This window comes from Quercus robur, chromosome 2 (assembly GCF_932294415.1).
Source record: "Quercus robur chromosome 2, dhQueRobu3.1, whole genome shotgun sequence".
Taxonomy (NCBI): Eukaryota; Viridiplantae; Streptophyta; class Magnoliopsida; order Fagales; family Fagaceae; genus Quercus; species Quercus robur.
This window is the reverse complement of record NC_065535.1, coordinates 681,930-742,877: the sequence shown is the minus strand read 5'-3', so window position 1 is coordinate 742,877 and position 60,948 is coordinate 681,930. Positions and strand designations below refer to the sequence as shown.

At 36.4% G+C, this 60,948-nt stretch overlaps 6 protein-coding genes across 10 annotated transcripts; 2 read left to right on the top strand and 4 right to left on the bottom strand.

The window, feature by feature from the left end:
* Positions 1-296: 296 nt before the first annotated feature.
* On the top strand, positions 297-4,785 carry LOC126708026 (uncharacterized). The gene is made up of 15 exons (XM_050407833.1): positions 297-372; positions 981-1,021; positions 1,189-1,258; positions 1,405-1,433; positions 1,500-1,553; positions 1,639-1,734; positions 1,827-1,897; positions 2,360-2,421; positions 2,552-2,615; positions 2,707-2,788; positions 2,886-3,012; positions 3,247-3,329; positions 3,435-3,498; positions 3,774-3,853; positions 4,312-4,785. Exons 1-15 carry the CDS (start codon positions 297-299, stop codon positions 4,597-4,599), a joined length of 1,287 nt encoding a protein of 428 aa, XP_050263790.1. The 3' UTR covers positions 4,600-4,785.
* Positions 4,786-18,654: 13,869 nt separating this feature from the next.
* On the bottom strand, positions 18,655-20,132 carry LOC126716154 (uncharacterized). The gene is made up of 3 exons (XM_050417185.1): positions 19,734-20,132; positions 19,242-19,616; positions 18,655-19,125 (listed from the first exon to the last, which is right to left on the bottom strand). Exons 1-3 carry the CDS (start codon positions 20,130-20,132, stop codon positions 18,655-18,657), a joined length of 1,245 nt encoding a protein of 414 aa, XP_050273142.1.
* A 7,086-nt stretch (positions 20,133-27,218) lies between these two features.
* On the top strand, positions 27,219-31,198 carry LOC126707996 (cytokinin riboside 5'-monophosphate phosphoribohydrolase LOG8). Of its 5 annotated transcripts, none has more exons than XM_050407797.1 (9): positions 27,219-27,425; positions 27,519-27,674; positions 28,349-28,446; positions 28,582-28,612; positions 28,901-29,000; positions 29,163-29,233; positions 29,314-29,457; positions 30,150-30,251; positions 30,807-31,198. In XM_050407797.1, the coding sequence occupies exons 2-8, from the start codon at positions 27,561-27,563 to the stop codon at positions 30,240-30,242; spliced, it is 651 nt and encodes a 216-aa protein (XP_050263754.1). In that variant the 5' UTR covers positions 27,219-27,425; positions 27,519-27,560; the 3' UTR covers positions 30,243-30,251; positions 30,807-31,198. The 5 variants fall into 5 exon arrangements, with proteins under 5 accessions (XP_050263754.1, XP_050263768.1, XP_050263776.1 ...); XM_050407811.1 differs by lacking the exon at positions 30,807-31,198 and adding an exon at positions 30,410-30,805; XM_050407819.1 differs by lacking the exon at positions 30,807-31,198 and having other exon boundaries at positions 27,499-27,674; positions 30,150-30,400.
* A 3,828-nt stretch (positions 31,199-35,026) lies between these two features.
* LOC126707981 (probable magnesium transporter NIPA9) lies at positions 35,027-39,911 on the bottom strand. The gene is made up of 9 exons (XM_050407764.1): positions 39,698-39,911; positions 39,502-39,600; positions 38,209-38,338; positions 37,637-37,725; positions 37,471-37,527; positions 37,286-37,344; positions 36,425-36,545; positions 35,925-36,073; positions 35,027-35,691 (listed from the first exon to the last, which is right to left on the bottom strand). Exons 1-9 carry the CDS (start codon positions 39,806-39,808, stop codon positions 35,472-35,474), a joined length of 1,035 nt encoding a protein of 344 aa, XP_050263721.1. The 5' UTR covers positions 39,809-39,911; the 3' UTR covers positions 35,027-35,471.
* A 5,619-nt stretch (positions 39,912-45,530) lies between these two features.
* LOC126707989 (uncharacterized) lies at positions 45,531-46,360 on the bottom strand. Its single transcript, XM_050407775.1, has one exon. The coding sequence runs from the start codon at positions 46,108-46,110 to the stop codon at positions 45,757-45,759; it is 354 nt and encodes a 117-aa protein (XP_050263732.1). The 5' UTR covers positions 46,111-46,360; the 3' UTR covers positions 45,531-45,756.
* Positions 46,361-54,247: 7,887 nt separating this feature from the next.
* LOC126707973 (eukaryotic initiation factor 4A-11) lies at positions 54,248-58,351 on the bottom strand. Its single transcript, XM_050407752.1, has 5 exons — positions 58,142-58,351; positions 56,770-56,839; positions 56,518-56,624; positions 55,619-56,049; positions 54,248-55,285 (listed from the first exon to the last, which is right to left on the bottom strand). The coding sequence occupies exons 2-5, from the start codon at positions 56,835-56,837 to the stop codon at positions 54,650-54,652; spliced, it is 1,242 nt and encodes a 413-aa protein (XP_050263709.1). The 5' UTR covers positions 56,838-56,839; positions 58,142-58,351; the 3' UTR covers positions 54,248-54,649.
* Positions 58,352-60,948: the final 2,597 nt, after the last annotated feature.

Here is a 60,948-nt window from a genome sequence, read left to right as displayed (position 1 = left end):
ACAATATTGTTGTTGTCCTAACACAGACACCGTAACACAAAACATGAGTAACATTCATTCCATGGAGATACGAGAGGATCTTCTACCCCTTGTCTTCTCTCCTCTCCTCTTCTATCTGGACACAGACCTCCACTACAATTGCCTCAAAATCGTTACATGAACTGCACTAAACCCTTGAGTTCAACCCTAAGTCTAACGTTGCACTTATTATACAAATAAAGAATATATATATATATATAGTACTGCACCACTACTTGATACATTCTTTAAGATTGGTTCTGTCAGCTAGCTACTGAATGGAGCCTTCTATTTCGAACAAGTACAAACTCGGTCCAAAGATTGGAAGCGGCTCTTTTGGGGTGATATTCCATGGTCTGTACTAATTACTTTTTGTACCATAAAATTTTATTGTCTTGTTCGTTAATGTTTACGAACTTTGTGGGAACAATTAACTTAATTTAAGTTGGTTACTTGTTTGATTTCCCTTGGTGTGGAAAAGAAAAGGGTGTTTTGCTTGATAAAGAAGTAATTTGGTATTCACAAGTGACTTTGGATAGTAGTTTGATGGTTCTGCACTAATGATTAAGAGTTTGTCTTTTTTTTGTAATATCCATAACAGTAACAACGGATTTTGGTGTTGTCTGTACCTAGATGTAGGAACGGGTTTTGGCTGAACCACATTAAATTTTCTGTTTTATGTGAATGTTCTTATGTGGGTGTTTTTAATTTCTTATTTGTGTGAATCTAATTTAGCTGACACCAAACTACAAAAGATTTTTAAATGAGAGAGTTGTACACTTGCATCATTGTAAGTTTTTCATGCCTAACAATATGTGGCAAAGGAAACTTATCAATACATGGAATAGGAAGCAATAGGGAAGCTAAACGTGGACTATTGATTAGTACCAAGCTATATATAATCTCATATGATAGATCAACAGGGGCTTGATGTTAATAATGGGATGGTTTACATGTTGCAGGTACTGATGTCCTTACAGGTGAAGAGGTTGCCATAAAGCATGTGAGTGGTTTGCTGCACTACAACTGACAAAGAAACGTTTTCACTCATATTTTAATTTTAAGTATTGATATTAATATGCATATGAGTGAGCTTATACTTGCTTCAATCGATTAAGGGCTGACGCTGTTTGTTAATAATACTAAAAGGCTGCACTTTCTTATCCTCAGGAACATGTCGAGACTAAACACCCCCAACTTATGCATGAGTCAAGAGTGTACAAAATACTACAGGGTGGAAGTATGCTACTAATTAAACAATCTATTGCCTTTTTTCCAGTTGGCCTTATTTCAATTTTTGGTTTTTATTTTTAATCTTAATTAGAAAATTATGTTCATTTGTTCTAACTCCTTTGTTTAACGTCTAATAACTGTCATCTTTGGCAGCTGGAATTCCAAATGTTAAATGGTCCGGTGTTGATGGAAATTATAATGTTCTTGCCATGGATTTATTGGGAGAGAACCTTGAAGAACTATTAAAGATTTGTGGTAATAAACTGTCTTTAAAATCTGTTCTCATGCTTGCAGATCAGATGGTAAGTTTGCATCCAGTTTGTACTTAATTCTGTTTTGAAGTCTACTTTTCCAAACCATCACTAGTGACTTTGATCTTCCTGTCAGATTGACAGAATTGAATTTGTTCACTCGAAATCTTATCTACATCGAGATATCAAGCCGGACAATTTCATTATGGGAAGGAGAAGTAAAGATAATGAGGTCTAACATTTTAAGGATTTTAGTACTTTCCCTGATGTATTTACTTTCAGGATATTGTTGATGTGCTTAATGGGTTTTTGTTTTGCATCTAGGTCTTCATCGTGGATTTTGGTCTGGCTACCAAGTATAGACATCCTTCATCATATAATCACATTCCTTATAGGTTTGTGGAGCATTGATTTCATTTTCAGATAAGCTTATCTGATGTTCACACCAAGAGACAATCAGACTAGCATTATCCCCAGTCCACAATTGATCTCTTAATATGAAATGTTATAACATATATCATTGAAATAATATCTGCATTAATGTTGATTTTAGTATTACAACTTAGCAAATTTGCATTTATTCTCACCATCTGCTTGATATTATGGAAGGAAAATGTTAAAACTACTACAAATTTTACTACAAAAAGCTTACAAAGTACAAACTCATTTGGCATTGAATGTGAGTGCTGCTTCAACAACATAATAAATAAATGTTGAATTACTTATTTTATGATTGGTAACATATCAGTTTGTAAGGCTTCTTTAGTAAAATTTGTAGTATCTAGTATCATTACAGAATGCATGGTAAGCATTCCTCTGCCATTATTTTTGTCTAACAGAGTCATCATCCTATGCAGAGAAAATAGGAATTTTGTTGGAACCGAAAGATTTGCCAGTAAAAATACTCACCATGGCATTCGTATGTTTCTGTTCTTTCTTCTTCTTTTGGCTGTGTATGAACCTAGTGTATTTGGTAGCATTGGTAACTGGTTTGATCCCTAGTTGATGCTTTGAATATTATGGCTAACTGTCTTTATTAACATGCATAGAACAAAGCAGAAGGGATGATTTAGAATCTCTTGGATATGTTCTCATTTATTTCTTAAAGGGAAGGTAAATATTGATTCATAACCTTTTTAATTGTCTATACTCTATATTGCATTGCATAACTTGAACCGTCTTGCTCTTTTCTTATTTTTGGTAGTCTTCCTTGGCAAATTAAAGCTGCAACTCAAAAAAAGAAGTCAGAAAAGGTTAGAGAAATAAAGGATTCCACTTCTTTTGAGGTATTATTTTAAAAAATAACTTACCAATTACATCTCTTTAGTGTTTACACGTCTAGTTAAGATATCTTTTCTAGAAATTTTACTGATTTTTCTGCAGGACTTATGCCATGGTTGCCCAATAGAATTTGCTTGTTACTTTCACTACTGTTGCTCACTGCACTTTGATACTAAGCCAGATTATGGTTATCTTAAAAGAATGTTCAGAAGCCTTTTTTCTCGTGAAGGTTTGTATATTATATCCCTGCTTTTCTTGTATAGTGTCATAAGATTGAATGAGAATTTTAAGTATGGCAGTTGCTCTAGTAGTCATAGTTCACTCTTTCCTTTCAGCTATAGTATCGATGCAATTGTACACATTCTGTAGTTCACAATAACCTTGACTAGTCTGTTAAAGATCCATATTTGACCCCAAAATTTTGGGACTAAGGCTTGGTTGTTGGATATTTTCCTTTGTTCAGGATTAAAAATGGATTATGTGTTTGACTGGACCATTTTGAAGTACCAACAGTCAGTGCTTGCTGCTCCCCCTGCTCGAGCTCTTGTAAGTGGCATTTTCGAATGGAAAAAAAAATTCTTTCATTAGATTCCTTAATGAAAATAACATCGGGTCATTTTTAATCTGTTAATTGACTCCTTTTCGCATTAGGGCCATGTTGCAGGAACAAGCACTCAGGAAACCCATGTTGCTGCCAATTATAACAGACAGTCAGGTGTCTTCTCAATATAGTTATCTTTCCTAATATCTTATACATATTTTATTTTGCATATAGTCCCATGAGTATTTTCAATTTTTCTTGGGATGGAATCATCAAGAGCTTTATTGCACCATACATTTTCATAAATAAAAAATCCATCTTGAAAGTTGAATCGCCTCTATTTCTTTTTAAAATCCCAATATTTGGTGTTGTCACCATTATACATCAATGAATTTGTGTTCCTATCACACGTAAGAGACTAAAACGTTTCTTTGTTAAATCTGTTGCAGGTGGAGAAGAAAGAAGTGCTGGAAGATTTCCGGAACAGAAGAGTGTTGCAAAGGTTTCAGCAGTTTCTAAAGATGCTAAGGTAGACTACAGTGACTATTGTCAAATCTAACAGTTGAATTATCTGTTTCACTAGAGCCATACTTCATAAAATTTGTTGAACTATGTACAGATTTTGACAAATAATTTTCATCATAAATCTCATGTATTGAGACAAATATTACACAATATGCTATGAATTTTAGTTTATAATTCAATTTCTTCAAATACCAGAAAAACTTATGAAGTATTGCCATATTATTTATTCTGCCTCAATTGAGCAAGTCTGAATTTCAGGCCTATAAGTCAAGCTGTTAATTTGATATGACAAGCCAAATGCAAGTAGTTGAATAAAAATAGAATGCTTTTTTGATTTTCCTTGCCATAGTTTTATATGCTGCATGTTATTTTTCCTCTCTCTATATTTCTGTTGTACCTCAGCTTTTGTATTGACAATGCCATGAACCTTTATCTAACCCTGAGATGATTGGACCTATACAGCTATCTAGCTCTAAACCTATGCGGCAACCAAGGGATTTGCCAATCCAAGCTTCTGCCAGTAACAGGTGCAAAGATACACTGGTGCTAGATAAATCGAGTCCCTCCCCTGAAACCATTGATGCAAACCCCAAAGCAGTCCAGGAGATACAGACAGAGCTGAAAAACTCTTCCATTGTGTCCTCGAAGGCAAGGGCACATCTTCTAGTAGGAATTGTTAAAATGTACGAGTCTTTTATCAAGTCCTTCAAGTCCATGAGCCTAAGCAATGGTGAAAATTTTCAGCACTAGCTAATCAAGAAGCTGTTTGACAAACCCCATTTTCCTCTCATGTAAATCATAATTTATGATGCCATTACATCTAAAGCTACAAAAAATGATCTGAAAATCAAGTCATTGGTTACACAGTTTGATGGAGAAGGCCTTATTGGAGCTGGGTGCATTTAAATTTTAAGAATGTAAGGCCTTTTTTCTCCAAGAAAAAGACCTCTATAATACTGAATTAAAACTGGTGTTGTAAAATTTTTATTTATATAAGTAATGATATTTAATTGAGGAAAGAGTACTTCATGTACACATATAGTGGACACAAAGTAGCCTAAATAACTGGTGTTGCAATTTTTTATGACAAAAATTGATTTTACAGCAATAGTCAACTATGAGAGCCTATTTTGCTGTCACTCTATTGTTCCTGAGTAACTGAAACTAGAAACATATTTTATATACATTGGTTTAAAATTTTTTTCTAATAACTCAGGATATTTTCTGAAGAGTTTCTGAATCTTAAATTAAAATCATTACCATGTACTTCAAACATAATGTTTCTGAAGCCTTTTCATGTCCTATTACCTTAGTGGATGTGCAATGCCTGAGATATTATCATTAATCTATGGTCTCATTCTTCCTTAAGTATGGAATAAGGTTGATGCAGCTTAACGAAATTTTCAGTTGATCGTATACCAAGAGCTTGAATATTTCAACTATGCAAAAATTTGTCTAAATGTGGATATCAATGCCACAGCTTTGTTTTGCATACAGTTTATGGTTCCCTAAAGAATGCTAGGTGAAGCTTTTGATTATAACTTTCTCATAATTAGTGCCAATAATCATATACTCAAAAATAGTTGGTACTTGCTGTAGTTTAGTAGAAATTCAGAAAGAAAGAGGGGCAAAAGGGGGTGAGACGTAAGTTTGTACAAGTACATCAGTAAAATGCATCAAACTTGTCCCAACCTTTGCTCCAAAAGACACAGCCATGCAATGAAGGTTGGCTTGAACTCATGACTTCTGAAACTAGAATATACACTTATGGCATAATCAAATAATCTAGTTGATATTTCACTCAGCTTATTGCTGTAATGAGGCTGTAGCATAAGTTGGTAGCCTCAATGTCCTACATTCTCAATTCGCAGATAATATTGTTCTGCTAATGAATGAAGTCACTCTATTATCATATCAAAACATCCGTATTCATAAAAAATAATGAAAGTTTAAAAAAAGAAAAAAGATCTATTTACCGGCATATGACACGGTAATGATATAATGAATCAGGAAATTCTTCTCCCATTCCTAGATGTTCCTTTTTGTTCTTTCATTTTCCACTCTTTACTATGGTCAAGAACTATCTGGATCTTTGAACGAGCATTGCCTAGACAAAGAGAACATACTTGGGGTCTTAGGGTGGTATGCTGAGATTCTATTTCCCTTGCCATCATAAATTACAGCAGTATCATCCTCTGCCGGTACTTTACATTTTTCTCCTAAGATAATTGTCTTCATCCAAACTGTGTCTTCAGAGTTCAAATCCCCTTTCTTTTGTTGATGATTTTCTTCCTTTCTTCGATTTTCTTCCCTTTTTGCCGTTGACAAGCTTCTTGGCAGTTTCATGCTTAAACTCATCGGCAGTCTTCTCTCGGACGAGGACTTTGTGATGAGATTGCAAGAATGAGACTCTTTTATTGGCTTCATTGATGGTGGAAGGGGAAGTTCTTTGATCTGTGGTTTTTTGTTATGTGAACTATCCTCTAATTCTACTGGTTCTGCAGCTTTTGAAGATGTTATTGTCACTGTAGAGGATGCTGAGTTAGACACTACTGAATTTTCTTCTTTTTTATTAAGAGGTGGTGAGGAAAGAGGTGATGACTTTTTCCTTGACCGGACACCACATAGAGCTGTGATCATTGCAATTGTTGCGACCATCCCTATGGCAAGTAGGGAGAATGAGAATTCTGGATGTATTAACAAGTTCTCATCACTAGGAATTCTTCTTCCCATGACTTAAACATCCAGGACAAGATGTGGAATTTTGATCTCTCTCTCTCTCTCTCTCTGTCTCACTCCATGTTTTTACTCTCTTTTTCTGCTGTCTGTTTTCTGTTCCTTCCGGGTTTGATGTTAAAAAAAGTTGAGCAATGTTTGGATCTTGGTCAAGGAAAATGGAGTCTGAAAATGAAAAGTGTGTTTTGTTTTTTTCTTCCCTACTCTTTTTGTTTCTTGGGAATCCGAAACTACTTGCTTGAGTTTAGGAATTGAGAGGAACTAGAGGTGAGGAGGCAGAGTTACTATTTTGAGTGCTCCAAGACTTCCTATTTTGGCTGAAAGCCACATCCTTTTACGGTCAAGTTAGTTATACCTTATTCTAAATATACTAGTATCATTTGAGAATAAAAGAGGTTGAATTAACAATAGGGGTTATGGTTTTTCTGTCTCTAAAATCCACTATAACCATAACCAGGACAATTTGCTTTAGTACCTTACTCCCATGTCACACATGAACTTGAATCCTTTGGCCACAACAACTCAATAAAACCTATCAGTCTGTCACTAACAAATTTGACTGCAAAAAACATTTAAGTAGTAGGATCTGTAACATCTGCTGGCAACAACTCAAAATTTCTTTTCTGCAAAACGTATTTCGTGTCAGTTACATAATTTTGCTTAGGATTCAAACGCAGCTGTTTTGCTAACATTGTGCTACTCCAACCTAAGAAACAAAATATTTATAAATAAAAAAAAGACATGCAATTCAAGTTTATTTCATTTGGGCTTCCTTAAACACTTGTGGGCATGGGCTAGATGCCTTTCTCAGCCCAATATATGAGACGGATCAGCAAAATAGGCCTTGCTAACATTGTGCTACTCCAACCTAAGAAACAAAATATTTATAAATAAAAAAAAGACATGCAATTCAAGTTTATTTCATTTGGGCTTCCTTAAACACTTGTGGGCATGGGCTAGATGCCTTTCTCAGCCCAATATATGAGACGGATCAGCAAAATAGGCCCCAATGAAAACTTTTCAGACCCAACAAAAATGGGTTGTACTACAGCAAATTTTCAACATCAATTCATATATATATATTTATATATATATGTATATATATATATATATATATATATAAATAACTAAATGAGTTATTATTACATAATTTTAAAACTTGTTTCTAACTAAATAAATGATTATTATTATATAAAATTCATAATTTTTTATATTTATCCTTATATATAATATCTCTAATTAAAATTATCAATAAAAACTTTTCTAATTATTTTTTTAATTCCTTATTTATTAATGAATAGAGTGATTTGAACTCAAGCAGTGTTTTAGAAACAAATAATAACCCATTTAGTTATTTTTTATTTAGAACAAATAACAATAAATAAAATCAATTTATTTAGTCAAAACTATCATATATATATATATATATATATAATTTTTGAAATTCTAATAATAAATTTTTAGTTGGAGCAGGATTTAAATTTCTAAAACTTAGATGATAAAATGTTAGATAAATTAAATTCTAATTAAATCTTATCCCTTAATTCGAGGAAATATATTGTAACAATTAATAAAATAATTCTTTAAATAATAAGTAAAATGTAAGATGCAACTTGAGGGGAAAAAAAGCATGGAGTGTTGTGTAGGATTCCACATTTCAGTTCAGAATTTTTTTTTTTTTTCTTGGGAAGGAATTTTGAAAAAATTATAATGGACTTTTATTTTGTAAATTAAAATATTGTTAATTTTATCCCTTAATTTAAGGAAATATATCATAACAATTAATAAAACATTAATTTAAGAGAGATACTACGTTCACAACATTTTTACAATAAATCACAGGTGATTAGTTGTTATTGGTTCAAATTTGAAACTAACACTAAGATTATTTTTTTGCCCAACCAATAACAACCTACCACTTAGGATTTGTTGTAAAAATGTTGTGAAAATATTGTGGACATATCATTTCTCTTAATTTAGTAATTAATGAGAGTAGTTGTTTATTAGGAAAAAAATTATCAGAGAGAGAGAATCATATAAATTTATCAACTCCTATGAATCAATACTGTAAGGGTATTGAGCCTAGGAGTTCATTATTTATGTATATATTGGGCCCTCATGTTCAAGCCGAGGATAAGGGGTCGTCCGAAGAAGGGTCAACATTGTTAAGGGAGCCCATATTAGTGAATGAAGAAGTTAGTTTTGATCACAATAGCCCTAGAGGATAGGTCGAGGATGAGTACCTCCTCGGCTAACCCAAGCCAAGGTTCGTAGAGGTGGTCTGCCGTCCAAGGGGATGTTCCAAGAAGTTCTGCTGGCATGGATAAGCATTGCAAAAACAAAGGACAAAGGGGAGTCCTAAAATATCTAAGGAGAAAGCTACTACCACTGCATTAATTGCTTTGTAGCTAACTCTCTGGCCTCATTAATGTGGAGGTGATACCTGAATAGTGGCTTTTAGCCTTACAGCTACTACCTAAAGACTTTAGGAAGATGCTGATGGGACAAGTATCAAGACCAACCATCTGGCCTGCATGTGGAGGGTGGAGATGAAAACAGAAAAGAATATAAAAGAAGAAAGAAGCAATGAGAGAAGGGGATCAGAAATTTGTAAGAGAAAGCATTGTAGCAACTTGAACCACATCTATAATCATTTTCAATCAATATATACTAGAATAGACCTTCTCGGATTGTGCCAAGGACAAATTTACTTAGATAACTCCAATCCATTTCTCTTTGATTATCTGCTAAAATCCATTCTAACTATTATCTCATTCATTAGAGCCTAGTTTTTCAACCCACTCTCTACAAATTCATTGTATTGGGCTTGGATCCAATCATACCTTAGGCCAAGGATCCAAAACGTGTCCTTACAAACACAATATGTATATCCTTCCAATACAAATAAATATACGTAAGAGAGATTCTATGGAAAGACCATTGGTAAATATATATAAGTTTTGAAATAGGATTTTAATTTTTGAAACTTAAATGCATGTTGTATGTTTTATTAAAATACTTAATAAACAAGAAAGTGGGGTGCAAGAGAGATTCTATGGAAAGATTATTGGTGTATATATATAAGTTTTGAAATTTTGATAATAGATTTTTAGTTAGAGTAGGATTTAGATTTCTAAAACTTAGACGCACATTGTATATTTTATTAAAAAACTTATTTTTATTTTATCTGAAATGCATGTTACATGTTTTGAATATATACATCATGTACATCATTCCAATACAAATACATATGTTGCTAGAGTAGAATTTAAATTTCTGAAACTTAGACGCATGTTGCATGTTTTGTTAAAATATTTATTATTATTTTATCTAAAGAAATTGATAAGTAAGAACAAATAAGTTGTTGTCTTTGTCTAAAAAATTGTTTTTATTCAAAATATTGTTGTAATTTGGTGAAGCTACTTGGCCAACCACAACTTCTAAGCTCAAATTTTATTTTATATAATATATATACTTGTCTTTACTTTTTTTTAAAATACACACTTGTTTTCACTTTTCACTTGCTTTTATGGTCAAGTAACACGTTCTATTTTACATTTACCTAAACCAAATATCTTTAAAAGACATCAAAATATCAGATAAGGATTTTGTAAGGACCGAATTTGGATTGGACCCAATATAGGATTGGGTTTTAGTCCAACAAGCCCAAATAATGAATTTGTAGAGTGTGGGTGAAAGAACAAGTTCTATTCCAAAAGAAAGACAATAATAGCTGCTGATTTAAGAGCATTAAACACAAATAAGATAAGGAAATCTGCCCTCGGCAGAGCTTGGGGAGCTATGTTATAATGTCTTGTTGATGAACAAAGTTACAAGAGTTCAAAGTATTATTACAAGGATTTCTTGGTTTTTTTTATCCCTTTTCTTTAGGCCACCTTCCGATGCTATATACTGCAATCTTGGTATCATCTCTACCATACACGTGTAAGTTAGATTCTAGGAACTCCTTCTTGTCCCATCCAACACCTCCCAGAACCATTAACTAGTAGCTGTAAGGCTGCTTGACCACTGTTCAAGTATCACGTCCACATTAATGCGGCCAGAGAGTTAGTTGAGAGGCATTTAATGTGGAGGTAGCAGCTTTTGAAGATATTTGTTGCCTCCCTTTACTCATCCCTTATCCAATGTCCGACTCCTAGTTGTGATGCAACCTTGAAGAATGTATAGGATGATAAGACGTTCTTACTGACCTTGGATCTCCGTTTCCGAGATGACTTTTCTCTTCGAACATATTTTGGACTATCACATACAATCTTTATTTCTTCTTCTTATACCATTCTCATAATAACTTTACTTGACCATCCTCGGATTAGTTAATATCCTTGGATGCCCAATTCATATAGTTTTAATTGTACCTTCTAGATAATTGGCCCCTACAATAACCCCTCAAAATCTTGCTTTTCGACTCCTCGGGAGGAAATGAGGATTTTGATATCCTCAATCCATCCCATTCGTGGTTATGCCCTGTTTACCTAAACTCCCAAATGTCTTTTTACCTGCTCAAGGCACGCTCCTGACGCTTCAGCGTCCAGAGCGTGCCATCATTAAATTTTGGCAACTCCCTTGTCCCGCACGTTCAACGGCAGGATGTAAATCCAACGATGGAGGATTTTCCTAGGTTTACAAGCGGGAATTTTCCCGCTTGTAACTTCTGCACCACTATAAATAGTTTTTCAAATCAATTCATTTTCCTACTTTCAACAATCACACAGTCCTAGAGCTTATACACTAAACCTGTCACTCTCTCTCACCTCCCTGTGCGTCTACAAATACTAAAAATTTGTCCGAGGACTTTCTTTTCAAACCTGTAAGTTTCCTTGAACCCTTTTAGTTTTCGTTTTAAACTTATTAATTTTTCTTCAAAACTTCTTAGAAAATGGGTAAGTTCAAGCGTTTAGTTGAGTTCGAGGAGAGTATGGAAAGGTTTAGGGCTAAGTACAGGATCCCACCAACAGTGAGCATGAGATACGTTGCCCAGGGAGAATGGGTAGATGCTAGGAAAACAGGAGAGGTGGTCATCCCCATGATCGCTTTTATAAAGGGAGGGATGACCATTCCCATGGTACCATCACTAGGAACTATCTTAGGTTCTTTAGGCTATCTCCCACACAGTGCGCCCCAAATATGTTTAGGGTATTGGGGAGTATAGAAGTTCTAAATGAGAGAATGAACTTAAATTTGACCCATCATGATGTGAATTGGGTATACAACCTACATCATTTGACGGGACAGGGATATTACCTTAAGTCAAGGTATCCCGAAGTAAGGTTAATCCAGTACCTCCCTACATCAAACAAAGGCTTAAAGGAAGACTTTTTAATCTTTTCTGGGGAATGGCATGATGGCCTACCCTGTCCGACTAAGGAAGGAGAACCAGGTGGGGGTATAGCCGTAAATTTATGTGTCTTGGCTTGTGTTTCTCTTTTATTTCCCACTATCTCTGCTTCTGACAAAAATTTTCTTCAATTTTAATGATTTTGCAGATAAACGTTCTACCAAACCCCAGCTCAACTTAGTCAACAGAGAGAGCCTACATAGAATTTTATAGTCTGAGGTGTACGTAAACGAAGCCGACGGTCAATTACGAGCAGCACACCTAATTTTTAGGTACATACCCATTTCTCTCGCATTTCAAGCCCCCAAGTACGTGATAAAGGCCAACGATCCTCGGCTTTACCGTATTAGTGTTGCCTATGAAGGATTCGTCGTTCCAGAGGGTATTCCCATTCCTAAAGGTACACCCCTTACTCGACTCTTTGTAGCCACCCCTTTAGTAGGAGCATCCTTATCCCAACTCATTCTTGAGGAAGAGGAAGAAGAAGAAAAAGAAAAAGAAGAAGAAGAAAAAAGTCCAGAGGGGATCGTAGATTTGTCAAACTCTTCAGAGGAATTTGAAGTGTTCAACCAAGCTCCATCTCCCGAGGGTATATCTGCCGACGTAGACTTCCAGCATCAAGTAGAAGTTACCACTTCAGACGAAATGGGTATCCAGAGGAAATCCCAAAGGAGTTTGATGGAATTGATAGAATCTCAGCCCGGAAAGGGTGCACTGTGGAAATCCGCACAGCCAAAGCTTCCTCCTCCTCCTCTCAAATCTCCACTTCCTCCTCCTCAGCTGTCTCTGCTATCCAAACCTGATCCTACTAATTTGAAAAGGAAGAGAGAGCAAAAGGGAAAAGATGTAGTGGATGCTGGGAGGTCTCGTCCTACTCATGAAGACGAGACCTAGAAAGCTGCAAAGCAGCAAAGGACTAGCCATACATCGCAGAGAGGTGTGGAGAGGGGAGATAATTAGCCTCTAGAGCCTCAGGCTTAGCCTCCAGCACCCATGGTCAATGGTGAACCCTTGAGGGATGATGCATCACTCAGGGATTTCATTGGGGGTATTGGATGCCATGTTGCCTCAGCTTTGGAGGGGGCTCTGTTACTCCTAAATGATATGGCCGAGCTGCAGAATATCAGGAGGAATGAGGTTTTCCTCAACCTCAAAAGATATTTGGGCATGGTATGCTGCTATCCTCCTTTTTTTTTTTTTTGGTTATTTGTTATGTTACTAACCCTTTTCTTTCAAGCTGTCCAAGCCACTTTCAGGGTTGAGGAGATAACCAACTCTTGCTATCAGCAGTTGGACGACGAGAGGAAAAGGCGTGTAGCAGCTGTGCAATCGTTCAACATTGCTGATCAAAGCAATGTATATTTAAGGAAGAATCTGACTAAGGAGGAAAGGGCCAAGAAGAGTGCTGACTCGGCTCTGGAGAGTGCCCAGAGACAAGCCGAGGATCAAAGGCAGCACCTGCGTGAGGCCAATGATCAGCTGGTTTCTTCCAAGGAGCAAATAGCAGCCCTTAGGAAGAAACTAGAAGAAGCCCAAAAGCTTAAAGATCAGGCTAAGAAGTTGAAAGCTGAGGCCGAGAAGGCAAAAGTAAAGGCCGAGAGGGCTAGGGATGAGGCTGAACAGCATGATTATGACATCGGCGTAGCCGAGACCAAGAATACCCTACGGGCAGAGGTCCCAGCCGTATGTCGAACCTACTGTGCTCAGACTTGGGAGGAAGCTCTCAACCAAGCTGGGATTGAGGCTTCTTCTGAGCTGAGAAGGCCAGAAAATATCTACTTCCCACCAACCATACAAGCCTCGGACCTTCCTTCCACTCAAGGTGACGTGGCCTCTACAGTTGCTGACCTAGTCGAGGAAGCACGGCCTCAGGATCCTCTTCCTCCCAATTAGCAGGAGCAGTTAAAAGAACCTGAAGTTTCAAAGGAAACATCCTCGGACAAGGCTGCAGAGGTTCCATAAGATAGGGCAGCTTCCCAAGGTTTTGAATAGGCCTTAGCTTCAATTACTATGCCTACCGAGAAGGCCCCCAAAGAGAATGAGAAAACGATTCCTACTAAAGTGAATAAACTAGCTAACAAGACCTCCAAGGACAGGCTTCAGATAAAATTAAAACATTGAATCTTCATTTTGTAATGTAATTATGAGTTCTGTAATGGAATTTGTTGTTTTTTTTTCCAAGACATGTTTTCATGAAATATGCATTTTTACTTTCTCAAATTTGTATGAGTTGTTATTTATTTTATTTTTATTTTATTTGTTTTATTATTTATATTTATATATATATATATATATATATATATTAAGTAATTTTCATTTTGACTATCCTTTGTTTGAACATAATCATACGCCTAGAAAGTACAAAGTTGCTTATACAAGAGAAAAACAAAGTTTACATATATTTTTAATTGATAATCAGAGTGGATTGTAACCATTGAATCCGTAGTACGATTAAGACATATTTTGGAATCTATCAATTCTAACAAGTTTAACTTCAAGAAAATGTTCTAATGTTTGATCAAATAAAGCTAAGTCCAGGACACCCCAGAATACTTTAAGTGATGCTCATGGGCTTATTGCAATCTACATCTTTATTAGGTGATAACAAACCTTGTGATCCGAGAAAGGGAATCAGGGGTTTATTTCCTTTAAATGCTTAAGTTCATGTTGGACTAGCATTTTAATAGGTACCATAGTGCATTAATTTCCATTAAGTCTGTGGTCCGAGGAGCCTAACATGACTTAATTTCTATTTAATACTTCAATAGATGTCAAAAGGTATTAATTTCCGCCAAGTCTGTGGTCCGAGGGACCTGACATGACTTAGTTTCTATTTAATACTTCAATAGATGTCAAAATGTATTAATTTCCACCAAGTCTGTGGTTCGAGGGACCTGACATGACTTAGTTTCTGTTTAATACTTCAATAGATGTCAAAGGGTATTGATTTCCACTAAGTCTGTAGTCCGAGAAACTTGACATGACTTAGTTTCTGTTTAATATTTCAATAGATGTCAAAGGGTATTAATTTCCATTAAGTCTATGGTCCGACAAACCTAACATGACTTAGTTTCTGTTTAATATTTCAATAGATGTCAAAGGGTATTAATTTCCACTAAGTCTGTGGTCCGAGGAACCTGACATGACTTAATTTCTGTTTAATACTTCAATAGATGTCAAAGGATATTAATTTCCACTAAGTCTGTGGTCCGAGGAACCTGATATGACTTAGTTTTTGTTTAATACTTCAATAGATGTCAAAGGATATTAATTTCCACTAAGTCTGTGGTCCAAGGAACCTGACATGACTTAGTTTCTGTTTAATACTTCAATAGATAGGGGAACACATGATACATGATTGGGACGAATTAAAGAAGAACTAAACAGGGCTATTTTTATTAATAATAATACCTCTTTAGGTTGTTTACATTCCAAGGATGGAGTACAGTTTTTTCATCTAGATCCTCCAAATAGTGCGCACCTATTCCTGTCACTGAAGTGATTCGATACGGCCCTTCCTAGTTAGACCCTAATTTTCCCCAGGCTGGATTCTTGGTAGTCCCCAAAACTTTTCTCAACACCAAATCTCTTGAGGCCAACGGTTTTAGCTTTACATTGGTATCATAACCTTGCTTGAGTTTATGCTGGTAGTAGGCCAGTTGGACCATTGCATTCTCTCTTCGCTCTTCTATCAAGTCTAGACTTTTTTCCAACAACCCATCCTTACCGTCCGAGGTAAATGCATTTGTTCTTAGCGTCGGGAAACCTGTTTCCAAAGGGATTACAGCCTCAGCCCCATATGTCATTGAGAAAGGGGTCTCTCCTATTGACCGTCAAGGCGCTGTTCGATACGTCCAAAGGACATGTGGTAATTCCTCCACCCATTTTCCCTTTGCATCATCCATCCTCTTTTTAAGTCCATTCACTATAACCTTGGTGACAGCTTCAGCTTGCCCATTTCCTTGTGGATAGGCTGGAATGGAATATTTATTCTTTATCCCCAGATCGGAACAGTACCGCCTGAAGGCTTTGCTATCAAATTGAAGGCCATTATCCGAGATAAGGGTATGGGGGACCCCGAATCTAGTAACGATATTCTTCTAGATAAACCTTTTGATATCCACATCTCTGATATTAGCCAAAGGTTCAGCTTCAATCTACTTGGTGAAATAATCTGTGCCGACTAGCAGATACTTTTTATTTCCTAGTGCTTTAGGGAAAGGATCTACAATATCTAAACCCCATTGAGCAAAAGGCCAAGGGCTGAAAAGAGGATTGAGAACTCCTCTAGGCTGGTGAATGTTTGGCGCGAATCTCTGACACTGATCACATTTTCTAACATATTCTTGTGCTTCCTTTTGCATGCCCGACCACCAGTATCCTTGAGTAATGGCCCGGTGAGATAAAGATCTTCCTCCTGTGTGACTTCCGTAAATTCCTTCATGTAGTTCTTCTAGGAGTGATTCTGATGCATCGAGATGTACACAAAGCAGATATGGTCTAGAAAAAGAACGATTGTACAACTTTTTGTCATCGGACATCCAAAACCGAAGAGCTTTCCTTCGTACTTTCTCAGTTTCTAACTTCTCCTCAGGTAATGTATCCCTTTCAAGAAATAGCAGTATAGGATCCATCCAACTCGGCCCTAACTTGATTTGATGGACCTGGAGCAAGTCTCTCTTTGTTGGGATAGGGGTGCATAAGTCTTCGACAAGTATCACTCGGGGCAAATCCTGTGCTGAGGAAATGGCAAGGGTAGCCAAGGAGTCTGCATGGGTATTTCCACTTCTGGGGATATGCGATAAGTCGAAGGATTCAAACTTTGTTTGTATACGCCTAACTTGGCCCAAATATTCTTGCATTCTTGTATCTCGAGCTTCCAATTCCCCTTTTACCTGGCCTACGACCAGTCTTCAATATGAGAACATTTTCATTGTCTTTCCACCCATTTTCTGAACCATCGTCATTCCCATCAACAAAGCTTCATATTCTGCTTCGTTGTTTGTAGCCGAGAACCCCAACCTCAAAGATTTTTCAATGGTGATCTTCTAAGGAGATACCAGAACCAGCCCCACTCCTGATCCCCGTTGGTTTGCTGCTCCATCCACATATACTTTCCAGGGTGAGGGATATTGTGCGGAGATTAGGCCAACTGATTTTTCATCCATGCCATGTTGCTTCACATCTATTTCTTCAGGAAATTCAGCAAACTCGGCTACTAGATCGGCAAGGACATGGCCTTTTACAGAGGTACGAGGCATATACTTGATATCAAAAGCTCCTAGAATTGTGCCCCATTTGGCAATCCTTTCGGTATAATCCGCGCTCCGAAGTATTGAGTTGAGCGGTAATTGAGTTAGAACAACCACGATGTGCGCCTGGAAGTAGTGGGGGAGTTTTCATGTAGCATGCACTACTGCCAAGATGGCCTTCTCCAATGGTAAATACCGCACCTCGGCTTCATGAAGTGACTTACTTACGTAATAGACTGGTCATTGGATGCCACTGTCTACTCATATCAAAACAAAACTCATCGCATGGGAGGCTACCTCCAAGTAGGCAAATAGGACCTCATCCACCTAAGGACTGGACATGATGGGTGGCCAAGATAGGTACTCTTTGAGCTATTGAAATACTGCAACACACTTCTCGGTCCATTCAAATCCCTTCCATTTATGTAGCAGAAGGAAGAAAGGTCTGCACCTATCTGTTGATTTGGAAATAAATCGGTTTAAAGCAGCAGTCATCTCGGTCAATTTCTGGACCTCCTTGGGGTTCCAAGGTGGTAGCAAGCTATTAATGGCCCTAATCTGATCAGGGTTCACCTCAATTCCCCTATGAGTCACCATGTAGCCCAAAAACTTTCCCGAGCCTACACCAAACAAACACTTAGAAGCATTTAGGCGTAACTTGTGCTTTCTCAGAATTCCAAAAATGTTAGTAAGGTCTCCCACATGCTCAGACACCACCTCGCTCTTTACAACCATATCATCAATATAGACTTCAATACTCCTGTCCAACTGTGGTTCGAACATTTTAGTCATCATCCATTGATAAGTAGACCCTGCATTTTTCAAACCAAAGGGCATCACTTTGTAGTGATAGTTTCCAGTGGGAGTGACGAAAGCTGTTTTTTCCTGATCGTTCAGTGCTAATGGTATTTGGTGATATCCTTGAAAGGCATCCAAAAAACTCATCCGAGGATGGCCTACCGTCGCATCCACCAACTAATCTATCCGAGGCATATGGAAAGGATCTTTGGGACAAGCCTTATTGAGGTCCGTGAAGTCCACACACACACGCCATTTCCCAGTTTTCTTTTTCACCACCACCGTATTAGCTAACCACTGAGGATAGAAAACTTCCTTGATAGCCCCTGCTTGTTTGAGCTTTGTTATTTCATTTCTGACAGCATCAGCGTGCTCTTTTGACGAACGCCGAGGTGGCTGTCTCTTCAGAGTGATGGAAGGGTTAACATTCAAATGATGACAAATGAAACTTGGATCTACACCCAGGGCTTCATACGCGCTCCATGCGAACACATCAACGTTTTTTCTAAGGAACTCAACTAATTGTTCCCTCTCCTGTAGAGGCAATTGAGCTCCAACCTAAAAGAACTTATCTGGATCATCGCCAACAATTACCCTCTCTAGATCCTCACATTTTGCTTCGTCGGCTAGTTCATTGAAGGGCAACGCCGGAGTTTCTGTTTGCTATAAGCCATTATCAGCGGTGGCCGAGATTTCAGCCTTAGGCCGATGTTGGATGGCCGCTACCAGGTATTGTCTAGCTGTAGATTGATTTCCTAATATCTCCAAGACCTGGCCTCCAGATGGGTACTTCATCTTCTGGTGAAGAGTAGAGGAGACGGCCCCCAGGGTATGAAGCCAGGGTCTGCCCATAATGGCCGTGTATGGAGAGAAAGCATCTACAACAATGAAATCCACCTCCACCACATCCGGGCCGGTCTGCACAGGTAATCTGATCTGACCTTTCGGAACGACCATTTTACCTTCAAAACTCATCAGAGGAGAACTGTAGGCTGTTAAGTTTTCAGGTTTCAAATTTAGCCTCTTATATAGGTCAGGATACATTATCTCAACTCCGCTGCCCTGGTCAATCATCACCGTTTTCTTATTGTACCCACCAATTCTAAGTGTGACCACTAAAGCATCATCATGGGACTGTATGGTTCCAAGTTTGTCCTCATCTGAAAACCTAACACCAGTGGGATGCCCATCTTGACTCTCTTAGGCATTGAGCTAGATTCCTCAGCTGGGTAACAAGATACTAACATTACTCTGGAAGGACAAGATCCAATCCTCCCTGGGGCAGCAAAAATGACATTTATTGTGCCAAGAGGGAGTCTTGAAGAAGCATCTCCCCGAAACTCCGAACCCGTTTGACTTCCCCGACCACTGGAATGATGCAAGAGTTGCTTTAACTTCCCTTCCTGGACTAGTTGGTCTAGATGGTCCCACAAGTTTCTGCAATCCTCGGTAGTGTGCCCATGATCCTGATGATATTGGCAGTAAAGGTTTTGATTGCGCCTCATAGGATCTCCTGCCATCTTGTTCGGCCATTTAAAGAACGACTCATTTTTAATCTTCTCCAAAACCTGTTGTACTGGTTTTCGGAATACGACATTAACCACTTGAGTGTTGGCAGATCCTGGCTGCCCAACAAAATTTTTCCGAGGTCAGTTATTATTGTACCGGTCTGACCTGAAATCCCTCCTCTCCTGAGGGATCACCTTAGCCTTTCCTTTCCCCTATATTTGGTCTTCCTCTACCCTTCTGTACTTGTCAATTCGATCTATAAGTTGGCGCACACTGGTAACAGGCTTACCAGTCAGAGATTTCCTCAGGTCATGCTCGGTTGGGAGGCTAGCCTTGAAAGTACTAATTGCCACATCGTCATAGTCTCCGTCTATTTCGTTAAACATCTCCCAGTATCTATCTAAGTAGGCCTTCAGAGTTTCCCCCTCCCGCATAGACATAGATAACAAGGATCCCAAAGGCCGAGGAACCCTGTTACAAGTGATAAAGCGAGCACCAAAGGCCCGAGTGAGTTTCTTAAAAGAGTCAATAGAATTCGCTCTTAAATCATTGAACCATCTCATCGCCACTGGGCCCAAGCTAGACGGAAAGACCTTACACATCAAAGCCTCATCTTTAGAATGAACGGCCATCCTTTGATTGAAATGACTGACATGTTCCACTGGGTCTGTTCGATCATTATAAATGGTGAACGTAGGCTGATGGAATCGCCGAGGAAGGCTTGCACCTTCTATGTTTCGTGTGAAGGGTGACTTAGAAACCTAACTCAACGCCTTGTTCATGGCATCGTTCCCTAGGCCTCTGCGAGGTGGGCTCTTATATCTACGTCTATGGTGATACTCCTCGCCGTAGGAGAAAGTCTCGCTAGGCAGAGTTTTGGATCTCCGTCTATAACTAGTACCATCTGTCTCCTCAGAGGACAGCTCGGAGTTGGGTGATGAATGTCTTCACCGTGCGTGGTGCAATTCCCTCTTCGATTCATCAATTTCACGTTGCATGTCTCTATCATTCTTTGTATGGGAAACACGGCTCTTCCCTCGAGACTGGCTTTTACTAGTATGAGTTGTGTGCACACTTCCCTCCCGATCTCCTCTCCGTTCGAGGCTCCTACGTGGATTGCTATGTTGAGACCCCCTTGACTCTACTTGGTGTAGATTAGCATCCACCTAGTGCGGTCCTGTCATTACTTGGTGTGGACCTGCTTCTTCCATCTTAAACGTTGTGCCTAAATCCCTTTCAGAATAGATCAAGTCTTTCTCACAGATGGCGCCAACTGTAAGGACCAAATTTGGATTGGACCCAATATAGGATTGAGTTTTAATCCAACAAGCCCAAACAATGAATTTGTAAAGCGTGAGTGAAAGAACTAGTTCTATTCCAGAAGAAAGACAATAATAGTTGTTGATTTAAGAGCATTAAACACAAATAAGATAAGGAAATCTGTCCTCGGCATGGCCTGTGGAGCTATGTTATAATGTCTTGTTGATAAACAAAGTTACAAGAGTTCAAAGTATTATTACAAGGATTTCTTGATTTTTTTTTCGATCCCTTTTCTTTAGGCCACCTTCCCATGCTATATACTGCAATCTTGGTATCATCTCTACCATACACGTGTAGGTTAGATTCTAGGAACTCCTTCTTGTCCCATCCAACACCTCCCAGAACCATCAACTAGTAGCTGTAAGGCTGCTTGACCACTGGTCAAGTATCACCTCCACATTAATGCGGCCAGAGAGTTAGTTGGGAGGCATTTAATGTGAAGGTAGCAGCTTTTGAAGATATTTGTTGCCTCCCTTTGCTCATCCCTTATCCAATGTCCGACTCCTAGTTGTGATGCAACCTTGAAGAATGTCTAGGATGATAAGACGTTCTTACTAACCTCGGATATCCGTTTCCGAGATGACTTTTCTTCTCGGACGTATTTTGGACTATCACATACAATCTTTATTTCTTTTTCTTATACCATTTCCATTATAAATTTACTTGACCATCCTCAGATTGGTTAATATCCTCGGATTGGGCCATAGGCCCAATTCATATAGTTTTAATTGTACCTTCTAGATAATTGGCCCCTACAGATTTCATCTCACAAGGTAAATTTTTATAGGAGAACATTACTGAATTGTATAATAGTATATTATCACATTGATTATCATGTTTAATTAAGAGTACATATCTTATTATGAAATTCTTTATACTCAATGTGATATTTTTTTTTAATTTTAAAAATTCAAAAAATATATATCTTTTTAATAATTTGCACAAAAGAGTTTTAGTCATCAATGCCTCGTTCCCCCTTTTTTATCTTATGAAGTTGATAACTAAATTAATTATCATAGAGGCAAATGCATTCATGGAGATAGAGATAAAAAAATATTTAATTTTAATCACTTTCCCTAAAGAATGAAGAAAACCGGATAACAATAATAATGATAATAATCATTGTTAAAAATGCATAACTATATATCATATAATCATATAATATATAATTAAAGTTGGGCTTAAAAGTCATGGTTGCGTTAAGTGACGGCACCAAATTGCAGAAATTTTTTTAGATTTTTAGATTTAAAAAATATATATATATATAATTTTTCTTCTCCTATAATTTCTAAGTTGATAAAAATCTTAATTTAATTACAATCCAAATTCTAAACATCAAAAAATTTCCCTCTTTTCATGTGTATATATATAGTTCGTAATTTATGAGATAGCTTTGTAACTATCCTAAAGGATCTAAACTACATCAAAAGAAACCCCTAAAAAAACACATTTAAAAAAATTAAAATTAAACGTACAATATAAGAGGGAGGGCATAAGTTTGAGTTTAAGTTCAATTCTATCAACTAAAAAATTGTAATTTTTTTAGATAGAAACATCACAACCTAATTGTGGGCCAGAAAATTCATGGCCCAGGCCCGCTCTATATATCAAGGCCCAGGACCTGATATGAGGAAACCTATTGTCAAGGATAAGCTTAAGGCACGGATAGGATAAGTGAAAAGACTGCCCCTACTGTAGTGGAGAACTCTGTGCCTGACAAGCCCCTATTCTTGACCAAGCAATTCAACCTTTACGTCTACTCCCAACCACTTGAGGTATGGGCTGATAGGACAAGTCCTCTGTCCCGAAGGTAAAGCTTACACGTGGACCCTAAAGAGAGGAAAAAATACGAGTATAAAAGGAAACGAAAGCCAAGAGACAAAGGGGAGGGGAAGAACTCGCTGCTCCTCGGACTAAGTCCGAGGAGTCCAACCCTTCAGGCTACATCGTTGTATGGCCCGGATGTTCAGGCCAAACCACCTTCTACATGAGCCCCCTCCCTAAAGTCAGGACCGGACCGTTTCCCAGCGATCCAGAGCAAGCCTTTCAAGCCCACTCTCTACAAATCATATTGTAAGGGATCTTTCATGTGCGAGCCCACCGTCATTCTTGGGCCGTTAAATAATCGTGTCCCTACACTAATTTTTCCCTCTTTTCACCTGTATATATATATAGTTCATTTTTTTATGGGATAGCTTTGAAACTACCCTAAAGGACCTAAACTACATTAAAAGTGTGGGGGAGGATTTGTTCCAAGCCCAAAAGCATTTTGTCCGCTTTGGGGCCAAAGGACCCGCACGGCTTTATTCTTTGCAAGCGACGTGAGCAGTTTTTAAGACTTGCTCCCACATCGAAGAAAGATGCGCCCCACTCATGCCTTATAAGCCTTAGCTGAAGGCAAGAGTGTACCACTACAACACATGTGAGAGCAAGTCTCAAAAACTGCTCACGTTGCTTGCAAAGAACAAAGTTGTGTGGGTCCTTCGGCCCTAAAGTAGACAAAATGCTTGCAGGCTTGGAACAAATCCTCCCCCACAAAAAGAAACCCCTAAAAAAAACTAGATTAAAAAAAATTTTAAAAATTAAACGCACAATATAAAAGGGAAGGCATAAGTTTGAGTTTAAGTTAAATTCTATTAACTAAAAAATTGCAGTTTTTTTAGATATATAGAAATAACACAATCTAATTATTCTTATCAACTTTCTCAACAAACAAAAAAAAAAAAGTTATTCTTATCAACTTTTTCTCTATTTTTTTAATAATTTTTTAGATAAATAAAAAAGCTTAATTGTGGATATGAAATTTTTTTTAGAGATAATGAAGTAACACTTCTGCCACAAATATATAACACTACTCCCACAAATATAATTTTATCAGGAAAAAAAATATGTAATTACATATGTAAAGACTAGATTTGAGTCTCTAGTCTAAAAGGTGGATGGACTTAGGTCCAAAAAGCCCAAAACATTAAATTTGTAAAGAGTGGGTTGAAAAACTGAGCTTTCATAAATCAGATAACCACTAAAGTGGATTCAAATGACAAGAAAATGAAGACAGACAAATTTAAACTAAAGAAAATCGTACTCGGCACGGTCCGAGGAGATCAGTTCTTATATATTTCTCTTAAGTTTGATTACAAATACAATTCTTGGTTGTTATAGTACTTTCCCTTAGTTTCTCGATCCCCTACTCTCAAAGTCTTTCTTCCACTTTATACTATCTTCCCCTTTCATCTCCACCTTCCACGTGCAGATCAAATTGTAGGTGTTGATCCTTCTCCCATCAGCACCTTCCTAAAATCTTTAGGTAGTAGCTGTAAACCTGAAAGTTATTGTTTAGGTATCACTTCCTCATCAATGTGGCCAAAGAGTTAGCTGCAGAGCATTTAATACAATGGTAGCAATTTTCCCTTGAGATATTTCATGACCTTTCTCTATCCTATTCCTTCCTGATACTTATCTCCATTCATGGAATGATCCAGAATGTTACTCTTGATGGCAGACCACACCTTCTAACCTCAGCTTATCTCAGCCGAGGAGGGATTCTTCCTCGGACCACCCTTCTGGATGATCTTAACCGGATTTCACCTCTTCACTTACTAACACGGATCCTTATGAAAGTGCTTACCCATCCTCGAATTGGGCCCCTGGCCCAATATATACATAAGTATGGGCTCCTGGGCCTAACACCCCTACGACATAAATAGTGTTTTATATGTAATAGGTTTTTCTTTATTCTTATCTTCTTCTTCTATAATATATCCTCTTCTTCTTCGTGTAAACTCACACCAAATTGTGAATCCCTGAATTTCGAAGGAAACATTTCTTCCTCTAGCTACACAGGTATGTATTTCTTTTCTTTTCTTTTCCTTTTTTTTTTTTCACAATGCTGCATTCTAATTCATGAGTAATGAGCAATAAATTCAATGATAATAATAAATAGAGCCTTTAGTTAAATCTATAAATGTTATTTTCTACGAGTGTATGTCTTTGGTACGTGTATACATATATATTGCGTCTTCTATTGTTTATAGGAACTTTTCTTTTCTATACTTTGTTTTATCTTACTCTTATTATGAGCTAGAAGCCTAGAACTTGCATTTTATGAATTTGGAAGGACAAATTTTTAAACTCTTTTAAGAAAGGTAGATTCATATGTTGGTTTGCTTTCTAAATCATGAGTTATTCTCTTTTGATAAATAATGTTGTGGTGGTTACCTAATGATGTACAATATATTTTATTCAAACACACTACATATATTATGTATTTGGATAATTAATTTAGAGTTTCAAGTTTCTCACTACTTAATTAGTAGAGTATTTCATAAATAAATCCCTTTTTTTTTTTTTTACATTCAATTCTAATTAAAATAATTTTTCATTTTTTATAATCTATATTTAACATCAAAATATATTTTTTTTAATTTATATATGATTTTTTTTATCAATGCATTTAATTTACATATGATTTTTTTATTAAGCCGTGCATCGCACGGACTAGTATATATATAAAATCGAAATCTTTGACTTTTGGTTGAGCTCTCCACAATTTTCCACATCAACATTTTATTTTTTATATTTTATAATTTGATTTAATTCTTGCAATTTTATAGCATCAAATTGCAGAAAATTTGAGGAGGGAAGAGAGAGTTCTAACAGGAGTCTCTCTCTTTTTTCCTTAATCCTAATTTTTTTTATTAATTTTTACGCGAGTCTTTTTTTTTTTTTTTTTGAAACCTAAAGTGGGTCTTTTTTTATTTTTATTTTTATTTTTTAATTCTAATGTGAGGTCTAATTAAAAAAAATTATAATTATTTTTTTAATCCTAATTCTAATGTAAGTCTCTCAAAAAGTCAAGGGTCTCGGTTTTATATGATATATAGATAATAATAATGGTGTAGCAAGCTCTAAGGATATGAGAATACAATTTGTAGATCTACTATCAAGATAACATAAATTAAATTGGTGATAAATAGTAGATTTAATTGCAATTGAGTATTATGTGAAGTCATCACCATAGAATAACCCATGCGAAGATGTGTTATGTGGAACCAATAATAGTTTAGAAAAATAATTTTTCTAAACTATTATATTGAATAAAAAATTACTTATTTTCATTCATTTTCAAGTTATACATTTTTTTAAGTCAAGTCATAGACTTTTAAGCAAAATAAATATTTTTAATTTTTATTTAACTATCCTGTGCATCGCACATGTTAACAACTAGTTTATTATTGTTTTTAAAGAAATACACACAAAAAAACATGTCACATACATCATTGTCATGGTAAAGATTAGATTGTAGGGTGGCTCAAGGACACTCAATGATTTTAAAATGTTATAATGTGCAATCAATATTAATATGATTAAAAATAGCAACATCATGGTAATTACAAGATTGTTGTGTTATATAAGAAGTCAAGTCCAACCGTGACAGTAACCTTAACCTTTGTCTTCTTTTTGCCTAGTCCACTCTCTTTTTTGGACTTCTACAATTCACACACATAAAAACTCTTACGTAGGCATTAGCATTGTGATTGCAAAAAATGCTCTATTTTAATTATTTAAAAATCTACTTTATCTATTATACTATCTTATTTTATAATATACATAATATTTTAGTTTTTATTTTATTATAAAATACATTAAAATAATATATTTACACAATAAAATAATATAACCTAAAAGAGGTGAGAGAAAATTAAAAAAACTATTTAAAAAGAGGTGAGAAACAATAAAGAGAGAAAGGAGAGAAAAAAATAATTAGAAAAAATATAAAAGAGATGAGAGACAATAAAAAACTATTTAAAAAAAAAACACAATCTTGCTAAAGTTAATGTAGCTGAGTTGTAAAATATTTTTAAAATATCTTTTTGAGTAATACCCCGTTCTACTTTCGTGGCTTGATGGTATAAAATAGCAATACAGGGTTTACAATCACTAAACGTGCATTTGGATTTGGCTGAAAACTTAAAATTATTTTACCATTTAACTTATTTTTACTATTATTTATAGGGTCTCACTGCACTTTTTGGTATTATTCATAGACCTCATTGTACTTTTTTAACTAATTTTTACCTTTATTTATCTATAATACTTTCAGCGATAAATTTTCAATTTCAGCAAAATAAGCGATATCCAAACACACCCAAAGAAAATAACGATGGATATTAATATATATATATATATATATATATTTATTTATTTATAGAATCGGGAATTTATATACTTGTTTAGAGCTTTATAGGATTTCTTCACTGTTTATAACGTAGCTTCAACGGTTGAAAAATGATCTCTAACTCTAATTATCAAATTATATAGTATCTACTTAATCCATACAAAAAATATATAGAAAAAAGATTGATTTATATATATATATATATATAGCCGACACAAAGACGTTGGATTAGAAAGGAAATGGAGCATGTGGGCTTCTTTTGCTCCCATTCACCAAATATATAAAGACCCATCTATTTTACTTGAATTCAATTGCCGTGTTCATCACTTTAAGATCAACCCAGATTGTCTTTTTGAAGTATTTTATAGATACTCATCCAAAAAGGAAGTCTTTCATAGGTTTCTTTTATTGGGTGACGTTTATTTTTGTAAGTATTGGGGTGTTTGTAATAGAAGTAATATAATTATATGTATGTATATATTTGTTATCTGCTTAACAAGGTTTGGCTTTGTGTTTTGAGATTGAATTGAAAAAAAAAAGGAAAAGAGAAAAGCAATCGTAAATGGAAGAAGGCAATACAAAAAGCAAGTTCAGGAGGGTTTGTGTTTTCTGTGGGAGCAACTCCGGCCACAGAAAAGTCTTCAGTGATGCCGCTCTTGAATTAGGCAATGAACTGGTTTGTTTGTTTTTCTTTTGTTACTCTCTTCCTTTGCTTAAGGTCAGTGTAGAGTCTCAAGCTTTGGGTCTATTGTATTTGTATTTGTATTTGTATGTTTTCAAAACGTGCTCTTTTTAATGATATTGTATTCGTCTTTAGGTTCTGAGTACTGGGTGTTGGATATTTTGAACTGGGACTGGTGTATGTTTTCAAAATGTGTTCTTTCTTATTGATGATATTGTATTCATCTTTAGGTTCTGTGTACTGGGCGATTGATATTTTGAACTGGGACTGTTGTATGTTTTCAAAACGTGTTCTTTTTAATGGTATTGTAATCATCTTTAAGTTCTGTGTACTAGGTGCTTGATATTTTGAAAACTGGGATTGCTTTTTTAAAGATAATGGAGCTGTACTTTGGTTTTGGGCTTTGGCCTAAAAATGAGCTTGGAGTTGTGAAATGATAGGTTGATGTGTTGGGCACAGTTCTGTTTGGTAATGACACTATTAGTGGATTGTGATTTATGGTCACAGGACATTAATTTGACTAAAAGTTTTACACATTGATGAGTTTTGTGAATTGTGCATTTCATGTATAGTTAACATGATGTTCTTGGGTTGGCCGCTATCCTTGATAGGGTTACTCTAAAAGGATTATGTGTGGTTGGTGTTAACTTTATGGCTGTCTGTAACAGGTGAAGAGGAGGATAGACTTGGTGTATGGTGGAGGAAGTGTTGGGTTGATGGGTTTGATATCTCAGACAGTGTATGATGGAGGTTGCCATGTTCTCGGGTATAACTAAGAAACATGTGTTCAACAGTACATTGTCCATATCTTTCATTGATAATCCTGTCATCAAATGCAAGATAGGTGTTCATTGAACACATTGTATCACTGATGAAATTTGTAATTGTGTTTCATGTACAGGGTCATTCCAACAGCTCTCATGCCTCTTGAGGTATCTGTTCTCTTTTATCTGTTTATGTATGGATTGAACTAGAATGCTTTTTTTATTGTTTTTTCTTTTTCCCCAAAGTCCTTGCAATGCAAATGAAGTTTCTTTGGAGTATATAATAAACAGTATGCATTCCACCAGATTTTAATTCATAGCAGCCCTAATTAGGGGGAGAAATTTTTATCAGGTCCTATATGATATTAGCTACCTATACTATGGAAAGTACTTGGATATGTTGGTAGTTGAAAAACTTATTCACTTGGTCTAGTGTATTGTGGATAATGCTGACAGATATCTGGTCAAACTGTTGGAGAAGTAAGAACTGTTACAGACATGCATGAGCGTAAAGCTGCAATGGCTCGAGAAGCTGATGCCTTTATTGCTCTTCCAGGTAATCACCTGGAAAGTTCTCATCTGTAATCAAAAGAAAATAAGCACTCACCTTAAATATGTTGCTACTTGAAACTCTGTTGATTTTCATTTATAAACTCAAAATTGTTATTCTCAAGAGTTTTTTTTGCCAACATATCTTTTTCTTTTTTGGTGGTTTTAGGAGGATATGGAACTATGGAAGAGCTGTTGGAGATGATAACGTGGGCCCAACTTGGAATTCATAAGAAACCAGTAACTTATCAATTTTTATATTTGAAGATCTAAAAGAATTGGAAAATTACCAAGGTTGTAACTGGATTTTATTTCTATAGGTTGGTCTGCTAAATGTTGATGGGTACTATAATTGCTTGCTGGCATTATTTGACAATGGCGTTGAAGAAGGATTCATCAAACCAGGTGCTCGGCATATAGTTGTCTCTGCTCCAACTGCCAAAGAACTAATGATGAAGATGGAGGTATCCTTATAACTAATTTTCCCACATAGTCAATTAGGCTTTGTTATAGGAAGGAAACATTTCCTTCTTTTTTTTCCTTCTTAAAGGGGGGGGGGGGGGGGGGGGGGGAAGAGAGAGAGAGAGAGATACAAGATTAGCTTATAAATTCTAGTTACAATTCTAACACACATTCATTGCTTCCCCCAAGCACAAGAGACGGATAAAGTGTGACCAGATTTCCTATGAAAAAAAAACCAAACCTTACTGAAATTGTGGAACTTCTTAAATTACTATCTATCAAATGGCTAAGCTGTCTATCACATGGATGAGCTTTACCAAATTTTCTAAGAAAATATCACTGAGTTTGTGGAGTTCTTAGCATTATAAATGACCTGCCTATCACATAAATTTGAGTCATGTTAGTTAGTGGGGCCAATTGGACATATATATTGTCAATGCCAGGTGTTATGGCCACCTCTTATTCGTTATCATATAAGTACCAAGAATAAATGAGGACACATTTCCTTGCTCCCCCTTCCTTTATGGCACCCTCTGTTTTGTCATATGAAAAAGAGGGTATATTTGCATGGTATACATTCCATTAGCAGGCTAGCATGAAATTTTGTTTCAAATTTTTTACAGGGAGATGCTATAAATTGTAATAAAGTCTTTGTGCTATATCTGTCATCTAATTCTTTGATATACTTTTGCAGCAATACACTCCTTTCCATGAACATGTTGCTCCTCATGAAAGCTGGCAGATGGAGCAACTTGGTAATTATCCAGGAAAAGAAAATGCACAGTGATTATTATTGGTAGGTCTTTCTCCTAATTGATTCCTGATGTGATTCATCATCATTTAAATATGTGGAAGAATCTATATAGATGGGACCATATATTGTTCATTACTATGTACTTTTGTCGGCCTTTGTGATTTGAAGTGTAGTAATTTTTTTTCCTTGCTGTTTTATAGTCTTTGCTTTATGGTCAATTGAAACACTGTTCTGTAGTCATATCTGGTTGGTTCCACTTGCTAAAGGGCAAAGATACTTTGAAATGGGAAGCGCTGATATGAAATAGTACAGAATCTTCTAGTAAGTGGTGAGAGGTCCCACAATTTAGTGGCTTAATTGGACTAGATAGCTGATTTGAGGACAACTTGGACTTTTGGTGAAGCTATTGAATACCAGTAACCTAAAGATGACTTCATCATGAGATCCACGCATGAAACCATCAAAGGAACATTCAATTCTAAATCACATTCATTTAGTAAACATACTAGAGAACATCTTAAGGAAGCTTCCTTCTAGTTATTCTTTTGATTTGATAATGTCAAATAATTTCATTCTTAAGTTATTTTTTTGAAGCAGCTTGTGCCTCCTAGTACCTACTAACAGGGAGAAGCTAACTGGGAGCAATTGGTGCATTTATTGTTTTAAAAGTTGGGAGGAAGAGAGGATTAGTGATGCCAAAGTGAAGGTAACCTCTTTGCAACTAGATTCTACAGCATCCCTCAAGGAGGTGCTGCAAATTTACCATCGAGCCACCAAAAAGAGTGAGTATTCTTAGAGCTACATGCCCAAGAATGCTTTGTACAAGCCTGGATCATGGTCCAGTTACATGAGATACCAGGGTGCTGTTTATAAAATTAATTAACCCCTTTTTTAGAACTTAAAAAGGATTGAATTTTGGGTGGAAAAAGTAGTATAATTAAAATATAGAAATTTATTTCTGTTTATTTATTTAGTTGATTTCTTGTTCATGTCATGATTAATAACTTCAAGAAATGTCTCCCTCCTAATTTATATTCAGAAGAAGATGGTGTTGCCTACCACCTTTTCTGAATAAGTTAGAAGCATAGAGTTTGACCCAAAAAAAAAAAAAAATTTGTTGAGCGATTCATCCTTAATTATTTTTCTCCCTTACTCTCTTTAGCTTCCTTGGGAATTCAATCCATGTTCACAACAACTTTAGCTTCCTTGGCAAACTATGACAAATGTTCATACAAGTTTCAGGATCATCTTCCAATATGAGAAATTTAAGCAACTTGTTCAAAAAATTCCTATTATTGGTATTTACAGACTTTTAAAGAAAAGTACAAAAACACATCTGAAATTTGTTGTTGATAAAGAAGAGTTAATTTACCGCTAATGACTAGATGGGTGAGTTAGGAATGGGCTGACTTTGCTGTGAAGTTACTAAGTTAGTCAACTGTGCGAGGCACATGGATGAAAATTTGAAAACACACTTCATTTTAACAGCCTCAGATGGCTACCCTACCACCCCATGACCTAATTTTTCTCTTTTCAGCTTCCCTTGTTTCTTATTACAAAATTAAATTATGTGGGTTCGTTCACACTTTACTCACCTATGATTTGAGTCAAATTTGATTTGCTAACTCATGGTTTAGAAAGTTGCACACAGTTGAGATTTAATTGTATTTTCTTGTGTTCATGAATAATGTAATGTAGATTTGTAATAAGGTTATTAGTTTGTTCTCTGGATTTACTCTTAAAAAAACATAATTTAAACTTGCAATTTTTTTTATAAAGATTTTAGGCTAATTTCAAGTGGGAAAAGTGTAATTTTTAAATCACAAGTTGGCGAATTGAATTCAGTACAAACCATGTGGTAAAATGTAACTTTCCCAACATTTTTTTTATTCCTAGTGTTTGGTGAAAGTAGTTTTCCATTAAAGTTGCTTCCTTGATGCTCAGTTATTTTGCTAACAGTAGGAAGCAGTGACAATCAAAAAAGGTTGGTGTTCCATTATAGAACCTGCCTATATACTTGATAGGGTATCAGAATAGTAGCCAATGAACTTGTACTAGCTGATATGAAACCTGATGATCTGTCACTTTTGGAAATCCCAATTCATATACCTTTCTAATAGGTAAGCTTGGCCTTATATGGAGGTGCCATACTGTAACTCACATGGATTACCAACGGAGGGGTCCTAATGTTATGGCCCTCTTCTCTCTGACAAGTCTAGTTATATGGGGCTTTGCTGTCATTTTTTCCCCATAAGTAAACTCTTTTGATGAAATGACAGTTGGCCCCTGCATAATGCATGCCATAATATGTGTCCTATACTCCTATTGCAAATGGTTGCATTATGAATTTGAGGATATCTCTAGGATTTTGAATATTAGGTTTTGTTTTTGCATTATGGATTTTTCACTAGTGGTAGCTTTTGTCCTGGTGATGGTGGACCTCTGGTAATGTCATGAATATGAAAGTGGAAATGGTTGTTATTTCTTTAAGGGGGTCCCTCTCTCCTTTCCACATCCTAATTGGGGATCCGTAACACTGAAAAGCCATCTATTTCTTAAGTCGACATACCATGAAGTGATTGCAGAGGTATCTTACTATTCATCTGAGAGAGGTCCCTTCATAACTTTTTTAACTTAAAATCAGGTCTTGTTTTGCCAGTCCTCTTGTCTGTGCCACTCTTGTCCTTACCATCATTCTGCTGTTTATTATGGAAATGTGTATATGCTTAATACAACAAAGTAAAAGGGAAATGAAGAACGAGACAAAGTGAAAGCTAAAAAAGTGAAACATTTAGGAAAACTTGTGAGTAATATATAATATCTATGATGATTAAATAGAGCCACCCTTCTTAAACCACTGTTGAGACAGAGAGTCAGAGATAAGTAACTTGACGAGTTTCTCCATTTATTTTGACTAAGAAGGGCTTATTCATTTTCAAAGTACTTTTGTCTAATGATTCTAATGAATTTGATAAGAAAGATTCATTGTTGAGTGTATGCCTCTGTTTGAGACAGAGATAGAGAAATTATGACAGGGTCTGGCCCTGCATAAATATTAGTTTTGGTTACCCTTTCCAGCTTTGTCCCAAAAGAAATATGACGATTTCCAACCTATCACATTCTCTAATTGTCAAGCCAATATTTGTGAGGAAGACTTGTAATCTATAAATACTCTGATGGTGTCAAAAATGGATGACATACGAACTCCATTTTTTATCGTTAAACTCTATGAATTATGATGAAACGAGGGTTCTTCTATTTTACTCCCAATTTTTTTGGGGGTGTGGTATCTGTTATAGATTTGTTATTTAATGTGACGTGAGTTACTAGCGTTTATGACAAAGTTACTATCATGTGACCCTCTCATTGTCACTAAAAAAAGGGTTATCATGTGATTGAACCTGTTATGCGATTTGATATGGACACTATCTTAGTTGCTATATTACAATTAACATGAAAACAAATAGAGGTTAGGGGTGTCCACAGGGTTTGAGTGGGTTTATGTTCCACCTGCCAACTAACTTGAAGAGTTTGAGTTCGAGTTCAAAAAAAGCTCACCCATTGTTGATCGCCAAAGCTTGGGTGTTCGACCGGCCAGTTGTCTCTAATGAGCAATTCATTTCATGGGTATGTCATGATGACAACTGAGCTACCAGTGTTGATTGGGAGAGAACGTAAATCTTTAGGTCTTCGTTAGATGTAGTCAAAGATTAATTAACCTTTGCCAAGTGTTTGGATAGTCCTATAACCTAATAGAAGTATCATATCCACAAAAAAATATGGGTATTGTAGAATTTCCCCCGAAAGGATGTATCCCACCAAACTAGATGATCATTGGCATTTAAACCAAAATTTAAGTGACGTTGAATATTGCAAATTTCTTTTAAGTTGTAAGAACTAAGAGATAAGAGCACTTTATATGCTACTTATATATAGTTTCGGATACTGGGAAGAAAAAAAAAAGTCTGGATACCTTGAGAAGCTAAGAGCATCCACATTAGTGGATGTAGACATTTGCAAAATACAAAAAGTAGCCAATTTTACATATCATCATCTTCTCTCTTCCTTGTAGCTTTCGAACTGTCAAAAAAATAAAGAGGTGCAGAGACTTTGTGGGTGGGTTAGGGGAAAGTGAGAGGCGGAAAGTTTGAGGGTTAGGGGAAAGTGAGAGACAGAGACTTTGTGGGTTAGGTGGAGGTAGGTGGGAAATAATAGAAAAAGTGAGAAAAAAAAATTATTTCAATAAAAAAGTATGTATAATAAATATACTGATATAAGTATTTTATAAAAGTAATAATATAAAATAAGAAAAGTAAGTTTTTTTTGTATAAAATAGATGAAATTTTTTAGACATAGTGATCTAGTTGCAAAGTAATTTACGAGGCCTATAATTTACTATTTATACTTTATCCCCAAAATTTTCTGTTGTATTTTATGAAATCTAATTCTAAAATAAAATTCTATCTCTACTTCCTACTGTAATGTCTATATTATAGTTGTAGACACTAGACTCTAGAGTCTAGCTGATTCCTCGTATCTCAACAGTTGACACCCTTTGCCACACGAGTATTTACCCGGTTGTACTTCTGAAAGTGAAAGCAACTCAACAGCACAAGGACATATTGTAACTTGTACCACCTCTTGACAATTATCTGCTAGAAAAATAAAAACAACCAGGTCTAACAGACAAATTTTCACAAATATTTTTCGTAGATGCTGACTTGGCATGCAGTGATTAGAGCTAATAATGACATCATTAATGTATGGTGTGAAAGTAATGTTTCAATCACAATTTGTCACATTAATAATTGTGAAGATAATTGTAAAACAATTGTTTCAGCATTACTTGATGGAAAATAGCTAGTATATTGCCCCCACTGTTCAAAAAAAAGAGCTTGAAATCATTCTGCCTCAAGTCACTTGCACGTGAACCAAAGCCTGTTTACCATTCCATATCTAGTCACTAAGATCATCATCCTTGAAGTAACCAAAAAAAACAAAAAACAAAAACTTGAGACTATATGGAATGTAGGAGGCAAGAGTTTCAAACAGGTACAACAATATATCTAGTAAGAGATGTCTGACAGAAGGAATGATCTAAAAAAAATTTCAACCTCTAAAAACGAATGAGCAGATGAACGGTACTATACACCCCAACCTCAATTAGAGACCAAATGGAGCTACTTTTCATGCCATGTACAAGCCTGTCAACAAGAATCTTAACATAGTTGTGTATGCAACAATCTCCCCATCGTTGTCAATTCAAGCCTTCTCTTTAGAAGGGGATGATATCAAAGAATGTAATGTTGCTGCCTGGATAACAGCACTTGGGTTTGTATCCCTAACACGGGCAGATCCGGATCGTCTAAGGTTGAAATTCCTGTCAACACCAGTTTGAATAAAATCACGTAATGGCCGTGGAAGGTGTCTAAGCAGCCGCGTTGAAGTCACAAGTAAAATCACGCCCAAAATAATGAGTAACCTGCATTAAAGAAATGAACAATAAACATATGGCACACAAATCCTGAACAAGAGCGCTCAAATCTCCATTTGTAAATTGAGGAAGTGCTAGGTAAGATTTCTAAAATGAGATCAAATGGTTTGCACCATATTTCAAGGTTAAAAAATCAGGCCCAAAGATTATATTCAAGAGGCTTTCTTCTCTAAGCATATTAAGTTTTTTTTTAATAATAAAAAAAGCCCAGTATTTTATACCATCCAAGCAGAAGTGAAAAACGAGCTGTTGGTGCTGAAGGCAATCGTTCACCTAATGCCAGCATACCAGCAAGAACACCAGTCACAATTGATGCAACAGCTGCACATGTGGATACTACAATCGCTCTCCCATGCTTTAGACCACGAGTCTGTTAAAATAGAATGAATAAGCACGTTATGATGATGTTGTTTAGGTATAATTTTCTGACAAACACCCAGCAGCTTCAATAGAAATGGTTCCATGATGGATTATGTAAAACACAGAAGACAACACCCAACACCCTCCCCCCCAAAACAAAACAAAACAAAAAAAACAAACACACACAGACACACAGTTACAGACACATTGTGTAAAAAATCTTTAAAATGGCAGACATTTTGGTATGTAGCTTAAAGTCTCTATTTTTTACTCAAGAAAGGTTAATTGGTTAAATATCACAGGTGCACATCCATCAACATTTAGATATGAAAAAGTGGATTAAGTCAACTGCTCAAAATACCTGATAATAAAATCCTGTACCGCTACAACATACACTGATTGATATGCAGATCGGTACCAGCATGCTATGGAAGCCCTGCTCAAAAAATACAAATCCCATCTTTGATATTACAGATGCCATCCTGCAATTAGATGTACTAACATTACTAGAAAGTTTTTCTTTATATATATTGAACTTCATTTTAGAGACAGATTGTAACATAAACTATTCAACAAATTATTTTAATTTTTTTTAAGCATCAAAATGATTTTATTTAAAACTAAATTTTTTTTTTTAAGTAATTAAGAAAAATGAGAGAAGTGATGTTATGGAGATTATTCAACAAGATCCTATTTGTAAAAATATATTTTTAGATGCTGTATAGCATTTTGCCACGATATAAGATGTTTGTAGATGAAAAGTTGTCTATTCAAGTGATGCTACAACTCAATCACGCTCTAGCGCATTAGTAAGATATGCTAGCATGTTGCCAAGAGCATTGTGGCTTAGTGCCATTGCCCAGTTCTCTCCTTGTGAAGAACTTGGTTTCAAATCCCCCCTCCCCCCATGCTATAAGAAAAAAAAGAAAGATATTTGGGCATGTAAGGAACCCAATTTCCCCTTCTTCTTTTTATTATCCTTTTATTTATTTTTTTGGGGGAAGGGGGGGGGGGGGGGGGGGGGACCTTTCATATTTTCCAGCAATTGAGCAAAGTCAGAATTCCAAGGACAACAGTTACAATTCAACATTGATTTATGGTATTTTATTGCAAGACCTTTCATCCTAAAACCAAAAGATAGGGAAGAAGTGAGGTCAAAGCTGAACACAGAGAAGATATATGCAAAAAAAAAAAAGGCTTAGTGAGGATATAGTAATAGTACCCAAACAAAATGCCAGATTCCAAGCCATATATAATTTCTTCAACAACTTCAAATTCCATCTGCATCAAAAGAGAATGTCAACAAAGGAAGAGGATATGTAGCAAACACTATCAATAGTATAACTAGTACTAAAAAGCCATTGAATAAATCTTACTAAGTGTCAACATAATTAAAGGGGAATTTACCATCTCCTGTTCTCTTCGTTGGCGTCTGTAAATCCGAAGCCATCCATTAAGAAGTACCTAAGTGCAAGGGTTCTATAAGGCTTAGATCATCACATAATTGTTATACAAAACAGTATGTGGAGCATCAATACTAAAGATCAGATGGTGCATAGTATAAGGTACCTACAAACAAGATGGCAACAATGAATGCCAGCCATGGTAAATGTAAAATAGATATGGAAGTAGCATCTTGCTCCTCACCTCCAGCACCGACTCCTGCAAATACAAAAGCATCACAGATTATAATACCATATAGGGTCAAATCAATTCAATATTAAAAAAAGAAGAAAATATAAGCATAGCCAATATTGAAAGCATTGAACTTTTTTTTATTAGTAAGTCACACAAGCACCAGTGGATCTTGAATCCACAACCTTACTCTCCACCTTAATCTTACAAGGGAAGAAGGTGCCATTTCAGCTAGAGCTCATCAAAGAAAGCATTGAAGTTTTATAAACTTTTGTTTGCAAAGCATAAACATCTTGATAGGCTTGGGATAATAAAAAAGTGAAATCATGAAGAGCATAAATTCATTGCTAATTTACACACCTCACGGGCCTCATGCTGAAAGTTTAGAAAAAAGAAAGTGTAAAGAATATTCCTAACTTCTACTTGACATAATAATTATGAGAGCTCAGGATTCTAAAATATATTCACTTGTTATAATCAACATAGATAATCACGAAGAGCTTAGATTACCTATGGTACCAATACCCGCCAAAGTAATCCCCATCCAGTCAATAGCATTCATGACTTCCTTTAGGTAAAAATGCGAAAAGATAGAAAGAATAGCAAGTCCACAGCCAGAAACTGGTTGGATGACAGATACCTGAGAGCATATTGTTAAGAAGCCAACCAAGGTTAAAACAAATGCACAAAACCACTCTCTCTCTCTCTCTCTCTCTCTCTCTCTCTCTATATATATATATATATATATAAGTAGTAGAGTTAACCTTTCAGTATGTGATGACAAAAATTTTCAGATAAGCTAAATAACTAGATATAATATTTAGGTTGGCACATTTTGCAAATATAAATGTATGCCAATGAGCTCTAGCTAGGCCCAAATGGCAACTCCTTCCCTTGCAAGTGTGAGGTGGAGGGTGCAACTGTGGGTTCAAGATCCATTGGGTGAATGTGTAATTTACCAATAAAAAAACAAAGGCAAATATACATGTATGCACGTAATATGTCATAAAAATTCAATTCTACAAATTCTCACATATAATATTGGTTTTCATGTTTAAGCTAACAAAAAGAACCTTCAGAAAAATAACACAAGGACTAATAACTTTCTATCACTTTTTCTATAGATATGATAAAATTTGAAACAATGATGTTCGCTCTATTATGATTATTATTTACTATCAGGCCAAGACACAAATGGGTTTCCTTTTTGGTATTGGTAGGATTCAATCCTAGATCCTAGCTAGGTCAGTTATTAGATGACAAAAAACTTTACCGGTTAAGCTAACTAGAACATGTCTATCATCGTCACTATTATTATTACTTGAGAAAACTACATAAAAAGGCTCACAGTTATATCCTATTTCAAAGTCCCAAACTTATGAAACCATTTCAATTTGAAGTCCGTATCCATCTACATTAGTCCTTTACAATATTCTGGGCAGTAATGAAGCATAGAGAAAAGAAAATTGTTGATAAAATTTGTGTTCGATAAAATTTAGAGTTTTTGGCAATCACATTCTCACTCAAAGCAACGTTTTTTCTCTCTAGCCTCTATGCTCTTGCTCAATGACTACCAAATTGATTTATGAACAAGCCTGTCCTTATATTGAAAGGATTTGGTAAATTTGGGACTTAAATTGACAAATTTTTTAAAAATGGGGTATTTTTTTTTTAATATGATTTATAGCAAGAAATAAGATAGATATATATATATATATATATATATATATATATATATATGGTAAAAAATGATAAGCAAGATAGGAAAGGTAGAAGAAAGTGAAGGGGGTACATAGTACATACAGGAGCTTGAGAGAGTGCCCTCAACATCAACATTGCTCCAAAGATATCCATTAGAAAACCAACCAACCAAGATTTGTTGAAAGCATATGCCCTTATCACCTGGATGCCAATAATAAAAATAATAAATTACAAAAATTGATTAACTGGGCATGCATGAAAATCAAAAGGGTTGTGATCTGTATTAAAAAGAAAGAACCTTGAACTTGAAAGAGAGTGGAGGAAGAATGACGGTGCCCTTTTTCTGAAGAACTTTGCCGATGTTGTTTCCGGCGGTTGCTGCTAACGTTAAAAGAATCGATTCCCACATCTCCGATCTCTCTCTCTCTCTCTCGCTCGCTCGCTCAGATGTATCCTCCTATTTTTGTTTCTAAACAAACAATATATAAGTCTTATTATTAATTGTTTGGTAAGGTTTCGTTTGGTTTTGGCTGAGGTCTGAAGTTACCAAATTTTTATTTGTTTTGTGGGGTGGGGGGGGTGGGGGCCATTGCTGATGTGGCTTAGTTTTACTCGAGCAAAGCATAGAGTGAACATGGTGGCCGCCATTGATAATTTCAATTTGATCTGATTTGTGATTTGTGATTTCCTCTCAATGATTTTCCTCCCTTTGATTTCCTTTTTATTTTATTTTATCTGGTCTTAACGTCACCATACTAGTGAAAGTTGCTTCCTGATGTCGGTTAATATCACTCTTACACTAAAATAAATAGAGTGTTTTTCATAAATAAATAAATAAAGAGATAAGAGAAAAAAAAACAGAGGTATCATTAGAACACTACGAAAAATGTTCTTTACATTTCAATTTCAAGAAAGTTTATGAGTTAGCACCCCAGGATTGCTTCTCCTTTCAAGGTGTAGAGAGGTCTTCTCCTAAACTATTGTGTAATTTAAGGGAGAAAAAAACCATAAGAGGCATAAGCCTCAAAAAAGATAATGTCTACATAATTGGGGCGAGGTCATTAGAAATGATATCAAAGTCATACCGAGCCGAAAGTGTGGGCCCTACACGTGAAGATGTGTGTGTTTGTAAGGGGGCAGATTGTGAAGAATCAAAGGGAGAAGCAATCTTAAGAGTCTTACATCATCTGGGGAAGCATATGCGAATATGCTTATAAGGAATGATCTCTATTCAATATGTAGAGGTTTTTTCCTCAACTACTATATACTTGAGAGGTATGGGCCACAAAGTGGATAATATCTACCTAAGGTTGTGGTGATTACTTTTTCAATTCCTAGTTCTCATTTTTATTGTGTTTTACTCCTAATGCTTCAATTCCAAGTTCTAGTTTTTATCGTGTTTTACTATTTTTCCCTAATGCCAAAAGCCACAGTTATTTTATAGACTGAATTCTACCCATCAAAATGTTAATATTGGAAAATGTACTTTTACTTGCTTTTAAAATAAAGAGGGTCCATTTCAAGGAAAATTTTATAATTTCAAACTTTTTTTTTTATTAATAATTTCACAAATTTAATCATCTTTTTTTTTTTCTTTTTTTTTTTTAATTCACTTTGGTTTTAAGTTCTTGCACAACGGCTCACATATTGTAATCTCAATACAATAGTACTGCCATAATTGGATTTACAATCAGGCTCTCCATCTCACGTAGGGAGAACTCTTGACAAATGACAATCAAAATTCAATACTATGGTGTTAGGTAAGGTATCATGCTTTGTGATTCATGCATCAACTACATAGGAGAAAGTATCTCGTGAGACCATCTCGTGACGCACTCCGGCTATGACATTTGGTTGGCCTCACAAATTTATGAGACTCATATATTGTGAGAATCACACTCCATGAGATTGTCTCTATACAATAATTTTTCCGACCATAGAGGCACATTGATAAAATTCATCTGGGTGAAGATGGAAGGGGAAGATGCATGCCAGTTGAAAATTACAATCCCAAGGTTGTCTGAAATGGATGGTGACAGTAACCTATCTAATAACATAGAGCATTGAACAATAAAATGAGCATCACTGTCCAATGCAGATGGTCCTAATGCACCTCCTTATGCAAACTGAAACTTCATTTAATAACTTTCTCATCGTGTGGTCCAGCATTACCTGGCGCCCTTAGGACATGTTTCTGTTATAAATTCCTCTTCCCTAAGAATCTTTTATCACTACATTATATAAACCCATCTGACATGCTGTGACATGAACTTTAAGCATAGTTTATAAATTATAAAAAGACCTGAACTTTAAGCATAATGTGCTGTACTGATATTAAAATCAGATATAGTTGCCCTTTAATTTATTAAACTGGCAAGACAAGATGACAACTCTTTGATTGCTACGTGTTGTGGTGACATGAGTGCGAGATGACGAAGGGATCCCTGACATGGCTATTTCGCTTCCACATTTTACTAAGTTTGAAAAATGATTAAATGACACAAATGATTTATAGAAGATTAATAAATATGAATGAAATTAATTCATTTCAGATGGAGAGAATTATTTTCTGTAAATATAAGGCTATACAGTAGTACCTTAGTCCAAGGCTGTTATAACCCAGAGCATAGAGGGTAATTATTTTTCACATACATAAACATACATTCAGATTGAAATGCACTAAAACAAAAATAGTATTTGAGATTCAATCCCCAATTTCATCTGCTTCATCTTTGCAAAATCCAGAGAGAAGGAAAATCGAAATCCAGCCTAAGCCTACTGGTACTTCTCTTATTTTCAAACATTAGAGGTTTTGGATCATAATCTTTATATCAGAATCGGATGTGAAGTTATGGGTTTTATCATCTTGCTTCAAAAAATGAAGAGTGGAGGAGAAGCAAAGTGAGTGTTGTGATCAACACAGTTCCAACAATCATGGTCTAAGTCAAATGACAGGTAAGAAACCATTACCATAAAGTGAATAAAAAACTAAAAACGAAGGAGGACGATAGAAACAGTTACAACTACCATGGAAATTATACAGAATTAAAAAAATAATAATAAAAAAAATAGTAAATTCCACAACTTACATACCCAAAGTCCCAAAAGCAAAACTTGAATAAAAGCAAAATAAAAAAGAATTTAGAGTTGTTAGACACTAATACAAACAAATACTACTGCACAAGAACCTCACCCTCCATTGCTTATAGTTACTCTCAATATGGAGGAAAAAAGTTCAAAGGAGAAAGAAGGTTGCTAGCTCGTTAGAGCCAACTCTGATGTAACAAATTAACTGTCTAAGTAACTTCACCCAAGAAAGCAACCGCATCTCTACCAAAAAAAAGTAGAAAAAACTCACACCCTAGGACCCAGCTCACCCATTAAATTGCAACAGAACTTTATCATTTGTCACCTCAATGAACCAAAGTTTTTATTGGACCATACAACTTCCTTCAATTCACAGGAAAACCCACAGTTAAAACTCAAGGGAATTTATTGGACATTCAAATATAAATATAAAAGTCCCAAATAGACAAATCTCTATTTCCTTTAAAAATAACTGAAAGAAGACAAAATCAAAATTGATGCAACTCCGAAATGAAAGAACAGAAAAAGAAAAGGCAAAAATATTGGCTGTCCTTAAAGTTTATATGAAATTTGGTTTTCATCCCTAAACATCTAAACTATCATAATTTTTTTTTTTTTGGTCAATAAACAATTGAAAACATCACACTTTTGGTCCTTCCATCTACTTCTGTTAACTTTCAATCCTATGTATTAGATACCTGTGACATTACTTAATCTGAAATACAGCACTAAATAAAAAACTAAAAAAAAAATTTAAAAATCATTACCTAAGTATTAGTATGACATAGATATATAAATTTCCTTTCCCTTTTATTAGAAACCACCAAATACACAGTGCTGATCAATTTGACCCAAAAGAAGCAAAGCAGATGTCCAGCTTCTTCAACTGCCTTTTATAACAGTATCTGTTGGTGGTACTGTCAGCTTATCACTAATTGTGTGGATCCAAATTAATTGGGGGTAAGACTGGCTTTGAGGTCTCTACTATCTCCATGCTCCTTGGTGTGACCATCTTTGTTGTGGGATTGCAACGTACAGGATACAAGTTATTCAAGGAACTAGCGCCAGCATTGAAATTATACAGGTTTGTGTAGTGTAATTGGATAAATCTAAAACCGTTCTGCTACTTATGTCTTCAAGAAATAACAACCTTTTCTTGTGCTTAAACTTATTGTCTATCCTTGCCTTTCGGCTAAGACTAAGCTTAATACATACCCTCGACATTGTTTAATAACTGAATATACGAGGGAACTAAAGTTAAAGATCCTTGATGGGTACTTCATATTATGTCCTTTCCCACATGAAGTTCTGAATTTTTGGAAGATTGTGCTCGGTTGTTGAGAAAATGTGAGAAAAGAAAGGAAATAATGTTTATGTCCATGTCATATTAAGTTATGTGTTTTTCTTTTAGTGTTTCATGTCAAATTCAGTAATGCCACCTAGGTATTCTGTTAGACATGTAGGGTAAACAGTTAATGAAAGTGGACAAAAGGACATAAAGTGTAACATTTTCAATAGGATATGAAAAGAAAAACAATTTTTGATAATTTAGGGATAAAAACCAAACTTTTGTAATTGGGGATGAAAACCGAACTTCATGTAAAATTTAAAGACGAAAAAAAATTTTTGGCAAAATAAAAGAACATAGGAATCAGCACATAGACTTGCTTGAAATCGGCACAACAAAGCAAAACTTAGGAATTAACACTTAGAGTTGGCTGGAATCAGCACAAGACCATTGAGAAAGTCTCAATGGAAATTTTTATTAATCAAGTAAACTATCAAATTTCTCCATAGGAGTATAGTAACATTCTTATATAACATACTAGGACTAAACCCTAATTCTAATTCACTTAGGAAGACCTGAATTACAAAAATAACCTTGACTCTATGAAAGTAAATATAATACTAATAACCTAATTAACTAATAAGACTGAAAATTTCAGCAGCTGGAAAAAGCCATTGTCAATGGAAAATGATGATATAAAGGGACTTTAGAAGTTACTAAAGCTAATGATTAATGAAGACACATACTCCTAGCATGTCGCTGCTTCCATTAAAATCCTCAACCAGGATGTGCAATCATACTCTATTTGGATAAAAAATGACAGGTTTATATATGGTATGATTGTCCGCATTTGATCACATGATAATTTTATCAAGCTTTAGGATGCTGGAGCATGACTCAGCAAACAAGAAGTACTCCAGTAGATGACAGAGCAGAACACAAGACAAAGAATAAAGGTACATGCTCCATACTCGAATAAGGAACATCCCATAAGTCATTCATAAACAACATATACCCCATATACCTCATGTGAGATGAGAGAGCATTGCTCCCAAGAGTATTGAATGAAATTATAGGTTAGTAGAATCATTAATCCTATTTGATCCTATGGACTAGGAAATAGTTTTAACGAAATCTTTTTAAGTGCTAAAATGATACGCTAGCATCAGTCTATCACTAAACAATATATGGTCGCAAAGGTAAAACTTATATTGAGTGACCTTGACTATTGATCACTGTGAGTCAACCATGGACTGTAACCAGAGCATTTACAACAGAGATATTGCAGGTGTAATTACCATGCGGGTTGACACCCAAAAGACAATAACATACAAAGAAGGATCATGCTAAACATTAACTTGGGCTAGGGAAAGAGGTGTTTTTGTTATGATCAAAATAAATAGCAAGAAAAAAAATAATTCTAAGGTCATAATCAAAGAAAGTACTTTACTATAAATATAAACAACCAGATGAAAGCAACCCCTTTACTTAAGATTTAAGAAAGAAATCAAATTCCTATAATAACAAAAAAATAAATAAATAAAAGAAATCAAATCCCATGTTTATATTTTGTACTAAGTGCCAAAAATTAGAAAACCAAGAGTACTCCAAGGTGGCTTATCAACATTAGGCAATCTCAAAAGACAAATAGAGCTTTCGATGACACCAGCATCAAGAATCATACAACAACAACAACAAACAAAGCCTAGTCCCACAATTTTGGGGGTCGGCTAGCAAGAATTATAAGGGACATAAATAAAATAACTTCCAAGCCTGAAATAATATCCTGCAGGAGCCAACAAAGTAACACAGTTTACCCACCAATTTACCACTCAGTTTATTGATCAACCCAAATCATGAATTTTATGATCACAAAACCCACAAACTTCATAAACACAGTTATAGAATGACACAAAATTTGAAATTGTAAAATTCAAACAGAACTTTTAGCAATTAACATACAAGAAGATAAGAGCAGAGAATCACCACCAGCCATAAACCACTTGGGTGTACTTATGTTTAAGCCACCTGAAGCTTCTCCTCAAGGAGCCCTTAACTTTGCCTTCCACAGAGTACATCTTATAGCTAGCAACCCTCTTCTTCCTCTGAAACTCAGGGTCACCAAAAGCCCAAGAGTTTGCAGAAGCACTCTTTCCTTTCTTGAGCTTCAAGTCCCTATTTTTGTTGTTGTAGTTGGCCATCTGGGTCTGTGCATAGGAGGCACTGTAGGACCTGAGTTCATAAGAAGTGGCCGGTCTGGGTGGCGGTGGCCCATAATAGCTCTCCATCTGCATATTCCCATTCCCATATTCGTCTGATCTGTTGTAGTCTCCCATGGAATTTTGTGGCAGAGATACACAGAAAGATTCAATTTTTAAGGTGGCCTCTGGTTTAGGTGTGTGAGGCTTTGATCTTGACAGGAGTATATAATAGGAATTATTGAAACGTAGGGGTCTAGCAATGGGTTAACCAGCTCTAGCTATCTCTGCCTGGGTTGGTTAATGTTGGTTTAATTGGTGTGTCCAAAAAAGTTAACTTTTTTTTTTTCCTTATTTTCGGATTCGGATAGGAGTAGTCCTGACTTTTGGGGTTGATTCTAGTTGGCGTGTTCAGTGGGGGAATCATGTTGTCTGGTCTTGCGCGAAAATTCTAAAGTTCTTTTATTTTGATTTTGTTTTATTTTTTGAATTCTGCATTGACTTGGACAAAACCCCAAAAGACTAGCGTTGAGCCCACGTCTATACTCTATAGTCTTTACTATTTTTATTTTGTTGGTTGAAACTCGTATGTCTTTACTTTTTACCATTATTTTATGGCAAGCTGCTCTCACATGCATTGGAGTACCGGAAGGGACATGAGACGGACTAATAAGACTGATATGGATTAATTTTAAATATATTGTCATGTTTTTATCGTATCTTATTTTGATTTAAGATATATAAGGGTTTGTTTATCCAATGGTTAGAGTCGTACTTGAATTTTTTTTTGTGGTAGATGTATAATAAGTACTAGGTAAAAATAATATTGTTTCTTTTATTATTATTATTATTATTTGATGGGAAATACAAGACTTTATTAAAAATCAGAACGTTCAAATACAAGTCTGTCATGAGCACACACGTACTCTAAGATGCTAGGACATTCCTCTAACCAGGCCACATAGTCCTCAACAAAACTTAGCGTGCTAGGCTAAAACATGAGCAATGACATTTCTCTGTCGTTTGGTATGAGAAAACTTGCACTGTCGAAAAAACGAGGCCTGAACCATGATTCCACCAAGCATGTTCGCCATAAAAGACGGCGAGGAAGCCAGCCCTTGTACTGCGTTAAAGATCTCCAGCGAATTAGTCTTAATTTCTACGTCTCCCACGTCCCTGGCAAAATTAACATCGGCTTCCAAGGCTTTTGCTTCGGCTTTGACAGCACCTAGGGGGTATTTCCACTTCTTGCTCAAAGCTGCAACCACATCCCCAGCATCATCCCTAATAATAACACCCGCACCTGCTTGTTTTCTGTTTGAGAAGACTGCACCATCCGTGTTGACCTTATAATGCCCACGACTTGGTGGCTGCCATGCAACCGTGGGAGTAACTTCAGTCCGATTTCTAGCTTTTACTTCATTTGCTGCATGATATTCATCCACCAAGTGCAAGGCACTCCTTAAGAGAGTACGACCAACCTTTCCTTTTCCACCCAACCAAAGCACATTCCTATTCTTCTAAATACCCCAACAGACCGTGATGACCTTCTCAAGAAGCCCAGGGTTGGTATCATCCCACCTCTGTAAATTCTCCACCACATCCAAAAAGTTCCATCTCGGAGAGATGTCAAAAGGGAGCACAAGTTTACTTGTCTTCCAAACTCCTTTAGCGTGGTCACAAAACCAAAGCAAATGACTAACAATCTCCTCCTCTTTTCCACACAACTCACAAATTCCACTCGGTGCGATTTTTTGTTTTGCCAAGTTCGATTTTGTGGCGAGAATGTCCTGGCCTGCTCTCCAAGCGAAGTGTTTAATTTTCTGTGGAACATTTAGGTGCCATATTGCTTTCCATGTCTTCTTACAGACCAATCCATTTGAGCAATCCCCCATGGCCGTGTGTTGCTGCTCCTCCAAAACCAACACATAGGCGCTTTTGACAGTGAATTTTCCACTTCTATTTTCTGCCCATATTAATCTATCATTTGTGTCATTTGTGCTCAGAGGTATCTCATTATTGCCTCCCTGTCATCGAGATGAAACCAGCAATTGATCTTGTCCATGTTCCACTCACTGGTTGCTCTATTTATGAGTTCACAAACCAGAGCATTTTTCGAATTCGGCCTCTCCAGCGTTAACTCCTTATACGTGCTTGAACTGGGGATCCACTTGTCACGCCACACTCTGATTCTAGTACCATTCCCCACTTGCCACCTCATGCCTCTTCAGACAAAACCCTGAGCCGCCACTAAGCTTCGCCAAGCATACAAAGGCCTCGAACTAAGCCAGCCTCAAAAAAACTACACCGTGGGAAATATTTAGTTTTGTATACTCAGCTAAACAGCGAGGTGGAATTGGTTTGCAGCCACCACCCCTGCTTAGCCAAGAGAGCCAGATTGAAACTTTTTAGGTCTTCGGAAACCCAAGCCCCCTTTTTCCTTCGACAAGCACATCTTATCCCAACTCATCCAAGCAAGTTTCTTCTCATTCTTCATCTGACCCCACCAGAATTGTCTGATCATTCCGGTAAGCTCCTCACATAATTTTCTGAGAAGCAAAAAGCAACTCATCGAGTAGGCAGGAACGGCTTGGGCCACAGATTTAATCAGGATCTCCTTTCCAACCTGTGTAAGTAACTTTTCCTTCCAACCTGAGACTTTGTTTGCCACTTTCTGCTTAAGTTGAGCGAAGGTATTATTCTTAGATCTCCCCACAAGTGACGGCAGACCGAGGTAAGATTCATGAGGCTTGATTACCTGGGCACCAAACATGGACTTCACCCTTTCCTTTGTTTCAACATCAATATTTGGACTGAAGTACAGGGAAGTTTTAGTGCAGTTTAATTGTTGGCCTGAGGATAGTTCATAGACCTTGAGAATCCTTTGGATTTCCATGGCATCACTTATTGTTGCTCTTCCAAACACCAAGCTATCATCAGCAAAAAATAGGTGGGATATTCTAGGCCCTTTAGCTGAAGCTGCCACACCTTTAAGGGCTTTTCTTTGGGCGGCACGATGTTGGAGGGCAGACAACCCCTCAGCACAAATGATGAAGAGGTAAGGCGATAATGGATCACCTTGCCTCAGCCCTCGGGATGGCCGGATTTGACCACACGGTTGCCTGTTGATCCGTATAGCATACTTCACCAAAGACATACATCGCATCATAATGCTAATCCATTTCTCATGAAAGCCTAGCTTCCTCATGATCTGTTGCAAACATTCCCATTCAACACGATTGTATGTGTTGCTCATATCCACTTTACAGCCACCTCACCGCATTTGCCTTTCTTTTTCTTGCCGATATGGCTCATCAACTCATGAGCCACCAAAACATTGTCTATGATGAGACATTCCACCACAAAGGTACTTTGATTCTCACTAATAATATCCTGCAACACCATTTTCATCCTATTTGCTACCACTTTAGAAGCAATTTTATAAGCCACATTACATAAAGAAATTGGTCTATAGTCAGTCACTTTTTCCGAATTCTTTATTTTAGGAATAAGCACAATGTGAGTGTCATGGAATTTTGGGGGGGCTATACCATGATTTAGAAAGGTAAGTGCTGTGTGAGTGACAATGGATTTAACAGTAGGCTAGAAATGATGATAAAATAAAGGGGGCATACCCTCTGGACCTAGGGTCGTTAAAGGATGCATTTGCTTTAGAGTTTTTTCCACCTCCGTAGCCTGAAAGTCTTGGGTGAGTGTAGAATTCATTCAATCAGTGACTTTTGAATGCACTGCATCAATCAGCTCTGGCTCCACCCTTGGCCGTGAGGTAGAGAAAAGTTGCTCAAAATAATCTACAAAGGTCTGACCAATCTAATCCGCATCCTCCTGCCATACATTATTAGAATCAAGAATCCTACTGATGGTGTTCCGCTGATACCAATTCGATACTTTTGTGTGGAAAAAGGTAGTGTTCTTATCCCCTACCTTCAACCAGTTGTTTTGGCTTTTCTGGTGCCACATTTTCTCTTCGATACCAAGCCACCTATTCAGCTCCATTTTCACTGCATGGATTGATTCTAAGTCCATAGTATTGCCTTTCATGAATTCAAGTGCCTGGAGTTTATTCTGAAAGGCTGCTATCTGCTTACCCACATTGCCGAAGGTGTGCTTATTCCATGACTCTAATAACCTTTGGCACTCCTCCAAGCATGCTTCTAATGGCCAACTCGAGACCCTGTTTTGCCCTCTTTCCCATGCTTCCTCTACCACATCTTTACACCATCCATCCTCAAGCCACATGGATTCAAAGTGAAACAATTTTAATCGTTGCCGCTGCCATCGGGGAAACCTAGCTTCCTTGAGCACTAAGATGCTATGATCTGAGGCTGAGTTGGACACATGAAATAGCTTCACCGGCGGAAACATCGTTGCCCAGTCTGTGGACACCAAGGCTCTATCCAATCTTTCTCGAACCCAACCACGTCTACCTAATCTTTTACTCCAGGTATAGTCCGAGCCTACATAACCCATGTCCCTCAAACGACACCTATTAATTGACTCACGGAAAATCCTCATCTGACCATCAGGTCTCACCCCTCCACCATCTTTCTCTATAGCATACATAATCTCATTGAAATCCCTTATGCAAACCCATGGCAGATTGTTTCTGTGACTTAAGCTCTCCAAAAGTTTCCAGGATTCCTCTCTTTTTCCAGTCTTCGGATGCCCATAAAAACCAATAAATCGCCATTTCTTCATCCCCTGTTCTTCAGTAACAATTGCGTCGATGTGCCTAGGAGAGTATGTCAGTACATCCACCTTCATAGTATCTTTCCACAAAGGGCCAAGCCACCCCCACGTCTAACACTAGGGACCACCAGGCCTGACTGTCTCTCTATTTTCCTTTTGATTTCATCCATCTTAGTGACATCAAACTTAGTTTCCATTAAGAAAACTAAGGTGGGATTTTTCTCCAAAACCACCATTTGGAGGGCCTTGACTGTTAGGGGGTTCCCAAGCCCCCTACAGTTCCAGCTAATGGCACTCATTATGCCCAGCGGGGCTGGTTAACAGCCTCCACCGATCCTAAGTGGTGTGCTAAAAGCTTGCCAAAATCCCTGACCTCTCCCTCCATTTTGGCCTTTTTCCCATTCTCTACACAGTTTCCCAGCTCATGCAATGGTGACCGTAGTCTTCTTTTTACTCCCACCTCAGCTTGATCAACTTCCATTAACATTTCAACACCTCTACTCTCTCCCTGAGGTTGCATGCATTCCTTACCCGAGGTTGTGCTCATCCCATCGTAGCCCTTTTTTTTTTTTTTTTTTTTTTTTTTTTTTTTTTTTTTTTTTTTCTTTCTTTTGACCACCTCTAGTGATCTTCTTCATTTTATGGAGCTTTGGCTGTTTTGGAGAGGTAGGCCCCATTCTAAAATTTATACCAACTTGAGACAAACCCAATATGGTCCCTGGTTGATGTTCAATCTTTACAATGGGTTCCTAAGGCCTAAGAGCTGAAAAATGGAATTAGGCTTCTGTGATAACCCCATTTGCATGAGACCCTTTTTTCACGTCCAAACTTGCATCATTTTGGTTCAATGAGATTTCCTCCCTCTCCAAGTTACTTCCTTTCTTGGTTCGATGTTTACGTCAGAAACTTCTCTCGAGATTGCAGCATCGATATCCCGCAGTTGCTGTTCAAAATTTGAAATCAGTGGGATTTTCGGGATTTTGACTTGGATGTGACTTGATAGGGTATTGACGTCTACCATGTCAGCCCTAGCCCCCACCATCCTCTCCGCCTTACCTGGGAGGTCATTACCAGGATTATCGGACACCGTCGTGCGCTTCACATTACCGTTCGTTCTATGCTCCTCTAACCCAGTTCCAGCTTCCTTGATTCTATTGGCTTCATTTCTTGCCATTGTAACTATCAGAGGTTTTTGGTGTTTGTCCTGTGTCGCACGTAGCCATGGGCTGAACTGCTTCTCCTCTGACCTTAGTGTTTCCTTACTTCGAAATCCTTGCAAATAGTCTTGTTCATCATGATCAATCCTCCCACACAAGTAGCAGAAAATCGGAAGCCTTTCATATTTGAAATCCACTCATTTCAGGCCATACTCGCCCAAACGAACCTTTCAACCTCGACACAGTGGCATGGAGATATCCATGAGTACCCTTATTCGTATGAAACTCCCAAGGCAGGACCCTTTCTCGTTTGTATCCACTTTCTCCACCTCGCCTAATGTTGCTCCGATACTCAAACCCACCGTCTTCGTTTGACACATAGTAGGCAGTCCATGGATTTGGACCCAAAACAGGGACTTGTCAAACTTGATGTCTTTTACCGCCTCACCCCTCTCCAGTTTATGGAGGACCAGTAAATATTTATCAAAAGACCACGGGCTAAGGAAGAGCACTCTATCCATGTCATCCTTTGTTTGAAAAAGAAACATGACTTTGTTCTCGCCTAGATCACTGGCTTCAAAAGTTTTCTCCGCTTTCCATACCATTTTCATCACTCTGGCCACAGACTCCAGATTGACTCTTCTCTTTGTAAAAAACTTCCTAATGAGGATGAGACCATCCTTTGGCATTGGTTTGCGGATTGTTACTTCAGCCTCTTCTTTTGACGACAGTTCTATCCCTATGCATTTCTCTGTAATCTCCGCCATGATTTTACTACGAAACTAACCTGTTCTACCGCTTGCACGGAGAGAAATATGCCTTGCGGCAACCCTTATTCTAAAGATAGCCCCTATTTTCACCTCCAGTGTTTCCGTAGAAAACTAGAGAGAAAACCCAATGTTGCTGAATACTTATTTGAGTGATTTCAGATTTTTTTAAAGTAAATAATATTGTTTCAATCATGACTGTTGTATCATGAGTTGTAACAAATATTGTGTCCCTCGTATTATTCCAAACATTCAAATAAGATGGATGGTCATTCGAGTAGAAGAGTTGAGTCCAATATTTTAGTGTTGATATTGCTGCCCTCCAAGCTGAGATGCAGTCAATATAAGTACTATTTCCCAAATATATTTCCTTTTATGTGTTCTTTTGGCATACTTTGTTTTTCATTTAATTATTTGGCTCTATGAAGAAGCTAAATAATTACAACTGCATTTGGCTATATTTTAAAATCTTGAACTTTTAAGTGTGGGTTTGGCAAAAATTATTTTTGCCAATTTATTTTACTATTTAGCTTATTTTTGCTATTATTTATGAGTCTCACTGCACTTTTTGATACTATTCATGAGTTTTATTATACTATTTTAGCTAACTTTTACCGTACTTTCAGTAAAAAAATTTCAATTTTAGCAAAATAAGCGGATCCTAAACGAATACTAACCATGAACTAAGTGAAGTTTTTTGTAAGGATCTGTTTGGATACCACTTATTACTGAAAACTAAAAATATTGTAGCAAAATAATTTTTAAATATTCGAATAGTATCGTGGGACCCAATTTTGAAGAAAAATTTGCTACAACTTATGGGTCTCATAAACAGTGCATGAGATCTACTGTATTAGACGCAAACGCGCTGAAACTAAATTTAGCGCAATTCAAACGGAGTGTAAGAAAAGGCCAATCAAATTCTGGATCAATTTACATTGAAAGAGAAAAGATTTATCAATCACTAAATAATAAATATAAAGTTGATTTTGGAGTACCCGAGGGTGCAAATTATTATGTCGGCTGCCGTGTTCGGTTGCATAATTAAAATATGAATAGAAAAAGTCATCGTGCTTTCTGAATCCCTTTGTTCTCCCCAACGTACACAGACATCCCTTTGCAAAATTATAATAGAAAGTGTTCATAATGTTACCATTGCATTTTGAGAGTTCCTCATAAAACAACATATTCTGAAGCATATCTTAGGGAATTCCACGGGGAAAGATCCTATAACCATCCTCCAGCAAGTGGGTAACAGAGGGTGGAGAATCACTTAAAGAGGCAATATTTTGTTCTTCAATTCAAAACCATACATGATCCTCCATAGCATACTCAAAAGAGCATAAAACACACGCTATATAGAGAAACCTCACATCATTCTATATTGAGAAACCTCGCATCATTCATAAAGGATTAGGCCAGGAAGCAAAAACAGATTTGACAGATACAAATGAGAGAGAGAGAGAGAGAGTGTGTGCGTGTAAAGAATGGAATATCCAGTCCAGTCCAGCCCAGAAGATCAAATTTGATGTACGTTCAAGTGTAAGGTAGTGAAACGCAGAAACAGCTTCATCCTCCAGTTATAAGTACAAAAGAAATAATTATTTTAAAGTGAAGAGCGGCAGAGATAGACTAGATATCGCAAGTTAACAGCTCAAAGAGAAGCACTCGAGCAAGTTCAGCTCTACATAACATCCCAACATAATCAAATCATGTTTCAACTCTACATAACATCCCTTCTCACACATACACGTAAAACCAAGCTTAGATCAAATGAGACCAACCCAAGCTACAATCGATTCTGCAAATCTTTTACTTTAATAAGACATCAGAAGTACAAAGCAAACTCACGACAAAATTTGCAAAAATGGATACTTTGCCCAAATTGGGAATGGCCTCCCATCTCAAATGCAGAGAACCCAAAACCCCCCATTTTTAGGAAAGTTCAATCCATGCTTATCAAAAGCCCTAGACCTACTAGAAATAAAGTAATAATTATCGCTTCCAGATTAGAATCCTTCGAACATGCCAGCTAAAAGCACATCAAAGGAGATCAGCAACATTTGCTGGCAGCTCCTCAATCACCACATTGTAGAACTTTTGGATGTCAAAGAGCATCCTCTCATCATCCTTGGTCACAAAATTGATGGCAACACCCTTCCTCCCAAACCTTCCACTACGACCAATTCGATGGAGGTAGTTCTCTGGCTGAGTTGGAAGATCATAATTTATCACAAGAGAGACTTGCTGGACATCAATACCCCTGGCCAAGAGATCAGTAGTGATGAGAACACGAGAAGACCCAGACCGGAATTCCCGCATGATGATGTCCCTTGTGTTTTGGTCCATGTCTCCGTGGGTGGCAGACACTGTATGATCACGGCTGCGCATCTTGTCTGTCAGCCAATCAACCTTGCGCCTGGTGTTCACAAAAATGACACTTTGTGTGATTGCCAAGGTTTCATAAAGATCACAGAGAGTCTCGAGCTTCCATTCCTCCTTTTCAACATTGACATGGAATTGCTTGATACCCTCAAGGGTTAGCTCATCACGTTTAACAAGAATCCTCACAGGTTTATTCATGAACTTCCTCGTGATCTCAAGGGCCTCAGGTGGCATTGTGGCAGAGAAAACCCCAACCTGAATTTTTGGTGGCAGCAGCTGGAAGATATCATAGATCTAGAAAATAGAAACCCTGCTTGTTAGAACAAGGCCTACCAAAATGGACAGCATTTAGATTAAGTGAAAACTGATCTTTAACATGCTGGAGCAAAATTCAGTTTGCAAGGCCGCACATTCATTTAAAAAGAATAAGCACACCAGATGCCAACACAAGTTTTACCAATAACTAGCATGAAATGAGTAATATATTTTCCCATTATCTTGAATGAAGTATGAATGTCACATTAATTCTTTTAAAAAAATAATAAAAAAACCTCAAACTCGCATTTCTAGATAATAGTTGAAGGCAGCATGAAAATAATAGATTCGTATTAAAAGAATAGCAAGCACCTGATCCTTGAACCCTCGTGAAAGCATTTCATCTGCTTCATCTAACACAAACATCTTAATGTAATCAGGGCGAAGTGATTGCCTCCGCAGCATGTCAAACACACGACCTGGGGTACCAACAACAACATGGACCCCAGCAGAAAGAATTCGTTGATCCTCACGGACACTAGTTCCACCAACACAGGCATGAACCTTGACACCCAAATAGTCACCGAGGGCCCGCATGACCTTCTCAATCTGTTGAGCAAGCTCTCTAGTGGGAGCAAGAACTAATGCTTGGCATTCAACCAAGCCATAGTCAAGCTGCTGCAAAATTCCAGAGCAAAAAGTAGCAGTTTTTCCAGTTCCAGACTGTGCTTGTTGAATCACATCAAGTCCCTTGCAGAAAGGAACAATCCCCCTTTGCTGAATTGCAGAGGGCTTCTCAAAACCTTCAAAAAAGTTTCATGCAAATATCAGCTTCCCATGTTACCACAAGTTTGAAGTCAAGTCTCAGAGTACATATTAGAGAAAAGAGACATTGACTTATCATGTTATACAGCAAAACATCACTTTAAATGAACATCATCCTTTGCACACACAAGTAATTTTACAACCTGATTTGTAAAACAATTTCTGAAGCCATGGTAGTCGTGAACATAAAAACAATTAGAGTATATTGCCAGAAAAAATGAATCTGCTTACAGAGCCATGATGGACAAAAGAAATAGGACGTTCTTAAACATATATGTCTGTGTGTTCAATCTTCCTAAAATATTTATAAAAAATCTAGAATCATGACATTTTTTTTTCTACAGGGAAACACATGTGTCTGTGGGTTGCATTTACTGCCTCAACAAGATACACCAACTCAGAAAGTTTGAATTTCTTTCAAAAGCAAAAGGCATGATCTGACATACCATAAGCATAGATTCCTCTTAGGAGGTTCTCTTGCAACCCCATAGCATCAAAACTCTCAAAAACTTCATCATATGACGTGAAGAACTCTTGCCCATCAGTACCCAATCTGCTCCCAATAATTCATCAACAAAGCATGAGTCTTTTATTGTAGGCATCACATGATAAGCATGATATGCCAAAATAAGTACACGTCACCAGCAATGCATGTGTAGAAAATTTTGGAAAAAAAAAATAGAAGGGAAATAACTTACAATTCACTCATTTTAGCATCATATTGACGAGCATCAAATTGCGATCCCTCTGGTGTCAAAGCAGCCATGACTGCAAAGAGTAGGCAGTAAATAATAAACTCTTAATATACTTAAGCCAACCTTGATTTAGTTATGCATACCAATAACTAAGTAAATCTTCTCTGTATTATTGACCCTAACAATTTTATGAATTTGTATTAACGTACAAGGCAAGATCCATGTCTCGCTAAAAAGATGTCAATTTGAATTCATTAAGCCACTTGGAAAGAAACTAAATATATTGTTTTCCTGAGGTTATTAGAGGTAAAGATAAATCCATAAAAAATGAAAGATTCAGGTCCAATACTAGTTTTTCTGAATCCTAAGAAGAATAAACACAAACAGAAAAAAGGTTCCAGCTAAATCAACAGCATATTTCCATATAATTCCAACCAAAGCCACCGAAGACTACATGACATGCTATATACAAGCACAATTACATGAAGGGGATTATTTCTCTTTATGTTCTCTTGCTGCCAAACGAATCAATTTGTAAAAATGATCTCAGCTCATGAAAAAACACGTACATAAGGGCAACATGGTAAGCATAGTAGATTCATCAAGATCCGTTTGATAACCATATTGTAAAGCATCATCATTTCAAGGGGTGGAGCACAAGTATCATTAAACTGAAATCATTCAGAGATGTTGGATGATAGAAAGTGCAGATAAAGGTATCTAAGTTGAGTGGATGATAAAAAAAAAAAAAAATTAAAAAAAAAAAAAAAAAGATTTATCACAGACAAATCGGAATAATATGTATGCAGCTTGTTTAACGTTTTTATTACATAGCTGAAATTATAAATCTGTCAATAATCCCTATACAATATGTTATATGCATATTCTTATTCATTCCTTCAACTTCATTAGTTGAAAAGCGAATTAAATTACAGCTTACCCGTAAATTTTCAAATCCATGTCCACCCAGACAACACCCCCACTCCCCCAAAATATACTCAACCACACAACCTATTGAACCCATCCATCATCACCAAGTGGTAGATAAACCTTATACAAATAATTCAGGAGCAAGTTATTCACAAACGAATCCTAGTTAACACATTTAACGAACTAAATCACAGCTGATCTTGTCCAGTAAGATACACAAAAATCAAACTAGATGAGCTAAACCCAGAAGGTTTCATTAAAATCAATGACAGATTAAGAACAATAAGCACATGTATAAGACCAAATTTCCAATCTTTTCAAAAATTTCTCGAAAAACAAACAAAGCCCAGAAAATTAATCATCGATCTAAGCTCACAAACACAATAAAACAAATCATCAACAAGCAAATCCATACTCAAACGAAAAAAGAAGAAGCAAGCTTTACCTTGAAGTGAAAGCGATAACGAGAGGAGAAAGAGAGATTGTTTGATTAAAAGGGGTTTTAAGGATTAGGGTTTCTTTCCCAAACTCCTCGGATCTTTAGGTTGGAGGAGTTGAGGGAATAAAGCAATGAAACGCAGAGAGAGAGAGAGAGAGAGAGAGAGAGCGAGGAAGAAGAGGCTAAAAAGCAATAAAAGAGGATCGATTCGCTTGGGGAAGGAAAAAATGTGTTTTTGATTTAGGGATTTTGGATTTTTGTGATCGCATCGGCTTTTTCAGTTTTGGCAGTTTTGCCCTTCATACTTCTTTGTTATTACTTTTTTACTCTGTTAGTGTTTTTGTTACGACGTCGTTGGATTCTATTTCTATACCAGAAAAGTCGTATTCGTATAAAAAACATCGATTATTAATATTTATGTTTTAATTTAATTTGTCATAATCCTAAATATTAAATAAGAAAGGTGAAAGTGAAACTACTAAAAACTTATAGAGCTGTCTGTGAGCTGTAAATTAGCGTCCTCAAAACGAACATAAAAAAACTGTTAATTATTAGTGTTCGTTTGCTCAATATAACTGTAATTAAGTCAAAATAAATTTGATAAGCTATAAATAAGCTCTAGCAAGTATTTACTAACAACTTTTTTTGACCCTTACGGATTAAGGATTGTGCTTGTTTTGATTTTGGTTCAAATGATCATTTATTTCTGTCTATCTACGTGACTAATTTGAATCATTATTAAAAGTGTACGTACTGAAAAACCAAAAGAAACTACCTCTTCTTTTTTATATTTAATGACCAAATTAATCAATCACCAAAATCAACCCAAGATATCTTATGTCATGTATAAGATGACTCACTTCATGTTTGCTCTCTCTATAGTCTACTTACTATATATATCGCAATACTTGGCATCATTTGCTATCTCAATGTGACTCTCTTCCAACACCTCCTCTGGTTCTTTAAACCTACTTGGATGTTGATTGAACAAAAAATCCTATTGATAATTAAGCCTTGGTGCTTGCTATTCTATTAAAGTAAAGAGCAAGCTATAGATTGAGGTGGTCATACTGGCCTTGATTTTTTTTTTGGGGGGGGGGGGGGGGGGTGGGGGAAGATTTATGTGAGTTGTTGGGACTATCGTTCGTGAGCAACTGAATTATTTTTGTTGGAATTCATCATGTTGTTGTTACTCAAAGTCCCATGAATGGAATTGTTAAAATATATTAGGATATTCATAAATATGCAGCTCATTAAACTATATTAAGAAATTGCCACAAGTATAAGTGTTTGTGGGATATGGGGGGCAAGGGACAAAGTTCAAGTCTCTAGTCTAGGAGGGAATTTCATACATATAGACACTTAGATTAGGCTAGAGTAGAATTTCTATCTTTTATCAAAAAAAAAAAAAAAATTGCCATAAATGTGTAGATAATAATTTCATTGAATAATATGGATTATCATACTTTTAGGATTACCAACTAAACCTAACGTATTCATTAATATATTGGGTGAATTGTAACACATAATTCAATATAGAAAATGTTAAATTACCAATTGTCCCAAAAATTTAAATTATTGGGATATAGTAAATTTAATTATTTAACCACATACTTCTTAAACTCCCCTTCACATGTGGGCCGAAACTACCTTTTAATAGGTGAGACCCAACACATGAGAATTTAAATGGGAGGTAGAGTGGAGGAGATAAGGATTAAACTCATGACCTATTGTTCTGATACCATGTTAAATTACCGATTATCCAAAAAACTTAAACTATTGGGATATGGTAAATTTAATCTTTTAACCATATACTTCTAACAAAAAAACATAGTCGTTTATGGCTTTTGTTGTAGACATATGTGTTAATGTTGGGTGCATTGTAACACATAATTCAATATAGAAAATGTTAAATTACCAATTGTCCTAAAAGTTTAAGCTATTGGGATATGGTAAATTTAATTATTTAACCACATACTTTTAAAACTCCCCTTCATATGTAACCGAAACTACCTTTTAATAGGTAAGACACAACACATGAGAATTTAAATGGGAAGTAGAGTGGAGGAGATAAGGATCAAACTCAAGACCTATTGCTCTGATACCATGTTAAATTACCGATTATCCCAAAAATTTAAATTATTGGAATATGGTAAATTTAATCTTTTAACCATATACTTTTAACAGAAAAACGTAGTTGTTTATGGCTTTTGTTGTAGACATATGTGTTAACTCTCTCTCTCTCTCTCTCTCTCTCTCTCTCTCTCTCTCTCTCTCTCTCTCTCTCTCTCTCTCATCTTTTATTTTCTTATTTATATTTTTACATGGCACAAGGGGTCTATGTCATTGAACCAAGAGCCCGTTTGGTAATGTTGTTCTAGTAAGGTTATTTGTATTTTTAAAAAATACGTGTAGGTGAAAAAATGTGTGAAAATACGTGTAATTTTGTTTAAATACTGAAAACTGTTGTTCAAAATACACTACCCAACAGCTCCTAGTCTCTTTGTTAAAGCATTTTTTGGTGTTTTCCCTTACCTAAGCAACAGACTAAAACATGCTTTGAGGTCATTCCTGCACGTTCCCCAACGACCCATGGGGATCCCATGTATTCTCTGACTCCTCAAATATGCATTTAGTTCTTCTCATACTCATCATTATTGTATATATCGCACACACCCACATGCACCATCTCAGTCTCAATCATGCACTTCTTTACGGTTTCACTCACCATCATGGTTTTCAAACCCAAATTGTTCACAGAATCAGTAAGGGGAGAGGTTCAAGATTTTTAAGGTCGAACCGCGATAATGTCA

Coding starts and splice junctions, on each gene's coding strand:
- LOC126707996 (XM_050407797.1), top strand. CDS start 27,561: ATGGAAGAAGGCAATACAAAAAGCAAGTTCAGGAGGGTTTGTGTTTTC. Junction 28,613..28,900: donor CAGCTCTCATGCCTCTTGAG/GTATCTGTTCTC, acceptor TAATGCTGACAG/ATATCTGGTCAAACTGTTGG. Junction 29,234..29,313: donor TTGGAATTCATAAGAAACCA/GTAACTTATCAA, acceptor TTATTTCTATAG/GTTGGTCTGCTAAATGTTGA.
- LOC126707989 (XM_050407775.1), bottom strand. CDS start 46,110: ATGGGAGACTACAACAGATCAGACGAATATGGGAATGGGAATATGCAG.
- LOC126707973 (XM_050407752.1), bottom strand. CDS start 56,837: ATGGCTGCTTTGACACCAGAGGGATCGCAATTTGATGCTCGTCAATAT. Junction 56,625..56,769: donor GATGCTAAAATGAGTGAATT/GTAAGTTATTTC, acceptor TATTGGGAGCAG/ATTGGGTACTGATGGGCAAG. Junction 56,050..56,517: donor AAGAGGAATCTATGCTTATG/GTATGTCAGATC, acceptor ACTTTTTTGAAG/GTTTTGAGAAGCCCTCTGCA.
- LOC126708026 (XM_050407833.1), top strand. CDS start 297: ATGGAGCCTTCTATTTCGAACAAGTACAAACTCGGTCCAAAGATTGGA. Junction 1,434..1,499: donor CAAATGTTAAATGGTCCGGT/GTTGATGGAAAT, acceptor GAACTATTAAAG/ATTTGTGGTAATAAACTGTC. Junction 1,735..1,826: donor GGAGAAGTAAAGATAATGAG/GTCTAACATTTT, acceptor TTTTGCATCTAG/GTCTTCATCGTGGATTTTGG.
- LOC126716154 (XM_050417185.1), bottom strand. CDS start 20,132: ATGGCCGTTCATTCTAAAGATGAGGCTTTGATGTGTAAGGTCTTTCCG. Junction 19,617..19,733: donor GAATTGACAAGTACAGAAGG/GTAGAGGAAGAC, acceptor TTTGTTGGGCAG/CCAGGATCTGCCAACACTCA. Junction 19,126..19,241: donor TTGGATCTTGTCCTTCCAGA/GTAATGTTAGTA, acceptor GGAACCATACAG/TCCCATGATGATGCTTTAGT.
- LOC126707981 (XM_050407764.1), bottom strand. CDS start 39,808: ATGTGGGAATCGATTCTTTTAACGTTAGCAGCAACCGCCGGAAACAAC. Junction 37,345..37,470: donor AACGAAGAGAACAGGAGATG/GTAAATTCCCCT, acceptor CTTTTGATGCAG/ATGGAATTTGAAGTTGTTGA. Junction 35,692..35,924: donor TTTTCACTTCTGCTTGGATG/GTATAAAATACT, acceptor TCTTTAATGCAG/GTTACTCATTATTTTGGGCG.